This window comes from Hetaerina americana, unplaced genomic scaffold, assembly GCF_022747635.1.
Source record: "Hetaerina americana unplaced genomic scaffold, ioHetAmer1.1.p SCAF_11, whole genome shotgun sequence".
Classification (NCBI taxonomy): domain Eukaryota; kingdom Metazoa; phylum Arthropoda; class Insecta; order Odonata; family Calopterygidae; genus Hetaerina; species Hetaerina americana.
This window is the reverse complement of record NW_027286181.1, coordinates 19,019,883-19,091,971: the sequence shown is the minus strand read 5'-3', so window position 1 is coordinate 19,091,971 and position 72,089 is coordinate 19,019,883. Positions and strand designations below refer to the sequence as shown.

The 72,089-nt window shown below is 38.1% G+C and overlaps 2 protein-coding genes and 1 non-coding gene across 3 annotated transcripts; 2 read left to right on the top strand and 1 right to left on the bottom strand.

The window, feature by feature from the left end:
- The first annotated feature begins 24,346 nt into the window (after positions 1–24,346).
- On the top strand, positions 24,347–24,419 carry TRNAV-AAC (transfer RNA valine (anticodon AAC)). Its single transcript has one exon. It is a non-coding gene; the product is annotated as a tRNA-Val (tRNA).
- A 13,161-nt stretch (positions 24,420–37,580) lies between these two features.
- Positions 37,581–51,238, bottom strand: CHMP2B (Charged multivesicular body protein 2b). The gene is made up of 7 exons (XM_071599481.1): positions 51,000–51,238; positions 50,835–50,926; positions 48,946–49,062; positions 47,039–47,219; positions 46,827–46,933; positions 46,449–46,549; positions 37,581–38,050 (listed from the first exon to the last, which is right to left on the bottom strand). Exons 1-6 carry the CDS (start codon positions 51,031–51,033, stop codon positions 46,451–46,453), a joined length of 630 nt encoding a protein of 209 aa, XP_071455582.1. The 5' UTR covers positions 51,034–51,238; the 3' UTR covers positions 37,581–38,050; positions 46,449–46,450.
- A 41-nt stretch (positions 51,239–51,279) lies between these two features.
- CSN5 (COP9 signalosome subunit 5) lies at positions 51,280–62,339 on the top strand. Its single transcript, XM_071599480.1, has 8 exons — positions 51,280–51,386; positions 51,497–51,672; positions 51,809–51,893; positions 52,442–52,591; positions 59,214–59,321; positions 59,488–59,574; positions 59,662–59,859; positions 61,585–62,339. Exons 1-8 carry the CDS (start codon positions 51,375–51,377, stop codon positions 61,954–61,956), a joined length of 1,188 nt encoding a protein of 395 aa, XP_071455581.1. The 5' UTR covers positions 51,280–51,374; the 3' UTR covers positions 61,957–62,339.
- Positions 62,340–72,089: the final 9,750 nt, after the last annotated feature.

Genomic DNA, 72,089 nt, shown 5'->3' with positions numbered 1-72,089 from the left:
TAACTTTGCTGTACAGCGTACCGATTTCACCCTTCCTCTGCAGACTTTCCATATCCTCACACTGCGTCTTCCACCATGCTTCTTTTGCTTTATTTGTTGCCCGCCTTAATTTATTTTTTAACTCTTTGAAATTCATTTTGCCTAACTCTTTGTTTACATTCTTCCATTTTCTCCTCTCATCCATCTTTTTAATCATCTCATCCGTGATCCATGGTTTCCTAGTCCTTTTCGCTTTAACGGTTCCAATAGTATCTTTTGCGGTTTCAGATAACCCTTTCATGATATATTCCCATTTTTCTTCGATAGCACTCACCTCTTTGCCATCCTCCATGATTTTTTCTACAATATATAATATATGTATATATATATATATATATATATATATATATATATATATATATATATATATATATATATACATACATTGATAATATATGCGTACGTACACCTCATCAGGTGAAAGCGATTGAAGAGATAATAACTCACTGCAAATTCTCGCAAACTGAACTAGTCAGGTGAACATGGCAGTCTTTCTAAATCCTTGTATCCAATTTGTCGTCCAGAAACCTTCGCTCTCAGCTTTCGAGGCGTGCGACATGGTCGACTCGCCTCATTCCTGAGCGCCGTAGAGGGCCGGAAGTAGAGAAAAAAACACGAAGCGCATCCACCCGAACCCGTCATCTTGGTGAACCATAAAACATATTAGGTGGAAATGGAAAAATGGAACCGCTGAGTAATTTCGGATCAAGTGTTTCGAGGATGCGAGGAATGGCAAGGGGAAAGCGCCCGAGGGGATCCCATCCCGGAGAGAGAAAAGCGCCCAACCTTTCTTGAGCTCCACAGTGAATCATCACCACTGTTCCGTGTCCATGTCTGTCACATGAGTCACACAACACTATTCGCTTCGGAAAAATATTTGAAATAATTGCGTGCGTTCCGGGAAAATCGAGGAAAAAATGAACCAATAAACATGAAAACCAATTAGGCTTACCACATTGCAAGAAAGCACAGATCTTCAACCAAGACCGGCATGAAAGGAAAAGAAGTCTTTAGCGCGATAACTGTCTAACTACGAGACTGGAATGATCCAAATAACGCGCTGTGAATGTATATTTTTCATCAGGGAAAGAGCAAAGTCGTTACCAATTACAAATTTTGAATGGATGAGTATGTAACAAATGACTTAAAAGAAAAACATTTCAAGTCTCTCGTGGTCCAAAAAAAAATTGAAGCGTGGACCAAAACAAAATAAATTAAAAGAAACGCAGAAAAATTTATTCAAAGCATTCTGCTGATTCAAAGGTAGGGTTTGGACATCCCGATCAGCATTAAATAAAGAACATAATGTATCTTTCCACTGTTCTTTAGAACAGTGGAAAAATGCATTGTGTTCTTCATTTAATGAACATGAACTTCCACAAAGTTGAGCCCGAAACCATCGAATACCCCGATTAATGACTAAAATTATTCTTTTTCCTTTCTTATTCCATTGTAATTTCTAACAGACTTCAGGCTACTTAATACGAATAACAACTCAACATTCCATGACCTCGATCACGACAAAAATTGAAGCAACCCTAAAACGAACGCCACTTCAAATTGAAATGGAGGTAAATGCTTGATATTGATAAAAACACTTGAGACTAATACTTAGAAACACATTTATACTGCTCGTAATATTTTCTTATTCTGTTGGTTGAGAGATCTTACAGTTGAAAATTTTATAGTTTCGTCATAAATTAGCAACTTCTTCCATGACTATTCCATAAGCAGGTCGTCAATAACTGAATATGACAAGACTATTGCGAGTCAAATTACCCTAAAAAACATTGCCGCAAAAGTTAAAAAAAAAGCATGAAGCAGGAAATGTATTCATAATTTACGTGGAAGTGACCAGAGTTTTTAAACTACCAATTTCATTAAGCTGAGGGGAACTGATACATACATGTACTTAAGAGAACCCAGTTAAGAAATGAAACACCCAGTTTGGATCCATTCCGATATTAAATTCGCAGCAAAAATGCCTACACCGGAAAAATATATTGATACCGAAATAGAAAGTTTAGACTCTGTTAAATACTTACTCACGAACTCTCAAATGACGAAACGTATACGGGAAATATGTAGACAAGCTAACAAAAATGTATGCTTTATTGGAAGAGTATTGGGGAAATGTGACGGGGAGGTTAAAGAACAAAGTTATCTTTCACTGGTTCGACCTCATTTAAAATATGCTGGTAGTTTATTGGATCCTCATGACATTAGATTGATTATCGCAACGAATCACTTCGAGCGTAGAGAAGAAGCTGGATATGCAAACCTAGTTATGACAACTGAGCATCGTATCAAAATTATTAGAGGAGCTAGGTTGGAATCATTCACGGAACGAAGGTTAAATTATATATTAAATCTCTGGAATAAAATGAATGGAGGTTACTTTAGTCCTGATTTTGAAAATGTAGTAATAGTCCCATCATGATTCGTTTATGATTGATTCATATTTATAATAGATTAGCAATGATTAATTCATAATCATTACGGTTTAATAGAGATGTTAAGTGCAGAAGAAATAGATTTAAGATGCCATTTTTCCAAAGAACAGTAAGGGAGGTATATAACTGTATCCGACTGCTCAAGGGGTAAAATGATTTTTTTTCTTTTCAATCTAAGTAGCCTAATACTAGTATGTTGACAATATATCAGCCACCCTTAGTTGATTGCCCCTCTAGTTGCCACCAACTCGTCTCGCATGCGAAGGGATGTGTCCCACGCTTAGATACCGCAGTGCTTGTAACTGTAGTTGTTTACATTATTTGAATTATTTTACATATTTATTACGACTAAAAATTATGAAAAATATATTTTTTACGAGAATGCCTGGTGTGTAACCATCCCATGTTACACACACACACCAGCGGTAGCTTGCAGGATACCGTGTAGGTGTACATTTTCGAAGGTACTCCGAGGGTAAAGGAAAATCTTTACTTGAAGAATCTTGGGGTGTAGAATGAGAGCCCATGCTTTCCTGCAAGACGTCTCAGACAGAGACTTTCGCTTTCATTTTTCCATAGCTCGGTCCCACTTCTTTTATTTTTTTTCATCTTAGCTCCGGCACCCCTCAAGATGTCGGCTTCAAGTAATTTACGGGAAAGTGCAGCCGGACTGACAACCCTTTCGGGCTGGTTCGGCGGCTCCCATAAACCTCCGGCAGCTTCGCTTATGGACTCGGGTAAAAGGGGGAGGGAAGAAAGAGAGCGTGCTCCTCCCGTCTTCATAAACAGCAACGGGGAAACATCTCACGAAATCTTTTTATCAACCCTCATATCTCCCACCCGAATGCGTCGCTGCTCTCACATTATTTTTCTACGTGTTTCCGAAGGTACGGGGCTTTCCCGTAATGAAGCGAGCGAGGAGATGAGGGAACAACAAATTTTCAGATAAAAATAGCAAAAAAATAAAAACGAAATTATCTCGAGGGTGCCTCCCGTTTTTTTTGCTGAAAAGGCTCTTTTATCTCGCAATGGAATTAAATTCATACGATGTGTCATTACTTTTGGCAATCACTAATTGTTACGAAGAGACTCAACCCTTTTAACCTTCGGATATTGTACGGAAGTGGCTCATTGTGAAGCTCGCGCGCGGAGAGCCAGAGGCTCATCGAAATTTTCAACATATTATACATTTAAGTTAAGGCTCACAAAGTAAATAAAATTACGGGCACAATAGTCTACCCAACAACAATTAAAATAGCCAAGGTGGGGAAGGCCCATAGTTCTAATCACCGCTAAGAAAAATTTTTACTCCTTGGAGTTGTCTATCCATCTTCCTTACTAACCTAGAACACGCATCATACCTACGCCTTTTGTGGTGTCTAAACCAAGGGTTGGTGATGACTAACCCGTCTTCTACAGGGCTGAATCGCATTCTCCTCGCGGTCATACCTCTTGCCTAAACAGTAGTCCCCCACCTCATCACTATCTCTTCCTTCGCCTATCGTCGCATTCTAGTCCCCCATCACTATCAAATGTTTCCCTACAGGAACACACGCGATTATGTCCTCTAACTGATCGTAAATTTTATCAAATTCTTCCTCCTTATGAGTGCTTATATACGAGTATATAATCTATATATATCGCGGTAGCCCAGGGGTAGAGCTTTGGACTACTGACCGGGGGTCTGGGTTCGATTCCCGGGAAAGACGCTTTAGGCACCTGCAGCTCCACCCAAGCTATGTGATTTTTCGGGTACCTGATCTTCCTAGGAAACCATAACCGGCACAAGGAAAGGAATTGGCCCCCATACCCCGATGTGTGAATTTCACAAGCCGTCGGGCTTCGTACTGGGTGAACTCTACCATCCCCTACCGAACCGACCTTTGGGTTGATAACTGTGTTTATGGTTTATGTGTGTATGTGTATATATATATATATATATATTTATTTATTTATTTATTTATATATGTACATGTATATATATTTTGGCATAATTAAAATATCATCAGCATTGCAATCCTAAGATTGGTTTACTACAGCCTTCTATTCTTCTCTATTACGTGTTAGTTCTCCCACTCTTGAGAGCGTCTCTTTTTACTTCCTTCAAAAGTTCCCCTTTGTACTTGTATCTTGGTATTCCTCGCGACATCCTACTATGATTTCAACTAATCCATGTGCCTCAAGGTGTGACCGTTCCGATTCAGTTCTTCTTTACCGCAGAGTTCTCCATAATGTCCTGTTCTATTCTGCTCATGAATATACTTCCTCGTTCCTCACTTTATCTATCCATATAATCTTCAAAATTCTCCTTCTAATGCTTATATTATCCACTGTGCCACTCTTCCAATATTCCATGTCTCTGATCCATAAATTTCCATTCTCCGCACGAAAGTTTTGAAGAACTACTTGCTCGTTTGTAATCTTAAGTTCTTTGAACATTGTGGTTGCATCTTCTTCACCAACGCCTTCTTAGTTTGCGATATTCCTCGCATGATGTCGGTCTAACTTCTTCCATTCCTAGTTATACTGCTGCTCAGGTAGAAGAAGAATTAGACATGCTCCAGTTTTACTCCTTGAAATGTGATATCTGCCTGCTAATTCTCTTCTACACAATTTTAGTTGGATTATATATATATATATATATATATATATATATATATATATATATATATAAACACATATATAATATATATGTACATAGAGATATGTATATACATACACGTGTGTATATAAATACAAACACAAGTATACGACTGTACCGTTCGTTCCCTTCCCTGCTGAGAATAGTGAGAAGGCTCGTGTCCTATCTCAGCTGTTAACCTTCGGATAGGAGAGGAGAAAAAAACGAAGGGAGACTGGAGGGATGGGTGCTGGGCGCTTGGGGGGAGGAGAGAAGGTGGAGTGAGGGGGGCCCTGGGAGTTGTACGTAGTAAGAGGATGATGGCTCGGGGGGGAAAGGAAAAGTGGGGAGAGGACAGCAAGGGGAGGCGGAGGGGTGGGTGGGGAACTCGAGCGTGGGAGGAGGAAAGGCAAGGCAAGCTCATCATTCCTTTCTCTTCTGCACGAGAGCTGGCGCCTGCAGGCACATCCCACGGCTCCCGAGAGGGTGGGAGATGAGGGATGAGACTATCTTGGTAACAACCTCTCTCTCCCCTACTCCCCATTCCCTCCATCCCCCACCAACCCTCTCCCTTGCCACCTCACCTCCTCCCCCACCCCCTCGACAACGCACACAACCCCACTCAAAACTTTTAAACCACCCCTTTAACGTAAAACTCCCCCCGCCTCACCACCACACAACAACCCGTCCTCGTCCCGCCAAAAAATCCTCGGAAAACCGAGAGATTTCCAGAGCCATCAACGTTTCGACGACGGTCTTTAGGAGCAAATAAAAATGGGTGCCGAGATACGGTTCCGCCGTAAAAACCTATGGGATGGAGGTTTTGGTTCGGGGTGTTCGGTGAGGAGACAGTTGAGAGGGAGGTAGGGAGGGAGGGTAAAAAGAAAACGGCTATTTAAATTGCGTTTTCTCGCGTCGGGGAAGGTGGAGTGGGATAAGACAAGCGCCTTACCTTCCACCATTCCTCTCCTCACAGAAACCTTAACCGAGGCTTCGGCCGCAATCGTTGGACATGATGCTCCCCAAAGCCGCTCACGCTATGACCGGACCATAAGGAGCACGTGGATCTTCCTCAATGTCTATACAATATCCCGCAAATGGCCACTTGGATGTGATACGGATGATGTTATGACACCAGAAATCCACGCGCAAATATGACTTTATGCATAAATATGAACGCATTTGCTCGAATATACAAAACACACGCATGCCTATATAGATCATGAAAAAAATGGTTGTGCTCCCATTTTAATTCCTACGTAATCCTTTTCAAATGAAAAATATGCAGCTTCTGAGGGTTAAACTTTGCTGTATTTTTGGGGTGTTTAGGCAGGGAAGATGTGCTCGTCACAGGGAATAAAACAAATAAACAACATGTCATAACAGACAGAAAGGTACAGGTAAAATGCATTTTCTTGGAACACCGTGGGATGTATTATGCATCAAACCATGTTGATCAATTTGACCACCAAAATAAAAATCAAGGACAATTTAAGTACTCCTTCTCTCGTAGGATATGAAATCATAAAAAAATGTAACTCAAGCAGTCAAATATATTAACTTAAACATTACATTTGGACGATTAAGTCAAACGCACCAATTATAGCATTGTGTATAGGTATATGCATGTGCCTAGGTTAACGAGTGTTTTTGTAAATTAGATAGTCCATTCACACATATACAAATAATTCATAATCAAATTCATGTATTATCTACGTCCGTTTGCATGTCTGGCTGGTTCACATACAACCCCCGCTACAAACCCTTGAGGCTACATACAAGAAGTTGTGCGTAGATGTAGATGACGCATTACCGATTTTATTTCATGTTCCAAGCAAAATGAGTTTTTTCCTTTAACTTAACCAAAAGTTACGGTTTTTTAAATTTATTTATTCATTCAAAACATTATTCACATACAGCAGTAGCGCCAATTTGCCACGAAAAATATAACAAAAACATGAAGGTGGACAAAATACAATAACAGCATAGCAATAAACAACGAGAGCCGAACGTGGACAGGGGAAATATTTAATATGTTGATAGGTGGGATAAAGCTTGGGAGGTGAAATTGTTGCATGATAAGTTAAAGGGGTTGACAGTGTGAGGGAGTGAATTTAGAAGGGAGAAGAGGCGAAATAAAGGTGAGCGCTTGGTGAGAGATATTCTAGGAATAGGCAAATGGAGTAGGGAGTGGGTGCGGGTGGATCGAGTTGGTATCCTGAAGTTGAAGAGAGAGAGCAGTTCAGGGTAATCAATAGTCGAGTGTTTAGAGTGTTTTGGAGGAGTTTTAAATCAGCTTCAAATCTGTGGTTTGGGGGGCTAGAAATGGATGAAGAAGACAGAAAAGCATTTGAGGACATATTGCGGAAATATGGGACTCGGTGTTTGACTATTTTGGCAAAGAAGTGAGAGATGCAATCGAGGGATTTAAGATTATTTGGGGCTGACGTGGACCAAATTGGGGAGCAACATGATACTTTGGAAGGACAATTGTTGAGAAGTACTAATGGAGTGCTATTGGATCTTAAATTTCTGTGAATCGGTAAAGAAGGCCTAATAGGACTAATTTATTTTTAACAGTCTGAATGTGGCCAGAGTAATTTTGTTTTTGGTCCGTTAAAACACCTAGATCTTTCATGGTTGTTACTCTTTGTAAGGGATTTGAGTTAATGGCGTAGTTGAATGTCAGGGGTTTTGTTGTCTGAGCAAGAGTCATGATGTTGGATTTTCCAGGGTTTAAGTAAGCTTTCAGGTATCACACCACAGGGAAATTTTATTTGGGGCAACTTAAAGGTGAATACAGTCAGAAATATTATTAATTGTCTTATAAATCTTGAAATAATCAGCATAGAGAATGGTATGAACTTGGGAGGAAAAGAGCCGGGAAGGAAGATCATTAATGAATAAACTGAAAATACTATATGTGGTCCAAGGACATTGCCCTGCCTTGAGTTATGCCATTTGTACTATATAGTCTTAGTTCGTTTCACCTGGTTAGAGTATAAAAAATGGAGATAAATATTCAAATATTCTTATATTCCCTTGGACTTGAACGTGGAGTGTAGCGCTGTATTTGATCCAAAAAACTGGGATTATAGTTCTGTTAAAACGCGGGCGTAAGTTTCAAATATTATTGAGTAGTCTACTACTTAAAGTTGGCTATGGATGTACACAGAAAACACGCCTAGATTTCCTAGCCTTTCCTAGCAAGACAATATAATTAGCCCCTCTTCAATTCCGCACACTCCTTCCTCCCTACATTCCATCTAACATCCCCGTCTTGCCCCTTCCTCGTTTGCCTAACATTCTCCCCTGTATTCTTCAACATCCCATTGCTAATCAAAATAATCTGAATCCATCTTTCCTGCCTCCATTGGATTTCTCCCAACAATTTCCTCGCACCATGTCTAACATTTTTCGTTTGTTTTACTTTATATTCACTTCACTTTCTCCATCCTCCTCAGAACCTACGTTTAAAAATCCTCCAATCTACATTTATCTTATTTCTTCAATTACCAAGTTTCCGACCAGCACAAAACGACGCTCCAAACCAAATATTTCCCTTGTCTTTCCTCAAACTCCTTATTTAACGTCCCGGTCTTCTATACCCCTAATTCATTTGAAAGCTTCTTATACATATGAAAATCTTCTATTATATTTCTATAGCTTCGACTATATTTGTCCAAAACAGTCCAAAATTAGGTAAAATGGAATGAGGTTTTAATAAGGAAGAGATAGAAGGGAAAATTTTCGGTTAATAGGGAAAGTAGAAGACGGAAGAAAGAAGGGTTTTTCTGTAGTATGAAGTCAGGCAGAAGGTGCGAAAAATTAAAGAAGGAAATAATTGCAATACTTAGTGGACAGCAGTTGTTTAGCACCATACAAAACCTACCTTAATATATTTAAAATATCTTGAATGAATTATTTCGTATTCTCTTCATATTTTGTTTTCGTCCTCAGTTAAAAACCTTTTTGACACTTCTGGAGAAAGTAAACTTTTTCCTGTTTTATCATAGGCCACACATACACGTATATCCATTCAAAGTTTCCTATTGGCGTCGGATTTGCTCGGTCTTTGATGAAAAATTTAAGTTCTCATATGCTAAGTTTCGAACAGAGCCAATTTTTAAAACTGAACATTTTTCTCTATTTTCATGCAACATTTGACTGACGACTTGTGCTTTCTCGAAACGATGCAAACCAAATTGGAGTTAATGCTTCATTCTTCAGTTTTTCCTCGATTTTCTCGGGTAGCATACAATTTTTTCAAATATTTTTTTCGAAGCGCATAGGGAGACTCATGAGACAGACATGAACACGGAACAGTGGAGATGATAGAAAGGACGTACGAGGTTTCTCTGAGAATTTCAAAGAAGGTAAATTCAGTAGATCCGAGGAAATATTGAAAGGTAGCGGGATGTTGAAAGCACCGAGAAAGAAGTTCGAAATTTTGAGGTAAGCGGGATAGAGGAAGGAGGAGATTGGGCTTTATAGACATCATAAAAGGGAGCACAAGTTACGAAGAAATGAAGTGAGAGGAATTAGGTTTGGGGCAACTTGGAATCAGGAAGTTGGAAGGCAAAAGCAAGACCAAGGGCCGCATCGTCAGTCGTCACTAAAGTAATTAAAGATCGCGACTGCTCGAGCCAATGTGTAACCTAAGTTCATGTAGTTATGACGAGTTATGAAGCGTAATACCCATTCACGTGTCTTTCGCAATAATATAGGAATTGATTAAACGGTGTGCAAGCACTCTTAGGCCCGGTTTTATAATGTCTCAGTAAGCCCAATTTTTAGTTAATGTGAACGTTGACTAAACTTGGACATAATCGAAAATTCCGATTTTACAAACGAATAATATTAGTGAAAATGAGCGTTTTTAACCATAATAATTACATTTTCTTCCTGTTATCCAGCTGTTTAACAGTTGGTTTTGATCTTAACTAGCGGTCATAAGGGTGAGTTTTGCCCTAAATCGGAGGTTTAGGGCTACAGTTCAACGAAAAGTTATAATACCTGACCCTAGAGATTCTTGATTATTTTTTAAACGTCCTGAGACAATTTATTTTGCAATAGCTCTATGGGGCCAATTATGAAAACTATGCGACTTCGGCTATTTTTTCCCAACATTAATTAATAACATTTAAACAGGAGCTGGTAAGTATTTTTATGTTAACACTAAAACAGCTCTCTTTTACAATCGAGCACCGGACATTTGTTTTTCGTGAAAATGGCATGTGTTTCCGCACTATTAATCCATAATTGTATTTTGTTTGTAGACCCCCACTGTCATAAGAGTTAGAATAAAACCATGGATTTTCTATGATAATTTCAGAGGAAAAATTCGAATAAGGCAGGGAAGTGAATGTGGGAATATTGAAAGGTAATGATGATATATTTAAGACCTCGATAGAAGGGAGAATGTTGGGCAAGCGGGGGGTTGAGGAAGGAAGAGGGTAGGATATATAGACAGCATTGTGGTAGGCAAAATTTAGGTCAAAATTAAGATGAAATGATGGAAGGGAAACTAGAGGAAGTTCTCGCGATTCGTAGACGATAATATTATCAAGAATTCGTCCAAAATAGCTACTTATATATTAATAGATAGAATACTATGAATTAAGGGCATTTTTCAGAAATGTTATTCACAACTTACTTTATATTCAAAAGATTCAGGCGAGATGTAGTGGAAGTTTGTCATTATGAGAAAAACAAAATCAGCACTATTCCACAGATTTATTTGTAACGTACAACGCGTTTCAGTTCATCGAACCATCTTCAGGTACAAGACTTGTCCTGACGAGTCTTGTACCTGAAGTTGGTTCGATGAACTGAAACGCGTTGTACGTTACAAGTAACTCTGTGGAAAAGTGCAGATTTTGTTTTTCTCACAACTTACTTCAACTCAAGAAAACCTGCAAGATCATTGACCCGAATTTGAAATAACCTAATTAACTGATTTAGGCTATTTTTAAGAAAGCATTTCATCCTTAGTTCCATGAACCGTCGCATTGAGTCACGTGCGGGTTTGGGGTCGTGTAACACTTTCGTGGCAAAACGGCAAAGATTTTAAGTCCACAATGACCCGCAGTATAATGCCCGACGCTGGCACGAAAAAAAAATCGCTCGTTTCTTAGACCTCCATTTATCCTGTTATGGAGGGAATGCAATTGTGTTCATAAGTTAAAAGTTTCCCCTCCTAAAGTGGAACCTTTCATCTTCCTCGCAGAACTATCCGCAAGGCGGTTCAAATGCACCGGGAGGATTAAGGGTCACGCGACTCGATGGAGCTGGGGGTGGGTACCTCCGTCACGAGGGGTTTCGGAGGGGGAGGTCTTCAACCAGGCCTGCAGGAGGGAAGTATCCGGGTGAAAATAGGGACGGGAGAATACGGAAAAAAATATGGAGGATGCACTCGTCTTTTCCCTCTTTGACAAAATGATCATTTTTGTCCATTGAATAATTGAAACTTTGAAAGCACAACTAGATGATAGAAATATTATATTCATGCACTGTGACAGTCACCTTAGAACGAAAAGCATAATACACAATTTTTATGTACACACACTATATATATATATATATATATATATATATATTTATATATATATATATATATATACATACACACACGAGGGTCATCCGGAAAGTAGTACCCGTTCGTGAAATAAAGACACAAAAGTAAATATTAACAAACATAAAAAATTTTATTTGAAAGAGGATACTTTAAACTACTTCTCAACATAATCTCCAAGCAAATTAAGGCATTTGTCATAACGTGTGACAAGTTTCTGTATTCCTGCTGCATAGTCCTTCGCCGCCAGCTCATTGAGATACGCGAGGGACCCATCTTGCACAAATTTTTGCATAATGCAGATGGTGTTTAACAATTTCATGAACAATTGTTCGAGAAACATTGGGAAAATGCTCACAGATGTCATCAATTGTGACGCGCCGATCGTTCCTCACGAATTCGTCAACTGAGCTCACCAGTTGGTCTGTAATGACAGACGGTCTCCCCGAACGCTCATCGTCGTGTGTGTTCCCCCTCCCCATGTTGAAGTTGCGACACCACCGCCGAACAGACGACTCGTCCATTACATTGTCTCCATACACCTCCTTTAATTGGCGATGAATATCACATGGGCGAACGTTTCTTGCATTGAGGAATTTAATCACTGCCCTCACTTCACAACTGGCGGCGTTCTCAATTTTTTTAAACATTGTAAACAATCACAGAAACAACACAGGCAATGCTAGCGTCACGCAACTTGGCTCAGAGAAGGCAGACAAGCCACTGAAGCTATCTGACCTCGTCCAGCGGCTACTCGCGTCGTCAGCACTTCATGCGGCACGAACGGGTACTACTTTCCGGATGACCCTCTTATATAATTTATATATAATTATGTTTTCATATAACACTATATATATTATTTATATATATATATAATGCACACGAAAAATACAAGCCAAAATAAACAAAGAGGTAAGACAAGGATACAACCTCTCACCAGAAATTTTCAACGTATAGTATACCTGGAAGAGGCAATAAAAGAAACACAAGAATTTAGTATCAAAAGGGGTCAAGGTAAATGGAGAAGAAATCAACATACTCCGGTTTGCAGATGGCATCGCATTAGTGGCGGAAACACGAAAGGACCAGCAAGCAACTCTTAAGTTCTAGACCAAGTACTGGGGGAATGTAATATAAACATCAACAAGAAGAAAACAAAAATTCTCGTGTCCGGAAGAGAACCTGAATGCAGATATCACCATTCGAGGGGTGAAACTAGAGCAAGTGGGGTACTTCATCTACCTGGGCAGCAGCAAAGCGAGGGACGGGAGAAGTTCGAGCGACATCAAGCGAAGAATTGCCCAAGCTAAGAACGCATTCATGAAGAAGAGGCAATTACTATGTTCAAAAAATCTAAGACCGGATACAAGGAAGCAATTCGTCAAGACCTTCGTGTGGGGCATGGTGCTCTCTGGCTCCGACACTTGGAACATTGGAAAAGTGGACCAGCGGAGAATAGAAGTCTTTGGAACGTGGTGCTGGAGGAGAATGCTGAAGATTAAATGGACAGACAAAGTAACGAACGAGGAACTATATAGAATAGCAGAAGAGGATAGGACCATATGGAGAACTCTACAGCCAAGAAGAAATAGATGGATTGGGCGCACATTGAGGCACAATGGATTAATAAGGACTATAATCCAAGGAAAAATAGAAGGGAAGACCATGAGACAAGTACATAGGACAAATTAAGAAGGACGTAAAACAGAGGGGGTATCAAGGATTGATGGTATTGACATTAAATAGACCATAATGGAGGGCTGCAGTAAACCAACACTAGGATTGCAATACTGATGATGATGATGTATTATGTACACCAAGATAGCACTAGCGAACAAATACAAGAAAAAAAACACAGAGACACACAAAAAAGATACACAGTTTTTCGTGCGTTTTTTTGTGTTTTTCTGAGTTTTTGTTCGCTAGTGCTATCTTGGTGCCCATTATTGTTCACATCCGTGAGACTTTCAGACAAGTTATATATAAATATATACATATATGCCAACTTTATTTAAGTAGCAGTAGTAGTAGTATTTAGGGGAGGCGACCGACTGCTGAGGTGATTTGCGCCATTAGGGATGGGCAGGAAAGGATGAAGGGTGGAGAGAAACCCGGCGTTGGTATTAGCCTACTCTTTACGAAAGGCGCCAAGGGGTCCGCAGCTTAACGTCCCATCCGACGGACGGCGTACTCACTCAAAGTGCCCTCCACAGAGCACCTCAAGTAGGGATCGAGATACCACTGAAAAATGTTCAACACCGCTGGGATTTGAACCCGGGCCCTCTGGGTGGGAACCCAGTACGATAGTCACCGCACCAACTCATCCCCCTACTTATATTTAAATATGCACACACATACATATATATACACACACACACAAATAACGTTTAGTTCCAGCGAAAAATGCTTAACAAAATGTACTTAACGAATTTAATATAAATAAATTTGGTTTTTAAGTCTCAATTTCCTAATTTTCTCGACTAAAGACACGATACACATACAACTATACGGGTTTTTTTAATATAAGATATTTTCAAAGCACAAATAATATATTAGGAGCTCATGTGAAATTATTGAAAAGAAAATTAGAATATTTAGTTTAATTCCAAGAAACTGCGGGAGATGCCGCGACAGTAACTTTGGACGGAGTCATCCGCTAATATGCATTACAAAACAGCAATTTCAGAGTGTAAACTTCACTCACCCCGGTCAAGGCGAATGATTTTTACACTCTGAAATAGTTACATTGTAATAGAGGCTCAGTTTAAGCTTGAATGGAGATGCTCGATGGATTCAGATACAAATCTACAGGTTATACATATATATGCGCTGTATGAGCGAAAATATAGGCAAATGGCTTTTAAAAAATCAGATCCTTATTACCTATTACGGATTTGAAGAATTCGGAATCGAAGAAAGGTAATTGCAATGTCTGGAAACAGTTTTTGCTTTGGGATAGGCATGCATCGCTGTTTTCTCTTATGTCCATTCAATCTAGATTATCGAGAGAATTATCTAAGATCAAAAAACTAAAATTTCAGACTCGCGTCATGTGGTTTATGAAGACATAGCATTGAGACACACCTCCTCCAAGATGAACACTTCCCCAAGTCCTACGCTAGAGCAGATGTTCACGGATTCAAATGTCTATCCGATACGATTACCTCATCGACGTCCGAATGCATAATTAATCTTGAAGATGGATAATACGGAACCGATGTCATTCGATTAAAATAGAGATGGACAATAGAAATTTATGGCTACCGGAGTCGTGCAGGTGTGCGTTGAAAATTACGACGACCGAAAAGCTTTTTCGTGCCACGGGGCATTCTCTGCCAATTTAACGGCACTCAAATTTCACGTGTCTTTACGACTTCGCGCACAATGCCATTTATTAGCGAATTATGCTGAACCTTATGGGACTTTGTGAAAGGAGTGAAGGCGTTCCGCCAGCTGCCAGCCAATAATGAATCACCCGGAGAACGAGCGTCTTGTTACTCAATCCTTCGCACGTTGGAACAGGAGCGATAGAGCGAAACCTTAAGGACAGAGAAACTTCCTTCCCAACACTCCCAACAACTGGTGGAATTATGACCATTTGATCACCAAGGGTTGGTATCACTACAAATACCGATACTTAGTCATTGAGGAACAATGAGGATTCTTGCCCCAGGCACCGGTACTCAGGATTGTCGCCCACTAGTATTCCTGTATGGTACCAATATCTGTACCATACTTAAATTTCTTGCCCTCAGCTACCAGGATTATTGACCAAATTGCTAGTAACTGATTTTATAAGATTTACGAACCGGGTACTTATGCCGATACTGATACCATTGCAGTTTTATTGTCCATGATAACATTTTAGATCTTAAATTTCAACTAGTTAAAACCATTATCGAAACATTAATATTAATTCATAGCTCCCTTGATAATTACGAGTAACTCGTAAAAGGAGTTTCAACTTACTGATGCATGTATTTAGTTAGAAAAAATTAAATGACTTTAGACCTTAGAACGCACCTCACAATAATACGCTATTACCAACGCACTAGATATTAAATAAATATTAGGCGTGTTTTACAGGCCACTGGGCACGGACACCTAAATATTAATAAATACCTAGGATTTCTAGGAAACGGCACCTAGAATTATTATAGTGTGCACTTGTACCGGTGTACCGACATAGAGTTCTATTGTCCTTGAAATCAACCCAGGCTAATCACATTTTTCAGCCATTTTACTTTCCCCATCGCCCGTCAGTCACGTGACTAATGCAGGAATGTCCATTTCGGCAAAAATTGTCATTCAGCATTGAAATGTGATAGAGCAAACATCTATTCTTTTCAAGCCGTTTTCTTTTAAGCGACCCTTAGGAACTAATTTCTTGTATTAATTTATCTTCTTCCAAAATACCTTTTCGTATTTGTTTCGCTTCTGTCACTTTCACACATTCTCGCAAACACATCTTTCTTTTCAATAAACATAATACTATATCCTTCGTCTTGAGAGTTCTCTCGGCCACACTAGCCCATGAAACTCTTTTGAGTCCACTCTTTTCCTTATCAAGCCATTTACTCATCTATGCTGCATCTATCTATTCCTTCGCTAGAGACTCTCAGCTCGAGTAAATCAGTGAAGCGAACTCCTTTTACGTTCGTCTGTTACCAATGCACGCCGTCTTTTCAAATTCTTTCACGACCCACTTAACCCTCACCCTATCTCCCTCATGTTTCTACCACAAGCGCCCCACAAGTTTCCAATTTCTACTGCATTTAGTGGACATTTATGCTTAACTTTATCTTCCGTGAAGTAATGTGGAGAGGAGTAATAAGTATATAATGGTCTTTGGGAATTCCAAGCAGAGGCAGGAGAAGTGGATGCAGGGCATTTTTGGCTGTCGAATGGAATGTTGAAGACAGCGATACGGATGGGAGAGTTTTAAACAGCAGAGGAGCAGGATTACGTAGAAAGAGAAAAGGCATGTTTGACGGAATGGCGGGAGCCGGAATTCGTGCGTACATTTTTGGTGCTCTTAATATACATAAGTACGGTCGAAAGTTTCGACATTAAAAATTTTGGGAATACTGTAATTTCATGCTTTCTACGCACTTTATTAAAAAAAACTGAATTTAGCGATAATTCTTTGACATCACTTTTTTATAATTCTAAATTTGCACGCTTTTATTTCAACCGAATTCTAACAATAATCCAATATTTTTAATAAGAGTTGAGTTATTTTTTACGCTCTCAATACGTTTGAGAAATTTCTGATGCTCTTCGAGCGCAAATGAGAACAATTTTCATATCTGAAATCATGAGTAATGTAGCGACAATGTCCAACTGAATTTAAATTCTCAAAATTTATGAAATTAGATGCTGTCTTTTACAAGGACAAAGTGCTTACATTATGACATGAATTTCCATATTGATTGATTAGATATTTGCTAGGGTCCCTTGGAATATGTCCATAAGTACGACTTGTCCTCAAATTTAAACGTTCTCCTTCGTCTTCCCCTTTCTATTCGCTTTAACTTCATATGTTAAACGTTTGTAAATTTGAAAATATGTGTGTCCAATTTATTTCTCCTAATAAGTATGCTGTGGAAACAACTTATCTTGAAGGAATATTTTTTTTCGAGTGGTGTTCGAAGTTTTCGTAGGGACATAACTATTTATTATATTTTTATCGTGATCTTGACGCACATCAAGGACGAATTTGAACAAATCACACGAGAGAATAAAATATTCGGGTCTCACGCCTGGAAGTCCGACGCGATCAAGTTTTCACCGGTCGGCAGCGTGCCCTCCGGCTGCATCCCGGAGATCATCGCCTGCCTGAACCGCCACTCCACACCTCCGCCATCGTCATGGTTTCGTGAGCCGATAGGGAGGGAATAAAGCTGTAGGCAAGAAGTAAAATGACCTCCGCCTCCCCCAAAACCTGTGTCACATTTCTGCAATCGCGTAACTTAACCAGGAGCTTCAAATCATAAAATTGCACCAGAAAATGATACTCAGTCATTATGTGGAGGTGGCCCACAGCTGAGGTCATTTGCGCCATTAAAGGATGGTAAGGCGAGAAAATTCGTAGAATATTCAGGGAATGGGGGAAAGAAAGGTGGAGAGAAACCAGGCGTTTATATTAGCCAACTCTAATAACAAAAGACGCCAAGGGGTCACACAATATCACGTCCAATCCGACGGACGGCGAAATTCATTTGAGTTGCTCTACACTTAACAACCCAAGTAGGGATCGTGGATAGCACTAGAAAACTCCGGCCACCTACGGGATTTTAACCCGGACCCTCAAGGTGGGAAGACAGAATACTAGCCACGTACGAACCCGATACGAGGACAACCTTACACTTTGCGTCCGTTTGAGTCTGTACACAGATGCGCCTGGAATATATGTGGACTATGAAGAAAGAGGTAATGGAAAATGGATGGCCTTGCACCATCTGTAATTTCTTCATAATTGCGTGTGGGTCATGGTCGAAATGGATGTGCTTGGAGGATCACTAATTACTGTTGCGAATCCTTCGATATTTCTTATTCCAGCACAACTGAACATCATTCGTCCTATGCTGCCGCCTTATTCAAATACTCACTAATCCCAGTCCTTCCATGACTTCTAAAATAGTTCGTTTCTTCCTCCAGCTCATAAAAGTCTTGGACGATACGACCAGCAACGGTTGTGAGAGATCGAACGACGACTATCGAAAACAAACTATCATACAAGTCGACGCGGCGGAAATTAATTTCCGAGTTCTTCCTCATTTCTTCCCACTTGATTTAACATTCTCCGAATTGAAATAACTTTCAACGTCACGCTATCTTCAAATATCCCACACAATCAATGGGACAACAGTAAATTTGAGAGGTTGGATGGTGGTTGCTCAAGTGTCGTCTCACCTTAGCTCATGAATTTATGATGACTGGCGAAAAGCAATGTAATACCCGTTAATACGCATTTTTTAAACGGATATGATGTTAATATACAGTTTTTTAATTGCCTGAGATACTTATTATTTTTAAACGTGCTTAAAAACATAATTTGGAATAGTTCTTAGGCACCAATTTCTTAAACTACGCGCTTTAGGCTGTTTTTTCACACAAATTGATTAATATCATTGAAACAAAGGCGAGTAGGCGCTTTTATGTAGCCACTATCACAACTCTTAAATAAGTTTACACCTGATATCAGTTATTCGTTAGAACGACATGTATTTCTGCACAACTAATCCTCTTCTGCTGGTAGTCCTCTACTGCCATTGAAATATGCATAAATTCTTGGATTTTCGTTATGTCAATTTTTATGTAAATCAACATGGGAAGATCCCATTATGTCTTAGTCATTTGATAGAGTGCACTTCGGACTACAAGCAACAACTGAAAGTATGCATGTACAGATATGTGATAACTGAAAGATTTCCACAGCGATATGAATGCCGTAGGTTGGTAAGTATGTTCTACGTTTGAAAGATAAGTCACTTTATCACTTAAGTGTGAACCACAAGCTTTTTTTGTTTGTCGAACTACGACAGTCATTTGTCAAGCAATGAAGCGCTTAAGTTCCGGGAGGAGAGAAGTTGTTCACTGACTCTTAAAGTAGGTTGCTGACTTAAATGTAAACTACGACCGATACGTACCATGTAGATGATTAGCAATTTAAATAGAGGAAATATGGATGCAGTTTTGATTGGCGATGGAATGTTGGAGACTGCGATTGGGGGGAGAACGTTAGGCAAACGATGAAGGGGAGGAAAGGAATATGCGGACAGAATGAAGGGAGGAAGGAAGGAAGTGTGCGGATTTGAAAAAGGACTTACTGCAGATTCGCATGTCAGATTGTGTTCTACTACGACAGGTAAAGAAGTAAAATAGTGTTCAGTTTGTGCCTTCAAAAATCTGCCATAGACAGAATACCAAATATTCATGAAAATGAAATTGTAGATTCATTATTGTCCCTGTTTTTCTATCTGAATGCTCGCCATCCCTCCCTCACCATATCCCCCTACTCTAGATACATTTCTTCGTCGTTTTTTCCCAAATCATTCTCATATTGTTCTAATGTTTGATCCTATTTTCTCTTTTTTGCTCTTTTATCTTGCCATTTCACCTTCAATTCAATTTTACATACTTATCTCAAGGCATCAAGAGTTAGGAACGCCCGGTTTCCCACCAAATTCTTGCATCTGTTTTTAACGTGGCTCCAGGCGATTTTAGGTTTACCAATGGATTCCCAATCTATATACATAACTGTGGAAGTGGAAAACTCTTCGAGATGGCGAAAGTTTTCAAAAATCATCAAAAATACTTCTCCCAGCCTCGATCGAACGTTCAAGGATCACAATCTCTTCTCTTAACGGTTCCTCCTTCAATCGCATTACCTACGCGTGACAAAATTCTTGACGTGGCATGCAAAACGCGAAACAACAATCGTTTTCCGTATTTGCGTCACACTTCTCAAACTCCCTTCTCACGGTGACTCCCGATAGTCTTGAATGAAATCCAAAATATTTTTCTTCCGTGTTCTCCCAGTCTAAGGTCAGAGGTGAGAGTTGTTGCCGGAGAAAGTAAGCACTTTGAAATTCATTCAAGAGGCGGATCCAATTGATCCGTCTCCAGCTAAACTGTGTCACTAATACTATGCAGATGGCCGAGTGTAAAGGAATGTTAGACTGTCCACTGAAAAATTACTAAAGATCTCAAAATAGAAAACAAAGATATATGGGTGAAAAGTGTTAAGTATGTCAAATTAAGTACACCGAATTTTATGTCACACACTGAAATAATCGTACATTTATGTAAATGCACCAATGTGTCGTGGACAATTTATGCTAAATTTGAATGGGTGACAGAGCTTTCATCTGGTTTTAAAGCCAAAATTGATTTCCGAAAATTGCAAGCGTCTTTTTTTCAAAGTAAACAACTGAAACGTACAAGTTTGAGTGTGAAAAAATTCAATAGATTCAAAAACTCCAAAAAATCGACGGTTAATCATGAAATTATTTCTTTGGATTCGCTATTTGGATTCACAAAGTATTGACATTATGAAGTTATCAGCATACACTAAGCGAATGTATTTAAACGAATACATTTGAATTCAGTAGCGCTGAGATATGAACTTATTTTCAAGTTGGCTGTTTGTGCATTGAATATCCTGGTCCTACATGCAGTAATGCAGTCAAAATTGGGATTGATGAAAGGAGACACTTGGCTTTTCCAGAAAAAATAGTTTTATTTACGATCTAGGTTTCGTTAGAGCGTAACATCTTAATCTTCCACTATTTAATGCTGAAAAGCCAAGTGTATTCTTTCATCATGAAGGATTTCCACCAAGTTACGCCTGAAACTGTGAGCGTGGATTTTTTTATTTTAAAAAACTAATCCGAAAACAGTGAAGTTTCCCTTTTATATTTTATTATTCAACAAGATATAAGAAGTAAATTAAAAACACCAACGTTATGAGAAGAGGGATAGTCACCTAGGCGAGATTCGAACCCGCGGCTTCTGGGTTACAAATCCGGGTCCATTCAAAGCCTACCTTAAGAGGTAAACACCAATTATAATAAAATGCCAACTAATAGTTACAACCTCAAGTAGCGTCGTTACATATTACACAGATAACTACGATTAATACGTTCCAACAAACAGCAGTGTTTGCACATCCCAATTCCATAAAATAAAGGAAATAGATCATAAACACCTTATCTGCCAATCGATAGAAAGAGTACCATATTTATTGAATTTACTTGTTCACTGCTTATCCGATTGACTCGGCCGCTGAGACTGACAAGAGGCTACTTCCATCCAAACTAACAGCCATTCCGAACCCGCGATCATGACAACGGAGCAGTAGTCCGTCTGCTCGCCTGGAACCTTGGTTTCTATGGTTTCCTCCCGAAGGAAAACGGAGCCAAAATTCTCGTCTGAGCAAACACAACTCGCATCGGGAAGCATTGCATTCGACCACCAAGTAAATAAGTAATCCCAAAGGCATCTTTCAAAGGCTTCTTCCATCATTGAACTCGGAATACATGTGGCAGGTATATATACCCCCCCCTTCCAGTTGATATTATACCAATTGCCACCGAAATATTGCCACAGTCAACCACTGAGGATGAAATCAGATATGATTATTCCCTTCTATGGTTTCCAATATTTCAACTTGACTAGCCATTTGGTTAAATCTCTGTGCATGACGAGGATTTATCGAAATAGCTCTTCATATTTGTCGAATGCAAAGGATTGACTCAACGAACTGCACGCAACACGAAGAAGAGCCTCACTTATGCGGAGATTCACTCAGAAATAAATAATCCAACTTAAGTACTCCCTCTGGCCTAGTACGGCCAGATATGATCGCAGAAATGTTAGTGCGATGAAAATAATATGAAATCAGTTGAAAATGAAAATGGAAGAAAATATTGTAAAAAAATGCTGCCGATGCGACCCTCGAAAAAAGATCACAAGAACATATTTATTCACTGCGCATTCTGCACATTCAATTCAGAACAAGAACAAATAAAAATATGAATTTTTTTCGCCCAAGAGCTTATTTTTAATGCTGATATGCCTTTCGATATCATAAAGTAATAAGTGAAGATATAAAGAAAATACTAGTGAAAACTCTGACAACTCTGTTCGCACGGCGCGGCAACATGGTCGTTGAAACAATATGACGAGCCTAAGTTGAAGGCTTTTGAAATGTGGACATTGAGAAGGATTGAAAAGACGAAGTGGAGAGAAAGGAAAAAAAACGAGGAATTGCTAGAGGTGATGAGAGAAGATTGTTGGGAGAAATCATAAAGAGGCAGGAAAGATTGATGCCGAGCAGTTTGATAGGCAATGGGGTGTTGAAGACTGTAATAGACTGAATATTAGGCATACGAGGATGTGGTAAGAATAGAATAGGGATATTGGACGGAATTAAGGTAGAAAGAAAATAAAAGACACTGAAGAAGGGCTTATTGTAACGGTGCCAGGTAGTGTTTTGTTACGAGAGGCAAAGAAATATCTCTAGTTGTTTAGTCTGTGTCCACACAAAACCTACCTTAAACGGTAGACTACCAAATAATTGTCACGTACATATTAATGAAAACTTTGATAGGTGGAGCTTTGTACGGCTTCGAAACTTGGTCTTTGATGATGGAAATGAACTCAGATATGTGAGATACCGGGAGGAAAGGGTTAAACCGAGACGATAAATGTGGTTGAAGTGCAAATGTGGTAAAAAAAAACTCTCGAATATATCAGGTGTTAGATACCTCAGGAACAGAAGTGCATACAGAAACTGAGACAAACACTAAAGGAGTATGCAAGGACAAAGATGTATGGGAGACATTAGGGTAAATTACACGTAGAAGAAGAAATATTTTCTGTAATGAGTTAAAAACTGGCATTCCTTGTTTATTTTCCAACCATGGAATTGTCATTGGGCTAGCTATGGCATGGGCATCAATCTTAATAAAACAAAAAGGATGGTGTTCTCAAGAAATAAGATGCCTTAAAAAAACATTACATTTGAGGGAGGTACACTAAAACATGTAGAATGGTGTATCTTATTAGAACACGTTTCAGAAGAACGTGAGCAAAGTAGAGAGGACAATAAATAAAAGAATTGCGTTAAGTAGAGAAGTTTTTACAAAGAGGAGGAAGTTACATCAAATTAACGGTATCTGGAGTCACTGTGGGGAATAGATTAATGTTAAATTGGCACAACACTTACAGCACTTTGTGTTTTGCATGGCTAGGAAACTTGATCGCTGAAGCCAGAGAATATGCATAGTTTTGAGGTTTTTTAAATATGGCTTTGGATAAAAGTTAAAAATTATAATGGACGGAAAGAAAACAAACGATGAAGCTCTAGGCACGGCAGAGGAAGGTTGTTGGGATAAATTCGATAATGGTAGGATAATTGGATGCAGGATATACTGAGAGAGGTAATGAGATGCTTGAGGCAATGATCAAGGGTAGAATGCTCGGAAAGTGAGATACTGGGAGGAAAAGGATTATCATTTTGTATGGAATCAAGAGAGAAATTATACAGGGACAAAGAACGAGACATTTTAATATTTATCATGGAGTCTAAGGGTATTTTGTGTCACGTTAGTCAGGGTTTCGAAGTACAGCAGAGTGTACTGCTATGGCCCATCAAAAAACTACACTAAGCTGACAGACACTAGCTAATATTAGCATTCATAAACAGAACGTGTATAATGTATCTACATTTATGCATGTGTATGCATAAAAAAATATATTTTGTTCACTTGATTTAAATATGTTTCGATTGTATTTTATGAGGATCTATAACGTACAATTTTTTCAAGAAAATAAACAAATTTTCACCATGAATGACCTAGCAATTCCATGAAATTATTATTCAATTACTTTCATGGAAATTCTCCACGTAAATACGAAAGCACTGATCCATCGTAGATTTAGTATTCCCGCGGAATATATGCCTTTTTCATTCGTTCACGTGGGCACAGCAAGCGCAAGTGATTACTTTTATTTTTCACCCATGACGTTATGAATTATACATAGATATAATGATTCGCGTAGACTGTTCCGTACTCGTCAGCCCCTTCTTCCTTCGCACTTTTAAATATTTCTATAGATTAGGACTTTGTGTTATGACTTCCCTGCTACACTGTTTCCGTGGTGTAGTGGTTATCACATCCGCCTAACACGCGGAAGGTCCCCGGTTCGATCCCGGGCGGAAACACTTTTTTTTATGGCCACGGTGGCGGTGCGTAACTTCCTCGTCTGCAAATTCAGAGGTCTCGGGTTCGATTCCCGCCTGGGTGGGTTTTCTCGCCCCGATGAAGTCGTCAAATAAATAAAATTAATACTATTTTGATCATTTTGGTCCTCAACACTTCTGGAACAGGTAAACTGTTCTACGTGCTATAGTTTTCCCCACCAAATTTTACGTTTACTTTAGCCTTCCTCTTCCTCGGAAAACTCGGATAATTTGTCTTTTTTTATACGTATTTAATTCATGCCATACCTATCACGCTGACTCTCTTATGCAGTCATCAATGTCTGTAACTTCTTGAACGAATTTTTTTCCCTTTTTATCAACGGGATGTGTTCATACACATTAAATTATAAAAACCATCAAAAACCCTCTTTAACTTTCGTTCCTCGTTTTTATTTACCCTTTGTATGGAGAACGTGAATAAAATACATTTTTCATCAATCCTTTTCATTTATGAATTTGAAACCAAGAGCATACCATTAGAACAGGATACCGCGCACCCTGAAGCAGTGCACTGGCTTAGGGTAGGTTTTTTGATGGACCCTGGCACTACATACTACCGTACCTTTAAGTCCTGACGAGCATGACAAAATATCCTTAAACTTCATAACACATATTACAAACACTCATTATTTTTATCTGCATACCCTTGATCAAAAAGTTCCCGGAATAACCACCGTGTGGCGCTCCCATCGTTCCGATTTGAGTTCTGTTTTTTTTGTTAAATTGGTACATCTGTTGTTGATATTCCCTTTAAATCTTAGTGTCATAACTTGACATTTGCAAAAGTTACGTAGCCAAGAGTACATCTATCTCTGTGTGTGTTGGCGATTTTTTACAATTGCAGAAATGGATTTAAATTTGCAACAACGAACTTGTATTAAATTTTGCGTAAAAAACGGATTTAGTGGCGCACGGACGTTGGAAATGTTGGAAAAGTGTTTCGGCAACGATTCTCTAAAAAAAACGGTCGTTTACCAGTGGCACGAGCGGTTCAGAAGTGGTCGTGAGTCAATCGAAGATGATGAACGCAGTGGCAGACCATCGACATCGAAAGTCGGTGAAAAAATTGATAAAGTAAAAGAAATGTTGGTCAATAACCGCAAATTAACCATCAGAGAAATAGCGGAGGACTTGAACATTGCCTATGGATCCGCCCAAGACATTGTGGTTAATGATTTGGGTTTCCGTCGTGTAGCAGCAAAGTTGGTGCCTCAAAAAGACCTCAATTTCATGCAAAAAAGAGACCGTGTTGACGTCGCAAAAGACATGATTTGCGAGGCTGAATCCGATCCCACATTCATCAAAAGGATCATTACTGGAGACGAGACGTGGGTTTATGAGTACGACACGCAATCCAGACATCAGGCAAGTGAATGGCGTTCACCAAATGAGCCGAGACCAAAAAAACCACGTCGTTTTTAGTCAAAAAAGAAGGCAATGCTGACGGTTTTCATGGATTACAACGGTGTAGTGCATCATGAATTTTTGCCAGAAGGCCAGACAGTAAACAAAGAGTATTATTTGGGCGTTATGAGACGTTTGCGTGAAGCAATTCGCCGAAAGAGACCAGAAATGTGGGCAGAAAACTCGTGGATTTTGCACCATGATAACGCACCGTCGCACAGTGCTATCATTATTCGTAATTTTTTGACGAAAAATGCAACAAATACCATCCAACAGCCACCGAATTCACCTGATTTGGCTCCCTGTGACTTCTTTCTGTTCAATCGAGTTAAAAAACCATTACGGGGAACGCGTTTTAGCAGCCGAGAGGAAGTAATGGAAAAATCGCAGGAAGCACTGATGGACATACCGAAAACCGAATATAAAAAATGTTTCGAGGATTGGATCAAGCGCTGGCATAAGTGTGTTGCAGTCGATGGGGATTACTTTGAAGGGGACAATATAGATTTAGATGAATAAACTTGTATTTTTAATTTTCTGAATAAATTCCGGGAAATTTTTGATCAAGGTAGTATGTAGTACGATTAGTAATACGATTCTGCAAGAATGTTTGAAAATCACGAACTTTCATATTGGAAAATCTTTTGACCTAATGTGAAAAAAATGTGCAGAATGGATCCGGGGGGCGAAATCGCTGAGGAGCGCTCACGCTCGCTAAAACCTTTCCCACAATTCCCTCCCCTCCCTCCCAGGAGGTGTAAGCGAACCACTGGTCAGGAAAATCTGCCTCGCCTCCCTGCAGATTATGGGAATCGACGACTCTCGCCCCCACTCCCAAACACACACAAACCCCACACAAAAAAAACAGTAATCGCCTTCTCGCAGTCTTGTTAAGTTCGTTAGAAAGATTTTTAACGACTTCCGTACCTACAGAGCCCTGTTGCCCTGTCATTTTAAGGGGAATGCGGTCACTTAGTTGGGAGTACCCTTGACGTCAATAAAATCTGTAGATGATATGAAAGAGGGAGAAAAAATACACCAAGGCGAACCAAACAATGCCCAAGAAAATCTTAACTCAAGGGTATATGAGAATGATGAAAGGGAATACGATCGTAAATGAACTTACCAGTAACTGCCTCGTCTACATCTACATAATACCCCGCAAGCCGCCGCAAGATTGTGTGACGGGGGTGCCATGTCACCAATCAAGCATGCACAGTCATTACATCTACATCTAACTCACTTTATGTTATGTTTGTCATTTAGTCACCACGCAAGAAGCTACTTACATGTAAAAATATTCAGTGCAATATTCAAATCATGTGGGAACAATGTTATAAAAATAGGTATATTTAAAATGTAAGTGTGATGAAGACGAAATATATACACGGCCAACACTAATTATCCTCTTCGCGTCTGACATGATATCCATTTTGATCTCTAATCGTACGAGAAAAAAAGATATTTTGAAACTATCCATTTGACAATCTATCTCACTGATTTTATATACGTGATCTGATCTATCGTAGTAAAACGAGGCCTGTGATATGTACGTATGTCTTTAACATCCTTGCGACGTGAATCCATACGGATTTCAGAAAATTTTCTCCGCCTATGAAAGCTATTGATTTACCATTATTGTCAATTATGAAGAGGGAAAACATCCAGATATCTCTATACGCTAAACGAACATCGGTGTAGAGAAAAATACTGAATCAAACACCTGACTACCCACCTATCTCTATGCATGAGAAAGGATGTAATTGCGTATTTAGAAGAATGGTTATTCAACTTGCAGAAGACAAAGGAGGTTGAAATTGAGATTACTCGTAGCTTTCACGTCTAAATCGATAAAAACATAACGAAAACACAATGCGTGGGGTCCCTTACACCCTATGGGATTAATAAAACAGCATATCCTTGAAAATTGATGGGAAATACTTCGGAGAAATTCCAAAATTCCCTGTTTCACCGATTTGTACATTTATAAAGCACTAAATATTATGTTATAATCATAGGAAATGCCATCTTTTAGGCATGAAAGGCCTATTATTTTAATTCTACTAATGTCTTTTTTCAGCTGATTCGATATATTCTCAAAATGTTGTCCTAAAATATAAAAACTCTTTCTAATCGTTACTGCGATCCCATTATTGTCCACTTCAAAACTACTTTTTAAACCTAGATGCGAATCAGACCTACGTAAACCCCAATCGTTCGACTCTTGGCACACTCGATAACAAGTCAGGGGTGGCACATCATGATCCCAAGGTCACACTGGCCACCAGATACGTCCGGAAATGGGGATCGAGATGGTGCGGTGGCTAACGTACAGGTTTCCCACCGAGGAAGCCCGGGTTCAAATCCAGAGGCAACAAATATTTTTCAGTAGAATCCCGATCCCTACTTGAGGTTCTTTGTGGAGAGCACTTTGAGTGAATACGACGTCCATCGGATGGGAGGTTAAAATTCGGACCCCTTGGCGCCTATCGACCAGAGTAGGCTAATGCCGACGCCGGGTTTCTCTCCACCCTTCCTTTCCCATCCATCTCTAATGGTACAAATGACCTTAGCTGTCGGTCGCCTCCCATAAAAACTACCATCACGCCCAAAAATGTAAAAATATTTATGAAAGGGAAAACATCATATAGCATAACGAAAACACATATATTTCGAGAATTCAAACGATTTCTATTTAATACCCACGTTGATCTAGGAATAAGGTTTCCCTGCCTACCATGTGATGGCCATGGGAGCTAATTTGTTTGGGTAATAGGTAGTCATAAGTTTTTTAGTCGGAGAGTACCAGTTCAGGGTATACGTATTTCAGGAAGACGCTGGCACTCTACGATACGACACTCGATACTCAATATTGGCACTCGTACGCACACCGCTGCACCCCTATGCTCTTACTAGCATGGCGAAATACCCTTAAACCCCATAAACTACATTATACAAGAACTCGTACCTTAGCTCTTCACACTTTCAACCTACCATTATTCGAGGATTCAAAAAGCATTTTGGTCGTATTTCAGATAGGTACAGGGAAATAAATCAACAGTTAATTCACTCAAAAACGATAAAGGCGAAAGAGTAACCAGCAGTTTGAAAAGCTCAACTTAATAAATTCCTTCTTTCAAAACATTCATATTCACCGAATGTCTCCGATATCTTACCGATGCGTTCCCGCCAACCGATGCCCAATACAAATTGAATGGAACACAACATTAGCTGAAAAATATTAAGCCTAATAAATCCACTGGGTTCGATCAAATGCCCGCTCGTGTAATTAAGGAGATATCGCCGTATCTAGAATTCATATTTAAGAAATCGCTATTAGACCACAAGGTTCCCAGTAATTGTAAAACGGCTAACATTACACCTATATTTAAAACTAGAGACAAGGTGGAACCTAGCAATTATAGACCTATTTCCCTCGCATCCATATCATGCAATGTCATGGAACATATAGTTGCTAGTTCGATAGAGACATCTCAATAATCAGGAGTTATTGCTGAAAAATCAGCACGGTTTCCGTAAGGCTAAATCCTGCGAGAAACAAGTCGTTCTTTTTACTCATGATATCTTTGGTTCGGGAGAGAGCGAAATTTTTCTAGATTTAAAAAACAGCTTTCGAAAATGTACCTCAGTAGCTTTAGAAGATGGCCCTAATGCTATACAACGTTGGTACAACACTTGGCAATTAGCATTGTGCTTTAAAAAGTGCGTAGTGATGAACATTTGTAATGAGAGGTGTTCCCTACCGAACGTCTACTGCATCAGGTATTAGTGAAACAGAAAGTGTAGACTCGATTTTATACTTAAGCACCCTTAAGCTATACTTAAGTACCCTTGCTCACAACACCTCCTCTATGAGACATACTATATACGGGGAGTATGTGGGCAAGCTAAGAAAAAAAATTAGGATCTATTCGAAGAGTCCTCGGTTAATGTGATGAAAAGATCGAAGATAAATGTTATATGTCCTACATTTAGAATATGCTGCTAGTATATGGGATCGTTACGAAGTTGGATTGATGACGAATTGGATCGCGCGCAACGTAAAGGATTTAGATTTGAAAAACGTTGTTATGAGAAACTTTGTAGCGTACCGAAAATATTAGTAGAGTTATTTGGGAATCACTCACGGAGCGCAAAAGTGAAATCATACTAGATCAAATATCTTGCATAAATTGGAAGGATGTGGCGTTGATGTTGAAAATGCATTATCAGCCCCATCGTAATACGGTACGGTAAGGGATCAGAATAGCGTCCGACCGCGCTTGAGGGCAAAAGTATTATGTGCCTAAAGTAGTCAGTCCATCTACTGACCTCTCTTATGTCAGCATATTAAGCCGCATAACGACCGCATTAAATACATTCCCAAGTCGAATCAGCTAGTCCATTAAGGCCTAACGCTAGACGAGGAGGAATTTGCGCGATAGTTATATAGCAACCTCATTCCGATTTCCATTTCTGATCGCTTGAGGAAGAACTTCAAGTGCAGCAAAAAGTCCACCGAATGGAACGTTAAAAACATTGTTACCCTAGGGCACTTTTCTTTGACCTTGAGGATAGGCCGTTGCCAACTCCAGGGAGGATATTTTCCCCACCACTCTCCTTCTTCCCCTTGCCCTACTTGCGCCCTGATTATACCCCTATTCTGAATGGCGAATGGACTCAAAAGACAGACGGTCGTTTTTCCCACCAGAACTACTACCGCTCGATAAATACTTCGCCGTGGGCTTTCCTGCACATCTCGGGCCTTCTCGAAAACAGATTACGCACGATCTCCCACGAAAACCGGGGGCGATATCAGAAGGAATCATTAACGAAACGAAAGATGCTTCATTTTTTACGGTGATTGCTCTATCTGGACGTCATCATCTCCTTGAAAAGCATGTTTCATCATGGGGTGACGACGCAGAAATAATTTGAATTTTCAGAAATAACAATATTAAATTTATGAGTAATTATAAATCATGATATCCTGAGAAAAAAACGCAATGGATGCCTGCCGTAGAATTTTAAGAGGGGACTGTCCACTTAACAATCAACGAATCGATAGGTGATAACGGTGGAATTTGGGTGTCGTTCGATGAAAATTACTTTCGATCAAGTGAAAATGACTCAAAACTATCAATTTTCAACCACAAATAGTCAATTGTTCCAAATAAAATAAAAATTATAAAACAACTAAATCTAGAAACAATGAAACCAGCAAGGATGAAAGTGCGAGTTGGCAATGAGGCAATATTTAACGACCACGAAATGTCGACCAATGTTAACAAGCAAGTGGAAGACTACCAGTATAATAATAGAAGTTAAAGTTCTTAGGATCAGTATCACATTGAAAGGTGAATCGGTCGAACAAGTAGAGCTTCCAGTATTTGGGAGGTGACATCACTGAAGATATGTCATGTTCCTAGGAAATCAAATCATTTTGGACCAAACCAGGACCAAAACTTTCAATTCTCTCCCTTAGGATATAAAGTCATAGACGCTTTCACGAAATGGGGAAAAGTATAAGTAAAAAATTCAGGGCTCTCCAACACGTATCCGTTACTTTTAAAGACGAAAGTACTGTCTACAAAAAGAAACCTTTCTTAAACATGTGCATTATATTGCGTACGTTTTTCTATCTATAATCTTGACGCTCCTCCACAAACGATACCTCACGATCGTCAACTATGTTAGAAGTGACATATTGAGGCTAAGCTTTATGGTGTCTCGTTAAATTGAGTGTGAACTTTTACCTCCTTTTAAGGCAAATCTCATATTTATGACTGCCAGTTAAGTTTGAAGCTGACCATTAGACAGCTCAATAACAACTGACAGACTACGGTCACAATGTTCGTATTCAAGTAGTTCACCAATGAGCAATATTATTTGTTCATAAAATCGAATTTTTCGGTTATCTTAAAAGCAGTTCATTAACTAACGGTTTTTTTTAACGAGACATGATAAAACCGAATCTAAACTCTCAAGGCAGTACGGAGAATGGGCAAAAAAGGGCTACGCTCGCTATCTAACATAAGGACTCAAGGCTCACATCTCCTTCCTCGCAGTAATATTATTTACGAGTATGCTCCGAAATAACATGAAAGTTTTGAGAACTATTAAATTAATTGAACGGCACGAGATTTTTTAAGTTAGCGAAGAGCAAATCGTATCATTCAACACTACAGCTGAGCAGTCGGACAAAGGAATCATTTAAAGTGACACTTAATTCTTATTATTTGTTATCATCACTTTCTGCAGAAATTAATTGCAAGATGCCGAGGACAGCAAAGCGATCACCGGTAAACAAGTGTTATAACCAACAAAACATCCGACGCCGGGCGTGTCCATTGTTTGAAAAAACTATTTGTCCCGCTCTGCGTTGAAATCAGCTGTGTCCTCTCAATATCCTAGCACAAATCAGTCTAAAAACCATCAAAATTAGGAATATATATATCTTCACAATGTACCATACAATTAGGTGGCACACAATGAGGGTAAATAGAAGAACGATGTGAGCTAGTTATCCATAATACAGTCGAAAAATGAATTATCAGTGGGGGCACATACTACATAATCACTAGGTAATCTCCAGTGGTATTGATTTTTGCCACTGGTCGCGCCACTACCCAGAGCCATTTCGAGCGGCTAAAAAGAATTTGAATTCAACAATCCCATTTCCTTTATAATACTTATACTTCACACACATTCTGTTCAATGCGATAGATTTTAACATCCGATGAATAAGTGATTGAAAACTTTGGTAAACGCTTTCCAAAACTATAGATGTAATTATCGCTATATCTGATAAAAATTACCTATACTTAGTTAGTTGCCTGTAAGTTTTCATTTTTATTCCGATAAATTCTTAGTACCAAATTTAATACTGATTATGCCAGTTCAATATCCGGCAAGTGAAATTTAAAATGCATACTACTTGAAAAACTTTAATCACGATATTTGGAAGTTAGTAGATTCTATGATTAAATTCTTACCTTGTATTTGAATGCTTCTTGGAATTGTCGATGCTAATGAAACTTATGTTGTTGCACTTCGTCCAAGCTTCAACGAAATCACAAAGTACGAATATTCACGATCTTTACGTGCACCTTATATTCAACACCAATGATAATACGTCTATAATGTTGTTATAATAACAGTCAGCATAATGTAGTCATGGAGAACATATTACAATGAATTCACTTAGTTTGCTAAACAAAAAAGAAACGTATATTTATGAGCGGTAAACCACCAGAAATAAATCGTGAAGCGTTACCATATGTAAATAAAATCGCCACTAACCGCAATCGTTGATAGCTTACGTTTATAAAGATATATACTGATGTGAAGAAATTAAAAAGGCATGTGAAATATGGCAAAAAAAATTTAGTTAATTGAAAGTGGAGTATTTTAAAATATGAATATTTGTAAAAGGTAAAAAATTGGTAGTTTATAGAAGTATTCTCCCTGCATTATTGTATGGAAGAAAAACTTTGGTATCCCATGATAAGCGCAAATGTTGACTAAATGTAATAATTATGGAGGTGTAAGGGGAGTTTTTTTGGGAAAAAAAGGAGAGATGTAGTGAGGAATGAGTGGATCATGAAACTACATAGATTAGATGTACTGGGAATGGGCAAGTAAGAAGGGATGGTCCTACGTTGATTTGGTCATGTTGAGGGAGAATGAATAACACTCTCCTTATATATACCAAAGTGAGACGGGTGAAAACATTAAAACTTTCCATATTTCACAATATTTGTTGCTATCTGTTAGTTTGCAAAAACTATAGCCATGGTTTGAAGAACACATTACCAAAATGCAACAATACCATAAATTTGTTGGTTCTGTTTGCGAAATGCACTGCAAAGGAATTGTTCTCTCATTTGTTCATAGTTAAGTTCAGGGATGAAACATTAAAATTAAATTACGAATGAAAGTTGAGTGTGGTGATGCAATTATAACTCTACAGTAATGATGTGTGGACTAGGTAGTCCCTAAACAACATTACTTCTCTAACAGACTCTCCTCAACCAGGTCAGGTTCACTGAGTGGTGTCAGAAGCTATTGCAGCAGTTATAGCCATGGTTTCTAATGAGGTATCCATGAACTTACGAAGTTCAGAAACATTTGTACTGCACACCGTGGAAACTACATATGAAAATATGTGATAATAATATTTGACATGTGATCATATTTTGCATTCAAGAAATCATAATATGAGAAATATTTGTTCCAAGGTTTTATTTGACTCTCCCTTCTACGTGTACTATGTATGAGAGAAGGCTAAATCCTTTGAGATAGGAAGGGTTTGAATGACAAAGTTAAGAGTGAATTGGTTGGAGAGAGATGTTATCTGCTTCACACCAAGGAAAATATGAAGGTTCAGGGATAGAAGATCATGTATGAAACAATACATATGTAAATGAGACTAAGGGGAAGAAAAGTATTCAAGCAAAGGACAGTCTGGAAGATATTAGCAAGACAGGCTAAGTTTCCTTTCCGTACCTAAATCCAGGGTTTTCATGGCAGTGACTAACATGGCAGAAGCAGCGTGTGCGTGTGAAATGAATGTCTACGTTTCTCAACCTGGAAGTTCTGATTCACTCTGTAATACAAGTTGTTGTATTTTAATTATTATTTAATGTTAAAGTCTTCATAATAGGTGCAAAATTGGTTCAATAGTTTTTGTTTCAGAAGCACTAAGCACTTTTTTGATATTACAAGCAAAACCTCTCCCCACAGCAATTATCTACCTAGTTTTTTGGAAAGATAGGGATAGGGTTAACTAGAACGTAAATCCTAAGAATTTATAAAAAAAACTATGATATGAAGATCAGTTCCATTCCCTGGGCTACTAGGGAAAGTAAATGATTACATATTTGCTAAACGTTCTGGCATTCAGAAAACCAAACCACTAGAATTTTAGAAAAGTTTATCCATAAGATTCACCAAGGATTTGACCCCGAGCCCTTTGGTACATTGCTGATACAACCCACCATGGAGGCATGTAATTGCTAAACACAAATTTGTGGCAGCTGGAAAGAGGGAAAGAATTAGTCCATCTTAAATTTTCGAAATTCTACCGGAAGATATAAGGAGAGGAAGCAGGATATCATTATTTTTGGTATCTAAAAGAGCATATAACCACCAAGCATTTGTACAGAAAATTCAAATGAGCACTACTCAACATAAGTAATTTTTACTAATAAATTATGAAAAAGCCTATTAAAAACAATAAAAAATTATAAATAATAAGTTATGACCCGCAAACAATCACCTAAAATTTAGGTGTTACTGATCAAAAAAATGAAAGAATACACAAAAAACAATTGTTCAAGCTGAGGAAAATCTATGCAACATGCTGTGTGAGGTTACTACAGACTGCTCGAAATGGACCAAATACATATTCCAGTCAAAACTGGTGCCATTGAATTTCATTTGCACTAGTAGATTTCCCAAAATATAGTCCACACCCCACATCCTTGAAACCTGCTCTGGGAAAATTACTTAATTCCACGATAGATCTACCATTTAATATAATCTCAAGAGGTTGCCTGTTTTTTAAGAAAGATCATGACATCACATAATGCCATCACTATTGTTTCATTGTAATACTGTAATGTTCAAATAAAAACATTAACCACTAAATCTTTTATGATTTTATTCAAAAATATCTTTAAAAAACATTCGGATGGATAAATTAATTCCTACATCACCTGGCATAGTTGAATGTTAAATTGAAACCATATTAATCACAATTCAACATTTTTGGATACACATTCACATGCATAAATTGTATTTTACACAGTGAGATGTGAAATACTTTAAATAACTTCCTCAGGCAAAAATTATAAAACCACACTGAAACTTTAAAAGACACTAGAAATTGTCAATGATGGATTGTAGATGAATGACTATACCATATCACATCATCAGAAATTAGAATCACCATAATTTACAAAAAACTATACTTTCTTATTTGACTCTTTAAAAATATTTCGCACTCCCTAGATGAATACACAGGTGTAGTTCTTCTGAGTGAATTAATATAGCAGAATTATTAAAAGATGAGCCAAGGAATTGTGTATCTGTAAATCTTTGAATGGAGTGTGAACATTTACTGGAAATTTCTTCCGGTAAAAATATTTATGACTGCTTACTTTTATTAGCATAAATATATGTAGTTCCCATATTACTTTGCTAATCATTATTTTTAATTAATTGGAAAGGACAATATTCAGGGATTTAGGGTATTTAGCACCCCAAGCTCAAGCCTGTCAACGGAGACATACCCAACTGCTAGATGCTATAAGAGGACAGACCGAATATCTTGAAAAATAAATTTTAAATTCTTGATCAGGAGGAAGAGGTAAAAAAAATATTACACAAAATTAACAAAATATTAGTGTACAGTATTTTACAGACATGCCTGAGGTGCAAATGTATGTATGTGTCTAATGAGTAGAGAAATTTAGTCTATATCAAGTGGAGATTATTTATCACATTTCAATTATTGTATTACAATGGAAGCTTTTAGGTATCATATCATCTGCCCAATAAAAATATTAATAAAGAAAATTATTCCAAAAAATATTTTGCAGAAATGTTCCGTAATTCAATGAAAAATGCCTTTGAAGTCTTCTAGATTATTCATTACACTACCATGGTGTGATAGATAACTATCATTTCCAAGAAATGTATATTGCCTGGCTTTCCTCATACACTTCATGATTGGAAGAGATAAAAGGGTGGGGGAAAATAGGTGGTGGTAGCAGTAGTAGTATTTAGGGGAGGCGACTGACTGCTGAGGTCATTTGCGCCATAGGGGATGGACAGGAAAGGATGAAGGGTGGAGAGAAACCAGGCATCGGCATTAGCCTACTCTTTATGAGAGGCGCCAAGGGGTCCGCAGCATAACGTCCCATCCGATGGACAGTGTACTCACTCAAAGTGCCCTCCACAAAGCATCTCAAGTAGGGATCAAGATACCTCTGAAAAATATTCAACACCGTCAGGATTTGAACCCGAGCCCTCTGGGTGGGAACCCAGTACAATAGCCACCGCACCAATCCCTATGGGAATAGGATACAGGTACATTGAAAAGGAAATAAGAATAATTAGCATTTATGGGGCAGCTGGGTTTTAACAATTGTTTTCTACCCTTGGGATGTAAGAACAAAAATTATATATTTTTTTTAATGTTCTAAATTTTTATTTCAACCAAGTTAATTATCCTGTCTTCTCAACTCACTCTCCATTATTTTTCATTCCTAATCTCTCCATTTAGGTGTTCGATAAGTCACTGAACACAAGGCATGAACTGCAACAGCTTACCTTCTCTTATGAAGATAGACCCTACCGCACACTTTTAATCCCATTTCAGTATCATGCAGTGAACTTTGAAAATTGGAAGCTTTTCATCAAAACCATGGTTGGTTCCTGTGGTGTGAAATCCACAGTAAATTTTCATTTAATCTTTGATTAATTGTAATTATGATAATTTCAAGTACCTTATGACACTGAGATAGGATGAAAAATTTTGAAATTCAAACAGCCTATGACCTTCACTAAATTCTAAGGAATGCTATTTATAAAATTTCATTTACTAACCTAAGATGTCGATTACTATACCAAACACACAAGCCTGATTTTTGTTTAAATCAGTTCTATAAATTTACCTAGTATACAGCAATAGGGATAAGAAAGAACATTAGAAAAGTATTACGCATTTATCTCTCAGTAATTACAAGATCATATAATACAGAAAATACTGCCAGTCCTAATGCTGTAAACATATGGATTAATTGAAGGGCTGGACTTCATTAAAACAGCAACTACTGAAAAAATTCAAAATACTTATAAAATTGTTGCCTTTCATTATTCCGAAGACAAATTTCATATCATGAAAAATGAGGTAAACACACAAAATCACATAAACCATTGATAAAACCGCAACACACGAAAGCCATATATACTGTGCAACATTTTTCATAATTTCATTCATGTGCTCTTTGGATTCAAAAAGGCAAACCAAAAAGATCTTCATTAAACCTCAGTCCAATTAATACAGTCATGAGGTTTTGCAAGGCAGACTATATACACTTTTGGATAAAAATTTGGAAAATGGTAAACAATTGGCTTCCTCAACAACATAACCATTCTCAATCTTCCATGGCTTCATCATTCTGGAAAAATAAGAGAGGTGTATTAATGGAAAAGTATCAAATTCGAATAAACATGCATGGACACTTCTAAAATCATCCACACACTCCTTAATCACCAAGAAAATATGAACTGCAATTTAACATTAAATATTATAATCTATTTAACAAGAGGAAATACAAGTGAACTCTTTCAGAGGAAAAGACAAAAAAAATGTATCACATCACATGTTACACCAAGGCATTGGATCCAGTCAAATTTAAAAAATGGCGAGGACAGAGTCACTATAACAGTCAAGTGGTTTAGAATACATTAACAAACACGTGGTGGGAGAAAATTTGGCAAAAAGAATTAGATTAAGTCCAGAGAAAATCCACTAGATTCGTAGTAGTAGTTTTGAGAGTTTTAGGGTGCGTCGACAGCTAAGGTCATTTTGCACCACTCATTAAAATTAAAACTAAAATTCCTTTTTAATTAGGAATAAATAAATACGATTAAATATATAAATGAATAAATAATTGTTAAAATCAAGAGGCATTAAAATTATGAGATCCAAAACTATAGCTGCCTCATTAAACCAGTTGCCCTTAAAAAATTTAAGACTCGATTTATGAGCCCAGAGTCATCCCCTAAAATATAACTTACTACCTTGATCAAAAAGTTCCCGGAATAACCACCGTGTGGCGCTCCCATCGTTCCGATTTGAGTTCTGTTTTTTTTGTTAAATTGGTACATCTGTTGTTGATATTCCCTTTAAATCTTAGTGTCATAACTTGACATTTGCAAAAGTAACGGTCGGTTTTCGGTATGTCCATCAGTGCTTCCTGCGATTTTTCCATTACTTCCTCTCGGCTGCTAAAACGCGTTCCCCGTAATGGTTTTTTAACTCGATTGAACAGAAAGAAGTCACAGGGAGCCAAATCAGGTGAATTCGGTGGCTGTTGGATGGTATTTGTTGCATTTTTCGTCAAAAAATTACGAATAATGATAGCACTGTGCGACGGTGCGTTATCATGGTGCAAAATCCACGAGTTTTCTGCCCACATTTCTGGTCTCTTTCGGCGAATTGCTTCACGCAAACGTCTCATAACGCCCAAATAATACTCTTTGTTTACTGTCTGGCCTTCTGGCAAAAATTCATGATGCACTACACCGTTGTAATCCATGAAAACCGTCAGCATTGCCTTCTTTTTTGACTAAAAACGACGTGGTTTTTTTGGTCTCGGCTCATTTGGTGAACGCCATTCACTTGCCTGATGTCTGGATTGCGTGTCGTACTCATAAACCCACGTCTCGTCTCCAGTAATGATCCTTTTGATGAATGTGGGATCGGATTCAGCCTCGCAAATCATGTCTTTTGCGACGTCAACACGGTCTCTTTTTTGCATGAAATTGAGGTCTTTTTGAGGCACCAACTTTGCTGCTACACGACGGAAACCCAAATCATTAACCACAATGTCTTGGGCGGATCCATAGGCAATGTTCAAGTCCTCCGCTATTTCTCTGATGGTTAATTTGCGGTTATTGACCAACATTTCTTTTACTTTATCAATTTTTTCACCGACTTTCGATGTCGATGGTCTGCCACTGCGTTCATCATCTTCGATTGACTCACGACCACTTCTGAACCACTCGTGCCACTGGTAAACGACCGTTTTTTTTTAGAGAATCGTTGCCGAAACACTTTTCCAACATTTCCAACGTCCGTGCGCCACTAAATCCGTTTTTTACGCAAAATTTAATACAAGTTCGTTGTTGCAAATTTAAATCCATTTCTGCAATTGTAAAAAATCGCCAACACACACAGAGATAGATGTACTCTTGGCTACGTAACTTTTGCAAATGTCAAGTTATGACACTAAGATTTAAAGGGAATATCAACAACAGATGTGCCAATTTAACAAAAAAAAACAGAACTCAAATCGGAACGATGGGAGCGCCACAAGGTGGTTATTCCGGGAACTTTTTGATCAAGGTAGTAAGTCTCCCCTTATATTAAACATGTCTCTGGTCCTTTGATATGTTCTACATTCTGTCAGGATATGTTTTATCGTCAGGGGTTGGAGGCACTCATTGCAGCGGGGCTGTTCTTTTACCTCCGCAAAGAGGTACGAATGAGTGAGGGCAGAGTGCCCTATTCTCAGGCGCGTAATCATGACCTCTTCCCTCCGAATGTTCCGGATGGAAGAGGACCATGGTGAAACGACCGGTTTTATTGCCCTGAGTTTATTATTTTGCAGAGACTGCCAAGCCTCCTTCCTCTGATGCAGGACCGAGTTCCGCGAGGCAGCCTTTACGTCTTCCATTGGAACCAAGGTGGAGTCGGTCTCGGGTTTTCGAAGGGCATCCTTCGCTGCTTGGTCAGCTTTTTCGTTACCTCTTATGCCGACGTGGCCAGGAGTCCATATAAAGGAGACCCTGTTCCCCTTTCTCTGAAGGGACAACAGGGTATAACAGGGTCGACCGGCAAAATATGGCTAGGTCGTCCACATAGAGCGATGCCATCACCGGGGCATTGATGCATTCCACCACGTCGTTGATGGCAATGGCAAATAACTTCACGCTCAGTACTGAACCCTGGGGTACCCCGTTCTCCTGTGTAAAAGTTTGGGATAAGTGCTTCCCAGTCCTTATTTTAAAAAGGCGGTTTGTTAAAAAATTTCTGATAAATAGGGCCATGTTGCCTCTAAATCCCCACTTGTGCAACGTGTTAAGGATTCTCCATCGCCACACACTATCATAGACGACTTCGACTACAGGTTGAAGAAGACTGCTATGACGTGTTGACGCTGGAGAAAGGCTTCCTGGATGAAGTTCTCAGTGCGTACCAGATGGTCTGTCGTGGACCTGCCACGCCAAAAGCCGCACTGAGCGTCGGAGAGCAGGTGTCGACTCTCCAAGCACCACATGAGACGTCGGTTTACCATCCGTTCCATCACCTTGCACAGGCAGCTGGTGAGAGATATGGGACGGTAGTTATTCGGGTCATTTTTGTCCTTGCCCTGTTTTGGGATTGGTATCACGATGGACTCTCGCCAGGCATTTGGAAAACTGCCCTCGTTCCAAAGTTGGTTGAGGGTATTTAGGACCTCCCCAATCGCAATTTCCGGAATGTTCCGGAGAAAAGCATTGTGGATTTCGTCCGCCCCTGGCGAGGTGTTATGGGAGTCTTCGATGGCGGATTTAAGCTCCCAGGGCGTGAAAGGCTCATTGTAATATTCCCGTGTAGGACCTGCACCAAAATTGAGAGGGACTCTCTCGCATCGCCTCTTCATGTTCGCAAAGTCCGCGGCATAGTCCTCGTCACTGCTATTGGCCGCGAACTGACTGGCAAATATGTTGCTTATTTCGGCAGGTGAAGTAACCACCCGGCCAGCAACAAGCAGTGGCGAGATGACAAATGAGCCCTTGGACCCGGAGATTTTCTTAACTTTGTCCCATACCTGACCAAGTGGCGTGCGATGGTTGATGGTAGAGACGAATTCTATCCAGGAAGCCCTCTTGGCCTCCTTGACGGCCCTTCGAGCTCGCGCTCTCAGGCGGCGGTACGATGCCAGATAAGTTGCCGTGGGGTATTTTTTAAAAATATTCAGCGCTTTTTTCCTTGCCTGGATCGCCCTGTTGCATTCCCTGTTCCACCAAGGGACAGGAGCTCGATTAAGATTCCCGGACGTACAAGGGATACTTTTGGTAGCTGCCGCCAAGAGCGTTGAACTTAACTTCTCGACGTTGTGCAACGCGTCGAAACTAGCGTCATGTTTATATGTAAACGTACGCTTGAAAAGTGGCCAGTCCGCACGGTAAATACGCCACTTTTCCGGAGGTTTTGAAATGGTGGGCGAAGAGTCTTCTTTAACGAGTAGAAGAGGAAAATGGTCACTCCCACAGAGATCGTTGTGGGTGGACATTTTCAGCTTTGGGGCTAGACTTCTCGAGCATAAACAAAGATCTATTGCTGAGAATTCCCCATTGAAGCTATTAAAGCGGGTTTTTTCGCCGCTATTTAATAAAAACAGGTTAAAATCCTCAATAAAGTTGGATAAGATTCGACCTCTCCTATTACTTTGGGTTTCTGTTCCTCCCCAGAGAGGATCATGGGCATTAAAATCTCCCATCAAAATGAACGGCTGAGGAAGCTGGCGGACAAGGGCTTCAAGGTTCAGGTGGGTCACCGGTGCACCCTCTGGCAGATATACGTTACATACCGTCATCCTCTCAGGGGTGTGCACCGTGACAGCGACGGCTTGGAATGGAGAGTTCAGTTGGACTCGGGAGGTGTAAAGGGCCTCTCGGGTCGCAACTGCTACTCCCCCTTGGGCTCGTCTGCCACTTAGGTCATCCGTTCTAAAAACAGTGAACCCCTTCAGAATACCCTTATCTTCAGCCTTCAAATGGGTCTCTTGGAGACAAATACAAGAGGGTTTTAAATCTTGGATTAAAATGGCCAGCTCCTCCTTGTGCTGATAAAAGCCATTGCAGTTCCACTGCAATATGGAACACATTTAAAGTTCTAAATTAAAATGAATAAATAAATAAATAAATACGTTGATTAAAAAGGGAGATGACCAACTCTATTGAGGTTATCGCTTGAAGCGATGTTTCCTCTTCCACTCGCTTGCGAAGACCTCAGTATCAGAGATACTCTGGTCCTCTTCAATTACCTCCGGCCTCTTTGGCTTGACTGGAGGCGGCGGGGAAGGTGTATTCTCGTGCCCTTTTGGCGTGTTCCCCTTGGTGGTTTTTTGTGGGCTCTTCTTTGAAGGGCCCACATGAGTAGGTGGCTCCTTGTCCACCTTAATCTTTCCATCCTTCACCCTTTTGGGTTTAGGCACTTGCGTGTTGTCAATTGGGGATTCTTTCGGGATCTCTGTCTGCGTGGCGATGGTACACTTTACACATGGCGTGGTTGCAACGGAAGCAAAGGACCAGGAGAAAGTTGGGGCAATTAGCGCCCTGTATTTTCTCCTCGCTTCCGCATATGGGATTTTTTCCAGTGTTTTTATCTCCATGACTTTCCTCTCTTCTTTCATCTTCGGGCAATCACGAGAGTACACTGGGTGTGTACCCTCGCAATTGACACAAAGAGGTTCCGAAGAGCACTCTTTATCCTCGTGCGCATCTTTGCCGCAGCTCGGGCAGGTGGCCTTGCCCTCGCAGCGCGACGCGACATGGCCGAACCGTTGGCATTTGAAACAATGCACGGGATTTGGGATGAATGGCCTCACTGGTACTGATTCATAGCCCACAAACACCTTGTCGGGTAGTCTATCACGCGCAAACGTCAAGATCACGGAGGTGCTGTTCACGTTTTCTCCGTTGCGCCTCGTGGTGAGTCGACAGCAATCAGTCACTCCCTGAGAGAACATTTCTCTCTTGATTTCTTCGATGTCCACGTATAGGAGGTCGTAGTGACTGATGACTCCCCGACAGGTGTTAAGAGTGCAGTGCACCTCCACCTTTATCTGAATGTCATGGAGCATTCCCATAGCTAGCAGTTTTTCGCTCTGTGTATCGTTCAGGGTCTCTATAAGAAGTGTACCATCCCTGAGCTTCTTCACGCTCTTTGGGTCCCCAGGCACAATCTGTGACAACACTCTGCGAATTAAGAAAGGAGAAACCTTTTTCAAGGTCTCACCTTCCTTTATGCACGACATAATCAAATAGCGCTTACATGCGCCAATACACTTTTCTCCTCCGCCGGTGTCCGGACGGGATCTTTTTAGTGGTGGAAAGGGTTTTTCCTCCATAATAATAAATGATTCATCCCTCGGCCTCCCCACCCGCCACGGAGCCACACATTTGGGACGCCACTCCGCCAAACCGGAGCGGTCGCCAGGGCTAACTCGAGAAATATAGCGCTTCAGGAGTGGTTGTCTGTTTCGGGGTGAATCTTCGGTGCAAGGGCCCACCAAAACCCTTACATCTCCGACCTCCCTACGCAGACCCCCACAACCTTGGCACTCGCCACCGGAGCGAAAATGCAACGGAAGCCGATTGACCGGGAGTGGCTAGCTCCCGGCCTCCCGTTTACACGAAATCCGGGGCCGAAGAGGGGTATCACTCCCCGGTCCATGCAGGGCATCCGACACCCTGCTGGGAACCAGAAAGCTCACCCTCCAGGATCCCCTTCTCTCCCTTACGGGTCTCCAGGCACGGCAAACACCTGGGCGGATCGCAGGCCAGATGGTATGGCCGCTCACAGACAGTGGGTCCACAGCACTGTCCGGACACATCCCTTGCTGGCTTGGGGTTTGTTTTCGGGGTTTTCTCCCCGCCCTTTTAGTCGCCTCTTACGACAAGCAGGGAAACTGCGGGAGTATTCTCTATCCCCCTACCCGCGGGGGGGCACTAGATTCGTTAAAAATTGTTATGATAAGAACACAAGTGTGACAGGTCTCTCAGAGGATTTAGGCTGGGAACAACTTGAAATACAAAGAGAACAAGTGAGACTTAGACTTTTAGAAAGGTCCAGAACAAACGAGTTTAACTATGACACTGAAGGAATTATAATGGCCCTACAATACTTAGGTAGATCAGACCACAAAGATAAAATAAGGGAGATAGATTCCAGGACAGATAGGTACAAATACTCATTCTTTCCCCGAAAAATCATAAATCATAATAGTAAGAAACCGAAGTCACTTTAGAAATATTAAAAACATAGAATTTAAAAGTCGGAGCAAAGTTAAACACTGCAAAGCTGTTAGGTGTACCTTAAGGTGTATGTGTATGTAAGATGTAGTTTGAGTGTTAGTATGTGTGTGGGGTGTAAGTGTTCATGCATGAATGTATGCAATGTTTTTTTTGTGGATGTATGATTTTGTGGTTTTTGCATGGTTTTTTTTTCTTTTCTTTTCTAAATTACGGGTGGTGTCCTAACACCCCCCCGCCACACACTCTTGCGGCGGCTTGCCCTTGGGGTATTTAGTAGATGTAGATGAAACGCAAATCCAAATCCATATGGGAGCCTTAAGATTCAATTCTTGTTCCAGTACTTTTCTTGATTGATATTAATGTTCTAGACTCAGTTTTAACAAGAGTATGTGGGATTAAACTAATTTATATGCTGATGATACCAATATATTAGTTTCTGCAACCTCCATAAATGAAAGAGCATTTGCAGGAAGATAGAAACATAAGACGTTTATGCAAAATAAAGATGAATGGAAAAAACTTTACATGTGGCATAACTCAGTTGGAAACTGGAAGATTCAAGTTTGATTCTGAATTTAGACAGATGATTTTTAAAGAAGAGGAAATTGTGAAAGAGACATTGAAAGAACTGGAGAGAGGAATGAAAGTCATTGAAAACTTATAAAATCAATTAGGGCTGGGGATGATCAAGATTTAATTAGTTAGTCAGCCAAGGAATTGCAAACTCTGTTAAGTGCATTAGAAAATCAATTTAAAGGATGAAGATGAATTTAAACAAAAAGTGGGTCATGAGGTTTATAAGAAGGGTGAAGGATAAGTTTTACATTAAAATTTGGGCTCATAAAATAGAGCAGATGGAACATTTAACCTTTATTCTGCACCTTGGAATTGTTCTGGACCCAAATGGTCAAAGTAGTAGGTAGAACAGTGGAATAATTGCATTAGACAAAGATGCTTTCACAAAGAGGAGAGAATTGATGACAGGGACGTTGAGTAAGGATATTAAGAAAAGACTCGTGAAAACTTTGACATGGAGCTTAGCTCTGTACGGCATGGAAACGTGGTCATTGAAGCAGGAGGATAGACGTAGACTGGAGGCTTTTGAAATGAGGGTGTGGAGAAGAATGGAGAAGGTGAAATGGACCTAGAATAAAACAAATGAGGAAATACTTGGTATGGTGGGCGAAGAGAGGGGTTTGTTGGGAGAAATCCTATGGAGGCAGGAAAAATGGATGAAGGGCGTATTGATCGGTAGTGCGATGTTGAAGACTGCAATAGATGGGAGAACGTTAGGCAAACAAGGTAAGGGCAGGAAAAGGATAGGGATGTTGGACAGAACGAAGAGAGGAAGGAAGTATATGGAACTGAAGGATTTGTAGCAGTGCCATATGTCAGATTGTTTTGTTAGGAGAAGCAAGAAAATGTATCATTGCACCTTTGTACAGGGGTCTCCAGTCAAAACTTACCTTAATCAGTAGAATACCAATAATAATAATTCTAGTATTAAATTACATTAAGTCTAAAATTAACAAAGGCGTGTCCTCATAAGTTAACCTTAGGAATACACAAAGCAATACCTCCTCATTTTTGTTTACAGGCACCAAATTTTATTTTTGTATAATAATCGCTGATGCAAATCATATTCCAAGTAATCTACGCATTGCTATGTCACCTGCTTCAACCCAGATTAAAACAAGTGAACACAACCACATGCTTTAACTAATTACGTAGCACTGATTTCAAATGTGTACATGACATTGGCCATACCTTCATGACGTCAACCTTGCCAACTGAGCTTCAATTTCCTCATCAGTAACACGCTTATCTCTCTCAGCCCTCTCACTTGGTGGTAACCGAGCTTCAGCCAACTGCAAAGGCGAAGAAATATCTCAATAAAAATGACACACAATATTATAGTTCTTCTGGAAGACGTAATTAGGAACACAATCAAATTAATTATTCAAAGAGACTTTGCGAAGGCATAATATATGCCTTCTTCTGACAATTTTTACCAAGCAAAATAACATGGACAAAAATGTAATGTGGTTGCACATGAAAAGATAGAGTAATGAATGTCAGAAAACCAAAAACCAATTTAACTCAACAATTTATAATTAAAATAAAATAGCCAGTAAACAAACATACCTTTCCGGAAATCTCAATACCAATTTCATCAAGCACCTGGGTTACAATCTGATCACTTTCCTCTTCATCACCAGATTCTGCCAGAATGTCATCCAATGTGTCATTTACTGAAACAAAAAATTAAAAGAGCCATGGTATTCAATGACTAACCATCAGAGGATAATATCACAACGAGAAATTATTATCTCTCAGATGAAAAAAAAACACTCAACTCATTTCATCAGTCATGTCCATTTTCATGGCGACCCTTCCAAAATTTTGCATATCCCTGGCCACCTGTTCAGGTTTCATTATCTTGTTCATATTTCCCATTGTTTTTGCTGTTGTACCCATTGCCTCAGCCATCTTGGTGTTGGCATGCATGGTTTTGGCATGCATACCCACTGACTTGACCTTTTAAAAAACAAATAAATATACATGGATATTAAATTTAAGAGGGGCTTACAGATATCAGGTTGAGTTTTTTCCATTTCATTTTGAATGGACCCATTCAACTATAGTAATCTTTTAGGTGTTTTAGTTTTTATATCTATCAGCAAAGAATAGGGATGTGGTAATCCAGGGGTAGAGCATTGGACTACTAAATTGTGGGCCTAGGTTTGATTCCTGAGCACCCTCAGCTACACCCAAGCTGTGTGATTTTTTGGGTACCAGATCTTTCTCGAAAACCAGAGACAGCACAGGGAAAGGGACTAGCCTGACGTGTGAATTTCACATGCCGTTGGACTTAGAACAGGATGAAATCTACTATCACCTACCAAACAGACCGGGCAGATGACTGTTTATGAATTTTTTGTAATGTGGAGAACAAAATACACCTTACCTTTCAACGTCAATTCAGAATAGTGAAGGTTATGAAGTTTGAACCATTGGCACAGATGTTACAAAAGGAAAATGAGTATTTAGATTGCAATACAGATACTGTCATTTTTAATGATTCATTGACTGCATTCTGAAAAAATTATTTACTTAATTGGTAATAAAAGTAATTGCAGTGATTTTTGTATCATAATTTACCCTTTATTTTATCATTTATATTGTTTTGATTATAGCACATGTAAACGGGGTCACCTGCATATACTAAATAAAATATTATGAGGGCACAATATTGAGTGGAGGACAAAAATTTTCCAGAATGACTGAAAATAATAGAGTACGTAGAACTTTGATTAACCAGGTTAAACATTGGCTGGATTACGTATGAATACAGCTACTTTTAGTGAAAAGTGACACTAACCAGATTATTGAAATTAATGCAAAATATATGCTATTTGAATTGAACTGGATTTATTTACTCATTCAACTGCCCAATTGGGCCTACTATGGGCACGTAGAATGAACGTAAAATTGAACATCAGTTTGTTGTAGTGCGAGATGCCAGGTTGTTTCTAGTTAGCCTAGGCTACAATATGTAGCTATGTTCAGTTTGTGCCATCCAAAACCCGCATTAAATTGTAATCTACCAACTTAACAGGTACTATAGTACCTCCAGTTTGTTCACTGTAAAACTAATTTAATAAATTTCATGACAAATGCTTAAGTAACACTTAACTAATGTAATTCTTCTATGCATTCACAATATTTTTACGGAAGTAAAAATATATGGAATTGGAACATTATTGATTACATTGAAAAACATACATTTCACAGATGTTTTGGTATCCTTGCAGCCTGTTAATCTAGTCATGAATGAGAAGTAAATGTTTTATCCATATCATATTATTGTACACATTAATACGTTCAAGCTATAAAGTCCCTATTTGAATATGCAATATGTCTAAATGAAATGAAGGAAATGTCAAAACAGTAACATCGACCGAGTCACCCACTGATCTGCGCACAAATTCAAGAGGTCATCTTTTAGAATTAACAGGCTTTAAATAAAGTAAGTGCAGTGTGGTAATTTTAGAAATTAAGAAAAATTAACCTGAATTTGATGGTAGCTAAAGTAAATAAGTTAGTCCAATAGTGATTTCACAAAATTACACCCAATCAGGAGTAATCTAACAATCACAAAAATGAAATAAACCATGAACTTGTCCAAGAAAAAATTACCATCTGCCACATTCAATTCTTCTCAATGCATCAATTGAGTGATAAAATAATAAAAATATCTCACCTTGCTTGTAGCTGTCATCATTCTTGTCTTTTGCTTCCTGAGCTGGACTAACTGCTTGGCCAGAACTGTACATCCTTCCCGATTTCCTTGGGCAGCCAATTTTTTTATTTCCAATTCCTATAAAAGAGGAATTAACACAGATACAATCTATGTCTCAAAGTATAAAGTCAAAATTAATGCCCAGCCAGTTAAATTTTAATATGGCCTGATAATACATATGTAATAAAATTTTATTTATTTATTTAGCCTTAGTTTAGTTTTAAAATTAGAGTATTGTATCTATTTATGCTGACAGGTTAAAGAAAATTTGAATAAATGTAAGCTTTCCAAATATTTGTACATCATGCAGTATCTTTTCAATTGGATAAATCTTCCTGTGAAATTACTCATTACATAAATTGATAAATCTTAATTGTGGAAGTGTAAAGTTTCTTCCCCCCCTCAGATAAATCTTCAGAGAGGAGCAATGCAAATGTACTCAAAAATATTAATATATGGCAAATGTTTGTGGTTAAAAGGTATTCAATATGGGGACAATGCATACACCTTGTTTTATTTTCTGTGACATTCACAGCATTGCAAATGTCTCGCAGTGAAGAAGAGTATTGCAATTGAACTGAAGTAGTTTATTCTAAAGAAACCAAGTAGTCTTTCACATAACCTTGTAGGAGTGACAGAAATACATGAACATATGAGATCGGCAATTCTTCATAGGGTTTGACATTTGAATTTACTCTTACCACAGAAAAGTATTTGTCTTATTTATGAATGCTTAGCATTTTATTTTAATGGACTTCTTTCTCACTAACAAAAAAAGCCATATGAAAAGAACTGCTATGTTTTAAAACTTCTTTCCACTCTAGTGATTATAAATTGGGCTTTTGTAAGTGGAACCCTTGTACTGGTGGTTTAACAGTCAATTTCCCTTCTCATTGCCCAATTGTTGAGTACTATACTCTGGTAATTATGATAACATAAGATGATTACATCAAATGATTCTCTCTGTGGCAGACTTGAACTTAATAAACTTGTATTTTTTTATCATTTTAAGCCTTGCTAGTAATCTTGGTGAATCAAATGGCTGTAATTCTGATTCATTCAAAACTATTGTAAGGAATTTTTGAAGAATTTGGAGACACTACAATATTTTAATTTTATTTCAATAAGTTGAGATTAATGATTTCATAGAAATGGATCAGTACAAACAAAACTTATGCGGAGAGTAGGTTGGATGAAACTAATATTTCCTCAAGGTACTGCATATTTTATCAAGAGCAAAATCAACACCATCCATGTAAGAACTTGACCTGAAGATATGTCTCACGGAAAACACAAAGATAAAGAAAAATCACTCTCATTACCGGACAGTTTTCGTAACTTGACAATCGTTTCCACAGGAAATTCAAGCAAGAATGATGTCAATACTGAAATTACACGGGCTAAGCTCTTCAACCGTCACCATCCTACGACAAATTTTCAACTAATTGAACAACAAAGAGTTTTTCATAAAAGCCGTATAGAATCCATCTACCCTTCAGGCTGACGCTCACACGGAGCAATCCCATTACAACAATTGATTAATACACTTCAATTTTTATAAATAAGGCCGCTAGCTATACGTCGTCAGGAGTTTTCACATTGACGTAATTTTCCAAGAATTTGATAAAGATAGGCTGATCGAATTCTGTAAAAATGATAATTAGTAGGCGCAAAATGTTTGTCGCTTACATCATCCGTCAATCAATCTATTCAATCCCTAATGAATATATGCCTAGTAGTTAATGAAAATGCCATACTACTGATATTCTACATCTAAAACGCTATCCAGTATTACTCAACAGAAAACCCATTCCAAAAATACCCTATCTGTACACATAAGTTAATCTTACTAATTTTTTCTCCTCTCTTTCCAGTTCTCTTTTATCGCGTTCCAAATCCCGACCAACTTTCCGAAGAGCTCTGTCATTTTCTCTTAGTTGCTCTACAAAGAAAATCGTATTAGCTAAGAATAAACAATTGAGAAACAATATAAATTACAGAGAAATAATAGCCACCTTTAACAGTTGGAGTTTTACCAAAAAAATTCATATTTGAAATAAAATTGCTGTTCAGTAAAAATGACAAACTTATTAAGGATTAAGGCACAAATTTAACACTCTTTTGCTGCAAATAGACAGGACGGTGACATTTCTTAAACACAACTATTGCACAAGATTCAAGTGTTATGATGAAGGTGTTGAATAACTGCAATGGAAAAAAATATGCGACAACTTCCAAGGTTTAAATCCGACCATGACTCACAATCACAAATGTACGGAGCGCTGATGTCAATTTTAAAACAAAGCACATCGTACAGCGCACGACATTTGGCCTTGCCATAAGAGAATCGCCGAGCAAAATAACCGCTAGTAGCTTGTAGCTCTCTCAATATGCACGAGGAAGTAAATGAATTTCTTTGAGTTTCGAAACTATAATTTATAGATTTAGGTTTTCAATATTTGATAGGTATATCGTGTCAAAGAATCAGTAAAATTCTCCTACGCGTTCGCAGGAGAACATTGGGCCAATGATGGAGGCATCAACGTCGAGTGACAGCCAAACAACCATGGCTCAGAAAACTTGGGAAATGTCGAACAGTATCGAAACAATTAGTAGTGTTGATGAAATATACCGCTACGACAAGAAGCAGCAAATGGATATACTTGCAGCTAAGCCTTGGGAAAAAGAGTAATAATGAGATTAACAATTTGTCTCGCAATTATTTTCTTTTGTGTACATTTCGTATTATCTATTACCTAAATGTGTAGTGCCTTAAATAAGCATAAAGATGTATTTTTCTAATATTTCTTTTATTGTTACATAGCCCGCACTTCTTTAAAGATATTAGAATATCTGCGCTTGCCCTGTTGAAGATGGTAATGCACGCAAGAGCTGGCGGTTCTTTAGAAGTAAGATCACTTTTTGTTATTTTCCTGCTGTGAGTTTCTAGTAATATGTTGTAGTGTATATGTAAGTGGGTTCGGAATTTAATTGCAACATAACTCTGCCACTATTACGGCAAGCCAAATTTAGTTCAACTCCCCGTCGATTTCATCAGTGCAGGTGCTTGGGTTTCATTGTAAGCCAAAGTTTGGAAGGAAGAATCCACCAAATAAATCATTATTTGCACCTCTACGCATTTTTGCTGGAATTCGTGGAGCGTTCGGCGATATTAAAGTTGCTAATTAGAATACGTAATTGACCCGTTAGGACCTTCTATCCTTTAATGTCCACTGATATATTGCTTTTCGCCATTTCTGATCTCCACTTTTCTGTGACATTCAGTCAGTAATAATTTTCATATTTACCTTGTATTAATATGGCCTTTTGAAGTATGTGAAAGCAATTTCTGCAAACCATAAGTATCTTATTTAATTTATGATGTGTTGCATGATATCGAATATCATTTTAGTGTGCGATTAATGGTTATTTGATCTGAAAAATTTTTGTCCCTCAGGTAATGGGTTTGTTGCTTGGAAAAGTAGATGCATCAGCTATGATTGTAATGGATTCATTTGCTTTACCTGTGGAAGGAACTGAAACTAGAGTAAATGCTCAAGCGCAAGCATATGAATATATGACGGCATATATAGAAGCAGCCAAACAAGTGAGTATTCATTAGCAAATGCCCATTGGACATAAGTTTAAACATATATTTCATAAACATCCCATCGCTATAAAGTCGCCAGCAGTCCAGTAATGGATTACTTAGTATCATTGATAAAAATTTGTTTTTTATTATTGTTCAGGTACCTATTGGTTGAAGTTTTTTAAAATACAGGTTGTTAATTTAACTGGAATGTAGATGCCATTCATTATTTCTAAGACTATCGGTTAGATCTAATGGATATGCATGATCATATTTGCTTGTAACTCGTGCTTTAAAGCATTGTACATTTTTCATCGCTGTAGCTATCTTGTATTGCTATTGTGTTTGATAATGATGCGTAGGCATGGAAACATTTTGCACCTAATGATTCACTGCAAAAAGAGTAGTTTTTATTTCTTTGAAATTTGTTAAATATCTACCATATTGCTTCCCTATGCTGCTACTACTCAGTTTTTAGTCTTTTTTGGGGCGGTAGAGATTAGACACATTCTTTCTACGCCTTAAAATTAACGTTTGCCAAATTCATTTATTTGCATTACATTTTATGATTCAGCCAACAAGTCTCCCCAATCAGTTAGTGCCTATTTAATCAATTTTTAAAAAATCTGACTCAATGTAACTACATCATCGTCAGGACCTGACGATGATGTAGTTACATTGAAACTGGTCACATTAAAAAATTTTATTTTGTGGAAAATTGCCAATTTTTAATTTATCCTAATTCTATGCTGTCTCCAAGAGGTGTTTCCATTGGTTTTGTTTTTCATTGCATTCAAACGTCAACTTCTCCTGGTGTTGTGTAAAATAAAACCATAAACACATTAATCAACCCAAAGGACAGTTTTGGTTGGTGATGTTGCAGTTCACCCAGTAATAAGCCCAACAGCAGGTGAAATTCACACATCATGGTAGGGGGGCCAGTTCCTTTCCCTGTACCATCATGGTTTCCCAGGAAGATCTGGTACCCAAAAAATCACATAGGTTGGGTGGATCTGCAGGTGCCCAGAGAGACTTGCCCGGAAATCGAACCCAGGCCCCCTGGTCAGTAGTCCAGCACTCTACACCTGGACTACCATGACCCTCCTGATATTATGTGAATCTATGTTGTCCTAGTTGATAACTTAAACTGCTAGTCCCAATGCACACTTGGGTCTAATTTTAGGTTGTCTCAGTTATTCCATCTACCCCTAGTTGACTGTGATTTTTCTCCTCCACCAACAATTTTAGTCCATTGATGTAAATACCCAAACAAGAGGAATGAGGGTCTTGTATTAATAATGAATGAGATTAGTATTTTCTTTTCTTTATTCCTTTTCAATTTTCTCTTGGTTTACTTAATCCAAACCTATTTGAATTGAAGGGTAAGGTTATTCATTACGTACTCTCCCATACTCAAAGTTACTTTATTTATTTTCTAAATAGGCTAGTTTTTTCATGGTTAGTCTCATTTTTTGGACTACATAGATCTGCTGAATCAATATAAAGATGTTATTTAGTCTTGGTCGTAGTCTACTGAATAGTCATCAGGTTAAAAGGTGTGTTTCTTCTGATAACTCCCCTTGAGCATCTGTAAAGTCCATGCCATGGATATCGTTTATACTTGGTGTGTCAAGTTCTTCATTTTGTTTAAATGATTTTTTTGTCTTGATAGGAATATTCACTTTGATCTTGTCAGAATCCAATCCTTAAGGTCTCTTCACCATTTCCCAGCCTGAATTCCTCCCTTAGCATCCATTATTATGACTTCCTTTGGATTAATTTGAAAATTTTGGCAGGTTCAACGAAGATACTTCATGATTCATTTCAAGCTCTGGTATTTCATTTTAACTGAATTATTGCAGTGTTTGCTCTTGTCTGCTACTGACTTACAAAAAATATGTAAAAGTACAATTGGAGGCTCATGCTTGAATTCATTTGCCATTCTACAAAAATTGGAATTGGAAGCTCCACTCTGATCATTTAATTTAAAGATATTTTAAATACTGAAAAGCACACATCTGAACTCACTGGTGTTGATTTCTAATCAGACATAGTTCAGTGTTGCACATGACCTTCCTTGTCATTCCAAGACATGTGATGCCTCACTCATCTCCCTGATCATGAAGTTTATCTATGGACTATCTCTATGTTCTAGCGCCACGCTTATGCTCACAATTTACCCTTTATGGAAATGGATGTAATGCTGTTATGTGCATACTTTTCGTAAATGAAATGTGTTACATTCATAGGACAATAGTTCCATTCCTTTCCTGTTTAGGGTATTCTTCGCAGGTTTTTCTGATTGGTATCACTTCCAGTGATTTTTTATTTTTATCCCAATAATTTGACTCTTCAATGCACGAGGGCAGTGCAATGAAGGATGATTTTCATATTTTACCTTCTCTTTAATCACCTTCTAAATTTTGATAGTCCTAGAAGTATTCCTCCATTAAATATACATTGTGCTTGTCCAACCTTTTTTTCCAGTCTTCAGAGACGAAAGTCCTTCAAAATTGTCTCACTACTGCTTCTGATGAGGAAAGCACTTTCCGTGAAAGTCTTTATTCACATTGGGGAACAGGAAAAATGCACATTGGGCTAGGCTTTACCTGTTGAAGATCAGGAACACATTTTACATTTATTTTTTGCAAGATATTCAGGAACCATATTTGTGATGTGCGACTGCCAATTAACACCGAGCAGCATCTAGCCAGTTGCTCTGAAATGTGGCCTCTTGTAATGGATATGGCCTTCAAGAAATTTCAGTATGTACACCCCTATAATATGCTCCATTTACAGTTGTGTTATGTGTTGTTATGACTTGTTGATTCACCATTCTGTGATTATTGAAAAACTACAACTCACATAATAGAAGCTACCACTTTGGCTTTTTTTGTGCGGGTGATGCTGAAGATTTCCAATTAGAGCTTTGCTGTTTGCTCTCATGATCAAAATTTTGCCGAGTTCCATCTGCAGTAATATAATTCAAAAGAAGCACCAAATCTTCATGTAACATTATCTACAAATATGAACAAACTTGCATGCAAATGTTCTTTTGTTTGTATATGAGCAGTTTTGGAATCCACCACACAAAACTGCAACTTGTGTACAATTCTTGTTTCTGATAGTGCTCTAGATGTTATTCAATGATCTCCTGGTCCACCTTTAATAGAAGTTGATTTTCTACACTCTTTAAACATTCAAAATCATTTTCTAGCCTTTCTAATGGAAAGAACAGATTCTCTGTAAGCCTCCTGAAAATTGTACAGGCATCTGCTGCCTATTTGTGCAGAAGAAAGCAAAATTTCAATGCAGCATATTGCTCATCATTTCTAATCTCCATATTTGCTGTAAGGAAATTGAGCTTATTTCAAATTGCAATGCCTGCCATTGACACAATGCTGCAGTCAACTTGGTGAAAATTGTACCACATATTCATTACATATTACGATATCAATAGTAAGTAAGTAAGTAAGTAAGTAATTTTATTTGCCCAGCAGATTTGTACAATTGTAAAAAACAAGCACAGATATAGGACACGTCAATGTTATATAAAGAAATGATAAATACTAAGTACATGTTTAAATACAAAGAAACTCATGGGACAAGAAGTTCATTAATAGAATAAAACATTTTACAGAGTAAATATTTCTGAAGGTTGAGCTTAAATATAGGCAGCTTATGTTGTGCTTTCAGTTCTTTAGGAAGTTTATTAAAAATCCTGAGGCCCATATGTTTAGGTCCATGGGCGGTGGTACAGGTTCTGACAAAGTTTTGGTGGAGGTCAGCAGAATGCCTTGTGTTATAATTATGAACGTTGGCATTGGAAAGATAACTAGAGAAGTTGCTTTTGACATACAAAGATGCGCAATACATATACACGCAGGGAATGGGTAAAATTTTCAATTTTTTAAAGAGGGGACGACAGGATGCTGCATGAGTAGCAAGGCAAATAAGTCGGATGATCCGTTTTTGAATTTTAAATATAATATTTGCATTAGGTGTAGGGCCCCATAAAAGAATACTATAAACAACATGAGAGTAAAATTCACTATAATAAAGAGACAATAAGACCTCAGTATTGACGGTATGCCTAATGAATCTGATAAGATGACAGAGTGAACTCAACTTATTACGAAGTTTGAGAATATGGTCATCCCAAGACAGACGACTGTCAATAGAGATGCCTAGAAAACATGATTTACTTTTTTGTACAATAAGTTCGTTATCAATATTTACAGTTATGCAAGCAGCTGATTTATTCTTATTAGCAAAGTAAATTAAAGAAGATTTACTAACATTGAGGAGGAGGGAATTGAGGAGACACCACTCATGTAACAGCTGGGTAACGAAAACAGAGGTTAATATTAGTGTGTCTACAGAGGAGGCAGACACGAGGACATTTGTGTCATCAGCATAGACGACAGGCAGCACGCCTGGTACAGAGTTCAGTAATGTTGGTAGATCATTTACGTACATAAGGAACAAGATTGGGCCCAGGACAGATCCCTGGGGTACACCACATAGAACACTTTTTACTGGAGAAAGGAACTCTCTTCCTTGTTTACTTAAGGCTACACATTGTTTTCTGTCCAGGAGATAGGATCTAACCCAGTCTAGGGAAGTCCCTCTTATTCCCAGGCATTCAATTTTTCGAAGTAAGAGGTTGTGATTGACAGCATCAAACGCCTTTGAAAAATCGAAAAATAAGGCAAGAGATCCAGATCTATTGTCAAGATCAGAAGTTATTTTGTTAACTGCTTGATATATAGCTGTGGATGTAGACCTGAGTTTCCTGAAACCATGTTGGTTGGGAGAAAGTAAGTTATGGGATTCCAGAAATAATATTAAGCGATTGTAAAAAATTAATTCAAATATTTTACCGAATTGGTTGAGCAATGAAATGGGCCGATAAGAATTCATATCGTCTTTAGGTCCTTTGCCCTTGTAGAGGGGCAAGACTTTCGCTACTTTCAAGGTGGCAGGGAATTTCCCTACCTTTAGAGATTTGTTAATTAAAAATAATAATGGATGCTTAATTGCCTCGTAAGATTTCTTAAAAATAGTGGCTGGTATTCCATCAAGACCTGCAGAGTATTTATTACTAATTTTGGACATTGCCTTAGTTAATTCATGTTCCGAACAGGGATATAAGAATAGCGAGTTACAAGAGTTGGAAATAAGGGGATATTTGCCACTGTTACACTGATTTGTAGGAGTTATCTGAGATAGGTAATGTTCATTGAGGGAGGATGCCATCTGTATAGTATTTTGATTGAGCTTTCCAGAAGTATTACGAAGTACAATGTCAGAGTTGACATTTGAGATAGATTTGGATTCATTAATTATTTTCCAGGCTTCCCTAGATTTGTTAGAGGCATTAGTAATTCGAGAATTGTTATATGATCGTTTGGCATTGTAAAGAATAGTCCTGTATTCCTTTTTCAAAGTGGAGTATTCGTGTTGACTGGAGGAGTCAGTTTTATTTCTAAAATATGCTGCTAAATCTTTCATGTACCTTGCAAGATTACGAATTTCATCGGTAACCCAGGGTTTCTTATTATGATATAAAACTGAGGTTTTGAACCTAATTGGCCCAATGGGAAAACAAAAATTGAAGTATTCAAGGTAAGTAGAATAGAAGTAAAGAAAGTTGTCGTCAAAACAGTAATCGCTGTAAACATTCGACCAGTCATGGGAGCTTAGCCGCTCAAAGAAGTTAGAAATATTCTCATCGGAAAATTTTCTTCTGAAAATGGTCTTGCTGTTACTATTATCACTGAAGGTGAAAGTGGCTAGAAGAGGAAAATGGTCAGAAATATGAGACTCGATTGTTACGGTTTCAGATAACTCTGCACTGGAATTTGTAAGAACTACATCTAGAAGAGTAGAAGTAGTTCTGCAAACTCTAGTGGCTACCATATTAGTAACAGAAAGGCCAAAGGAAGACAGAATGTCAAACAGATCATATTTAGCTTTAGAGCTTTCTAGTAGGTTGCAGTTGAAGTCGCCGGTTATAATCAGCAACGGGTTAGGAATAGACTTATGGATTAATTCCAACAATGTATAAAATTTAGAAAGGAACACGTCAAAATCACTGGCTGGAGAACGATAAATCGTAACAATTATATAATCACGGTTGTTTCCTTTGATACGAGACAGACTGGACTCGAACAGGTGATCTAACAATTCAAACATATTTAAATGTCTTTAAAAAAATTTGAATCGCCTATTTTTGTAGCCCCATAGGCAACAGCATTCTTAGAATATTTCTTATACCCAGTTGGCTGTGACAATTTCATTGCAGGTTTTTGCTTTCCCTTTGGATTTATATTTAGTATCTATTTTTTTCATTCCTTGATTCCTTTTGACAATATTAGTGACTGACTTATTTACTTGGTCTCCATGGTGCCCATTCATTTAATTGTTATCATCTCATATTTATCAGATTACGTGTTTTTGCTGTCATCATTCTAAGATTCCATCTGCAATGTTAATTTTTTGCTGTACTGACTTTCTGTAATAAAATCTTAAAGTGACAATTAAATAAAATGCTTGCATTGAATTAAATGTCAAAATGCACTGGCAATCTAATTTTTGTGTTTTCGGAGTAAATAATGAAATCACATTGATCTTTTAGGTTGGGAGACTAGAAAATGCTATTGGTTGGTATCACAGCCATCCTGGCTATGGATGCTGGCTGTCAGGAATTGATGTATCTACTCAAATGCTGAATCAGAATTTTCAGGTATCTACAGATAGCTTTGTTCATACATGTGGTATTTTATTTCTGTTTATTTTTCTTGGTTTCCTCAATCTTTTACAAATTTCTTATGCATCCTATGGTGTTAACATTTTCTTTATGTCCATTTGGACCTGAAAATTTGATGTCAAATATCATTGTGTCTCCACAGGAACCATTTGTAGCTATTGTGATTGATCCTGTGAGAACAATATCAGCTGGAAAGGTCTGTCTTGGAGCATTTAGAACTTATCCAAAGGTATAATTAAAATCATTCTTTTTATTCTGTGTATTCGATAAATGTGTTGTATGATTGCTGTTTCATAACGAGTTGGATTTTGTTTAGGGCTATAAACCTCCAAATGAAGAACCATCGGAATATCAAACTATTCCTCTTAATAAGATAGAGGATTTTGGTGTTCACTGCAAGCAGTACTATTCCTTGGAGGTCTCCTACTTCAAGTCATCTTTGGATCGACGGCTTTTAGATTCCCTTTGGAATAAATATTGGGTTAACACGCTATCATCGTCGTCTTTAATCACAGTAAGTTTCATTTTGGCACTTTAAGAACTGGAATTCAGAAACCTCTCATGCCTCATTATGCAATTGAAGGAAATACAGTGAAAAACTGTTCTAATTCATATTAATGTATGACCTGAGAATCTATCCAGAAGTTTCATTCTTTCAGTTTTAGAATGAAACAGTTTTTGCAAATGAAATGATGATCACCCATTATTACATTCTAATGTGCATTAAAATATATTCTCTGAGGATGAAGAATCAAGTGTCACCACCGTATTAAATGATTGTCTTAATTAAGTGACCTGTTTGGAGTATAAGTAGATTGTTTCAGAGAAGCTGTACTTATGTTAGAGGAAGAGAAAATGTCATTGGAAGAAATCCAAAGATGGGAGGATAAATGGATGCAGGGGATATTGACAGGAAATGTATGGAGATTATCTTTTTATAATAGTTATGATATAATCAGAACTCAACTTGATTTACTCACACTAGCTACTTGAAGGAAAGTTACCGGCTAAATGTTTTAATATTGTTTGCTACATAACCAAATTTACTGCCCTTTACTTCTGGAACAACTAGAATGTTACACACACACTCACATTACAGTAACAAATAACCTAATAAATTTAATATTCCTTATATGTCCAAAACATATGCCATTATTTGAAATAATGAGAGATTATAACCAAAGGTCATAAAATATAAACATTTTTTCATTCTCAAGCTTGAAATTCAAGGATGCCATGAGCTATGGTACACCTAGTTAATCCTAATTAGTTGTTTCTATGTACGCCTACAAGGGAGCTTTCAAGTCGTGGAAAAGCCACTGACAAAAGTATTTTCTTGCTCAAGGATGTACTTTCAAGAGTTTTGAGGCATTGTAGCAATATCTTAAATAAGCATATTTTTCCAAAACTTTTCTTGAGACTTTTTATACCATCATTGTATGCATGCTTGAAAAAAACTGAAGGTAGGCATGAAAGTTAGAGGGAATCCACAAAAATCATTCAGATTTGCAGATAATCAGCCTTTAGTTAGCCAGTCAACTTAGAAGTTGCAAGGATTTTGTGTGCCTTTAGTTAGCCAGTCAACTTAGAAGTTGCAAGGATTTTGTGTGTGTAGGAAAGTCATTCGGGTAAGTTTGGGATTTTGGTAGAATAAATGCAAGTAAAACAAATTATGCTGTTTTCTAGAAGGGGAAAAGCTAAACTCAATGTTAAAATAAGAGGACAAAAACTAGAGCAGGTGGAACTATGTACTTATCTCAGAAGTGTTTTGGACCTAAATGGTCAAAGTATTAGGGATAATAGGAAAAGAATTATGTTAGGCAAAGAAGCTTTCACAGGGAGAAGAGAATGGATGACAGGTATGTTGAGTAAGGATGTTAAGAAAAGGCTTGTTAAAACTTTGATATGGAGTGTAGTTATGCACGACATGGAAACATAGTCTTTGATGTGAGATGATAGGCATAGATTGGCTCATTGAATATCTCATGATAACTTCATAATTGAAGTATCCAAAGAAGTGACAGGCATTGTAGTTTTCTTATGTGTTTATTTAAAGAAATCCACTGGTTTCACCTTAATTAGGCATTTTCTGGCAACATTCTAAAACATGCCTCTCAGTTTATAGAAAGTGTTAAGGTACACCTAAAAGTAATGATTAATTATAAAGTACCTCACTAATTGTTGTAATCCATGTTGAAAATTCTTTGCCCATTGTCATCATTTTTTTCGTTTGCTGCAGAATGCCGACTATACTACTGGCCAAATTTTCGACCTCTCAGACAAACTGGAGCAGTCTGAGGCGGCACTTGGAAGGGGAGGAGGGGGTGGGGGCGGGGCAGGGATTGTGAGTGGCGGAGCAGGGTTCATGCTTGGCGGGGGCTCCAGTGGAGGGACAGGAAGTGCCTCAGACCCCCACGAACGCAGGACTGAGGACAAACTGGCCAAGGCAACAAGGGACTCCTGTAAAACGACCATTGAGATCATCCATGGGCTGATGGCCCAGATGGTCAAGGACAGACTCTTCAACCATGCTGGACGTGGAGTGAACCCAGCTGCCATCGAAGTTGACAGCAACGGACTTGGCAATTCTGATGTCCCGATGGACCAATAAAATTAATTCCCCCTTCCAATTCTCTCTTCCCCTGAGTGAGTCAGTTGCTGAACATGTCTTGACTGACAGGAAAGTAATTGCAGTGTTCTCGGGCATGTGCTTTTTCAGAGGCCCCTACTCACTTCACCTCCTCTGCGCAACATCTTAAAACGTTGAAGTTTTATACGAACATTTGAAATGTGAGTTGGAATCCTAATGTTATGTAAGTAAAATGAATTTTGAACTTGGATTAAAAAGTTCACTTATTAAGTTGCTATGCTTTTTTTCCTCTCACTTGCAGACTAGGTTTGCAAAAGAAGATCTGTGTTATGTATGTTCTGTTTCTGCGGCAATCAGAATAAAGTGACATGAAATGATAATCTGGTGGATTTGGTAATTGTTAGCCAAGTCTGTCCATATATATATATATATTACTACATTACATTAATTTATTATGTTTTCTAAGTATTTCCAGCGTGCAAATTTCAAGCATACCTCCTAATATTCTTTTTTAACTACTCAATTTTTTTAGTGTGCATCATTATGGAGGGCTACATAGTTCATTGTAATTCTTTTGGCATGCTGGTGTATCAAAGTATTTTGAATTCTGTGGAGTTAATTATGCTAATTAGAAGATGTACTTTCAGTATTAAATTTCCTGACCTCTTCCAACTTTCCATATCTGGATGGATCCTGTCTTACGCTAGACATTAACAAATAATTTAATACGGGGAGATGCCCATAGTCATTTGAAGAGAATGTTTTATTTATGTACATAGGAGGTATAATATTATGGATTGAAATTTATGGTCATTGATTGTTTTCCTAGATTTAGATCTTTGATAAAAAAAAGGAAATTATGAAAAACCTATTGAATTAAGTAACTGTACAAACAGTGAGTTTATCACTGAAAATGATGGTAACATGGGCATTAACTAGATCAGTCATGTTCGTAAATTATTGGGGGGGGGGGGGGGGGTGACACTATTTTTAAAAACATCAAGAGAGAGAAAGTACGTATATTTGGAGAAAATGGTGATAGAGGAATGGAAAGAACTGGAAATATGAATGAAAATTAATGGAGAATTCATTGAATCTGTCAGTTTTATGAATGATTAAGCAAAAAATAACTAGTTGCTAAGCACGTTAGAAAATCCGTGTTGTGGATGGAGGATCAATTAAAACGAAGCAAGGGTTTTTCAGCCTCATTGCTAATGTTGTCCATGAATATCTTATGAAAGTCAACATTAAGAGATCGCCATTCTCCCTAGAATCCAGACATGTCCCCATGTGATATATTTTACTGTTCCCCAATGTGAAGAAACACCATCGAGGAAAGCATTTTTCATCATCAGAAGTAATGGTGAAGGCTGTAAAGACCATTGTCTTCAAAGACTGATGAAAAAGATAGAACAAGTGGTTTGCATCCGATGAGGATTACTTACAGGATTCCGAAAATTTGGAAGATGAGTCCAGGTAAGCAGTATTATTATCATTCCTAATTGAATAGCAATCGCACATATTTTTCTTTGTAGTCTAGCTTTTATGGTAGGTTATGGTTGTACACACCAAATGCAATGACAAATTTACTTGCCTATCGTAACGAAACACAACCTGAGATTCAAGAGTACAATAAATTCTTTGTAATTCTGCATACTTCCTTCCATTGAACATATGTATCTATCCTATTCATAACCATTTCTTACTTCTTACCCCTCACTCACTGCCTTAAGTGCCCTTTACACAATCTTGGTTCTCCCAACAATTCCCTTTTCTACTCTTTTCATCATTCTTAACACTTTCCTGTTTGTTTTCTCTTTTTTGAAAAAACAACCTATTATTTGGTTCACATTAATTCCATCTGTACCTAAGTGGTGTGCACAATAAATGCACAAACTGCTGCAATCTCGCAATCATGACACCCCCACCCACTAGCAGCGTTAGTTGTCTGAGATGCAATGAGCCTTCTGTGCTTGGCAGATCGTCGAACTGTGCGCATGGTGTCAGTTATGTTAGTTTCTGTTGTCCTTATTTTTACTGTTTGTTTAAAATGAAAATTTGCAAAATTATGGATCAACAAATTAACATAAAATATTTTGGTGAAGTGCGGTAAAAGTTATCAAGAAATTACTGAACTGTTGACAGCTGTTTACGGTGATAATGCTCTGAAGAGAACATTCATTTTCAAGTCGATTGAGCATTTTAAAGATGGCCAACAAGACACCATGAATGATGCCAGGCAGGGACAACCTTCAATCACCTGTGCTGATGACAACATTTATTGTGTGTGGTCCGTTGTCCTTACCGCTCATCGAAAAACTGTCGAAATGATAGCTGATGAAATGAATTTTGGAAAATCAACTGTGCACACTATTTTAAGCGAACATGATGGATGGATCCTTCACCATGACAATGCACCTACACATTCAGCATTGATTTTTCTCCAGTTTCTGGCAAAAAATTCCATCACCATCCTTGGTCATCCTCCTAATTTGCCAGTTCTTGCCCCCTGCAACTTTTTACTATTCCCAAAATGCAAAAAAGTGATGAGGAGACATCACTAGGAAGATGTGGACACAATAAAGCAAGAAAATATAAGAAAACTAAAAAGCTTAACTGCCGAGGACTTCCTAAGGGGCTTTAAACATTGGAAAAGAAGATGGAATAAGTGCATAGCAATGAATGGCGAGTACTTTGAAGGGGAAAAAATTGATATGGACTAAATTTTGTAAAATAAAGTTTTTATGGCCTCAGTTCCTGTATTTATTGGACAGACCTTGTATTGCACTGACTTCCCAATGTACTCAGTAGTGCTTACCACCTCTTGGCTGACTGACAAACTAAAGCATGATCATTTGCTAACCTGACTGATTTTATGAATCATCCAAGAATTTACATTCCTATCTCCTATTCCTCTGTTAGCATTCCGTCCATATAATATGTTGAGAATCACAGGTGATAATGGACACCGATTTTAAAGTTAAAGAAGGTAATTTTTAATGGGCAGGGGTAATGTTTTTGGGATTATAGTGTGTCGCAAAAGTCAAAGTATAGGTTAGTCAATGTCATTAGTCCAAGGATTTAAAATAATGGTAAAATATTGAAAAAGTTGATTGAGAAAAGGGATCGAGATGTTGTGGGGGCTAGCGCACTGGCTTCCCACCCAGAGGGCCCAGGTTCAAATCCCGGCGGTGTCGAATATTTTTCAGAGGTATCTCGATCCCTACTTGAGGTGCTTTGTGGAGGGCACTTTGAGTGAGTACGCCGTCCGTCGGATGGGACGTTAAGCTGCGGACCCCTTGGCGCCTTTCGTAAAGAGTAGGCTAATGCCGACGCCGGGTTTCTCTCCACCCTTCATCCTTTCCTATCCATCCCCTATGGCACAAATGACCTCAGCTGTCGGTCGCCTCCCCTCAAAACTACTACTACTACTGCAAACATTGGATACAATATTACTAGTAGTAGTAGTAAAAGCTGAACCAACAAACTTGGTTATTGCTCCGGAATACCTGCCACCCAGAAATCATAGGGAGGAAGAAGTTGATAGGGTATATGTTATTATTATTATTACTTTTTATTTGCTCAGAGATCACAATACAAAAATACCAGGTGGGTGGTGTATGTACATGATATAAGGCACGTCAAAGAGGAGCAAAGACACAGGCTCAGTTAAGATACATAAAAGAAATGATGCTCATAGTTACATAAATGTTTGGTACAAACCCATGAACATTGGCTGTAACATGCCCATGCAATATCAAATTCAGAAAAATCATTGATCATTAACATGAATCAGACCATGACCATTGCTAGGAACTAAGAGTATGAACTTACTGGTCAGGAATATAGTTGAGATATTCGTCAACCAAGAAGAACATATTACGCTGTAGATATCTTTTTAATTTATGCCTGAATGCAGTAGTTCCCTTGGTATCCTTGATACTTTTGGGTAGTTTGTTATAGAATCTGATACCCATTTCATTGGGTCCTAATTTCAATGCTTTAGTTCTTATATTCCCATAATGGAAGTCATTCCTGCCTCTGGTGTAATGATGATGATAGGCAGAGTTAAGAGAATAGTTGCCAATATTATTTTTTTATGATCAGTTAGAGGACAATTGCAGATATTCCGAGAGGGAAAGCAAACAAATTATCCAACCCATAAGTAAGAGTGGACAAGAAAGTTTCAGGGAGTGCAGAAAGGTCTATGGTCCACTTAAAAAGAAATTTAAAAACTAGTAGCTAATATTTTAGGAATGGTACTCTAAGAGGAAAATAAAGATGATCTAAAGGAGAGACTTGTTAAAACTTGGATATATGTATTGCATTGTTTTTTACAATGCAAAAACAACATGGTTGATGAAGCTAGATGAGTAGGCATAGATAGGAGGTTTTTAAAATGGGGGTGTGGACAAAGACGTGAAAGGTGAAATGGACAGAAAGGAAAACAAACGCAGAAGTGCTAAACATGATGGAAGGGGAGGAGATAGGGTTGTTAGGAGAAATCAAAAGGTTTGCATGGTAGGTGGAAAAATGATGGATTGAATGAACAGTGATACAATGCATGCGCACTTAAAGAAGGTTAAGTTTATTGCAGTGCCGGATGTCAGGTTCTCTCTCATTAGGAGAGACTAAGAAATATACAAGTGTGCAATTTTTGTCCATTCAAAACCTACCTTAAACTGTAAAATGCCTAATAATATTAACTTTTCAAAAAGGTACTTCCTTCCTGTTTCGTAAGAAAATGGCCTCCCCATTAATTCTGTCATTTTCGAATATAAACCTATCACAGCATTCCCGGCCTATCTTATCCCAAAAAGGATGGTCCGGCTGTGTTTATCCACATTTCCACTGAGGACAGGATTATATGACCAGCCAAAGTTTTTCCTCTTTGCAACTGTGAAAACCTTACATAAAATACCACATCTGACATGTATGATAAAAATAGATATGAAATCCGGTTTCTCCCAGTTGCAACTGCATATGGAATCTATTAAATATTATGGCATTAATGCCTACAATAATATTTTCTTGCACTTACGTATGGTGCCATATTTGATGCAGAGATGGTCATCAGCTGTTGTCAAGGAAGTCTCACGCCGTTTCTCAATGACAATGATTTCATCCTTAAAATGACTGGCTGCTAAATGTATTTCCTTTCACAGATGACAATTTGGATATTATCCTTTGATTCCTCCAATTTGAATTAGTTATTTCAATCAATTTTCAGAAGTGTTCTACAGTCTTCTATGATTTTAACTTATCGGAATGATGATTCTATCTTCTATGATTTTTATATAGATACTGTGGATAATTCCATTAGGTTGCTACTGATGTCGTCAAGAAAATTAAAACTTTTATCAAATATGTCAAAACTTGCTAATACAAAAATCTTCCATGAATTGCAAGATATCTTTACTGAATTACTTACCTATCTATCACCACCGATATTCGTTATCACATAAAACTCAGAAAAACCTAAATTGGTTTGCTTACACTAGGCAATCAATTACTTCCATTGGGAAGACAAATACTTTCTCGGAGAAGAACTTAAGTGATGCCACTCATTTTCTTAATGGCACAACTTTCATTTTCTTTATACCATCTAAGAATTTTACCAAGTCTTATTATATTTATCAAGGTATGAAATTAATGCTATGCATTGCCGCACTAAAGGTATGGCATTTTGTTTTAAATAATCTTTCTGCAATAAGTGATACAATTTAAATGTAGTAGTTTTAGGAGAGGTGACCGACTTTTCTTTCAGTATTTATTCCTATCCCAAAAAAGAGAAGGCATCATTTGAGGACTGTAGGATGATAACATTAATTTTGCATGCATCATATACTGAGGATAATCAACAAAAGGATGGAGAAGAGGACAAATGATTATTAGGAGAAGATTTAATTTCAAAGGGTTGGGGTACAAGTGATACCATAGCAGTACTGAAGTCACGAAGGAAAGAAGAGAATACAAACAGGAGATACTGGTTTCATGAATTTCAAGGAAGATTTTTACAGAGTAAATTTAGAAGCATAAATGAATGCAGGAGAAAATAGTAGCAGACTGTAGGGAGAGATGACACTGAACCTGTACAGCACAAGTGTAGATAGTGAATGCAGAGTCTGGATTGTCAGTGCTAGGAAGGGCAGTGAGACTCATCATCTGTTCTTTTCATTTTATAATGTATAGGAAATTATGAGGGAGGCACCAGAAGAGCTTGAGATGGGGGTGAAAATAGGTGGGAAATTCATTAAATCATTAAGGTTTGAGAGTGATCAAGCATTAGTTAGCCAGTCAGCCAAAGGATTACAGTCTTCACTTAGTGCATAAAAATAGTGTGATAGGTATGAGGTGAGAATTTTTGTGAAAAAAATAAATTATATGGTTCTCCAGAAATGGAAAGACAAAGATACACTAAGCTCTGGGACAAACTACAACAGTTCACCTATTTGGGAAGTGTTCTATATTAAAATGGGCAAATGAGCAAGGATATTAAAATAGAATTACATCAGGCATGGCAGCTTTTACTGAGAGGAGGTAGTCTATGACTGAAACCACAAGTAAGGATTAAAAGGAAGGACATCAAAACTTTAGCACAAGTATGGGATATAGTACTGCAAGACTCAGAAACCTGGTGGTTAGGGCAATAGGAAGTATACACTAAGAAGCTTTAGAGATATGTGTGTGAAGTGGGAGAAAAACATTAGTACAGAAGTTTTACCCATTGTGTGGGAGGAGAGAGAAAGTTATTGGAGGATGACAAAGAAGTCACGGATATTGGATGGTGGACGTATTGAGTTGCAAATCAAATCCCCAAGTCTGGTGTGTAAGGGAGAATATTGGGTGAGATTGAGAGCACAAAAGATTAATAAATAAAATAAAAAAGAATGGTTTATGGTACTCCAGTTTTTAGGGGATTCATTTTTCATCATGTTATGCTGGACTTAGAAATTTAGCAGTGCCCAGGCAATGGATCGATCAAAAACCTACCTCAACCGTTAGACTACTACAAAAAAAATAATGCTCATCAATGCCTGAATACAACCACAATGGATGGATGACACATAAGAGCATACAACTAAGTGGTCAAAATAATATGGTAATATTTATTATAGTTGTCAGTGCAGCCACCTTGAGCACTTATTTTGAATTTAACTCAGCATTAACATATATTGGATTGTGGTGTGCTGATTTCAACTGGAACCAACTTTTACTGTACATGAAATTCATACATCTGCTACAAAAATTAACTTCCTCTCCTTTTACCTCCTTTTTTTCTCAGGAAGATGTGCTACCTAGAAAAATCACTATATGGTTTAGTTATTGACAGATGTATTACCTAGACTTGACCTATATCCCTTTGATCAGAAGGAATATTCTCTTATCTAATGTGCCACCCACAGTGTGAGGATACTGCAGTGAAAATTTCACCATGTTTTCATATCTGATGTGTAGGTCAGTAAGAAAATGCATTTGCATAGGATGTTTGGTACCTAAGGTTACAATTTTTTGAACCAAAAATTTCCTAATAATTTAGCAACAATTTACCTAATTTTAACTGAATTTCAAGAAGATGGTATATACCTGATTATTTGCCAACCCACTTTACTCAATTGATGAATTCTTTTATGTTTATCTTCATTGTATTCAAGAATTTATGCTTATATATTGAGTAATATTTATATTGATACCACTTAATATGGCTGCATTATTTAGCAATAGAAATAAAGTATATTAGTATTATTATAGGTTTGCATTTACATATTAAACTACCTATGGTTCTAAAACTCCTATGAGCACTCCGGTTTATGTAAGCAAGGCAAAAGCTCTCCCACTATAATGTACAGGAATTCATGGAACAATGGAAACATTTCAATTTGTATACATACTTCTATTTTTTGTGCATTTATTAATTTTTTGTATGCTTGTACATGACATCAAAATTTTATCACTGAGAAAATACACTATTATTAATAAAAATCACATTAAGCTTTACACTGAAGTACCTTGCATATAATATCCATTTTTTGTAATTGAAAATATAGGCAAATAAAAATAGTATACAGTCCAGAGGGTTGGAATACAGCAGGACAACATTATAATAGAATAGAGGACTGGTATTTCTTTAACCTAGATGAATATTTACATGCTTGAAGAAACTTTTTTAATTATCTAGTAGGAAAAATGATGAACTACTCACTGGGCAGTTTTGGTTTGAAATATACATGATGCACTTAGATAAGCCCATCTCAACTCCTCAGTGAAGTAATTTCCTAGTTACCACAATTGTAAGGGAACCAAATGGCGGCACACGACATGGAACAGGACCTCCTTTACCCTCTATGCAAAATTTATTCACCTTAGATTGAATTTAGCTCCATCCTTGCCCATTAACACCAGCCTTCAGGTCTAGTACTGTGCTTAGTGATACTGGTGAAATACAGCCATTTTGATTCAACCTTCATTATGAAAAATGAGAACTTTTAGAGGATGTTGAGATAAGGGTATGAAAGAGGGAGTTGTGGTGGCCTATATGAAGTGGACCGGAGTATCCAGCATTCAAATCCAAGATAGCATACTTAAGTCTTATCAAGCACAAGAAGTGTGATTTTCAGGATACTACAGGAGTTGCAAGGAAATAAATTGGGTTGTCCAACCTAATTGTATGAATTTCACTCACTACTTTGACTTTATGTAAGTATTGGAACTCAAGTTCTCTCTTATCAAAACCAACCTCTGGGTTTGTTACCCAGTCTTGATTACTAAGGCTTGATTTTTATATCTACCAACTTCATCCTCCTCAAGTTACCTTGAGGAGGTTATACCGCCAGCCATTAGGCAATAAGTGACTTATTAGCATTGTGTATCATTTAGTTTCTGATAATACTAATTACCATATATTATAATTCTTGTGGGTCGCAGTAGTCCAGGGGGTAGAGCGTTAGACTATTGACCGGAGGGCTCTGGGTTCGATCCTTGGGCAAGTCTCTGGGCACCTACAACTCCACCCAAGCTTTGTGATTTTTCAGGTACCAGATCTTCCTGGGAAACCATAACTGGCTCAGGGAAAGGAACTGGCCCCCCTACCCTGATGCGTGAATTTCACACGCCCTCAGGCTTAGTACTGAGTGAACTCTACCATCACCTACCAAACTGACTTGAATACTATGTTCATGGTTTTTTTAAATTATATTTCTTAATCTTAAAGTCGCAAAATGGCCAAGGGAGAAAATGAATTTCATACACTCTGCTTGGCAGCCGAGTTACTACCACTTCCTTCCATGTTCCCACCTAACACAGTGATAGCAACATTAGATTTATTTTCCCCGTCTTTGGCGTTAAATTTGAATGATGTATCCATTGAATGGTTTTAATTCAGGCATGCAATCTTTTGGTACTAACACAGAATTTCCAATTATTTTTTGGATTTATTTTGATTGTTCAAAATGATTTTTCACTTATTTCACTGCTTTAATATAATTGGAAGGAATGAATAAGCTGAATATGTAGAGGAGAAAATTGACGGAGTTAAGGTGAGCCAAGAGAAAAATGTTTTGGCAGGAAATAAGTTATAATGTGAAAGAGAGAATGTTGAATGAACAGGGAAGAGGTAGGTAAGAGTGCAGCCATTTTTGATGACAATCAGAAAGTTATTAACTATAAGTAGTCAAGAATATATGCTTGTTTCAATCACATTATAAATATTTTAGTCATCAAGACAAGTCAAAAATTTGTATTTAATTATTTAAATATTTTAAAGACATTGAAACGTTGCTAAGTGATTGCTTATTTGGTCATGTTTTAAATCACTATAAAAGAGCTTCAGCAAGCAGAGTTGAGCAGGAGTTCCCCAGGATAATGTTCTGATCAACGGACTAAACAATTTTATCAGAAACGTTATTGCAACAACAGAAGGGCATGTAGCCCACTTGAAATACATGCTAAGTCTACTGATTCGTCACTGACCTGTAGAAATGGTCCCACTAAGTGATATATTCAGAATATTTCACTTCAATGACTACATCACTAAAACGTAAATACATATATATACACTCGTGTTCTTGACTTTTGGGAAACATTCACTTGGGCTACAGGAAACAAGCATTGTATAGAAACTTCAATTGGAAACTCATCCTAAATAATATTATGGC

Excerpts from the sequence above, each read along its gene's own strand:
- CHMP2B (XM_071599481.1), bottom strand. The coding sequence starts at position 51,033 with ATGAATTTTTTTGGTAAAACTCCAACTGTTAAAG. Across the intron at positions 50,927-50,999 it reads TAAAACTCCAACTGTTAAAG|AGCAACTAAGAGAAAATGAC; the intron begins GTGGCTATTATT and ends TTTTCTTTGTAG. Across the intron at positions 46,934-47,038 it reads GGACATGACTGATGAAATGA|TAAATGACACATTGGATGAC; the intron begins GTTGAGTGTTTT and ends TTTTTGTTTCAG.
- CSN5 (XM_071599480.1), top strand. Across the intron at positions 59,575-59,661 it reads CATTTAGAACTTATCCAAAG|GGCTATAAACCTCCAAATGA; the intron begins GTATAATTAAAA and ends GATTTTGTTTAG. Across the intron at positions 59,860-61,584 it reads CATCGTCGTCTTTAATCACA|AATGCCGACTATACTACTGG; the intron begins GTAAGTTTCATT and ends CGTTTGCTGCAG.